The sequence below is a fragment of the Castor canadensis genome, chromosome 2 (assembly GCF_047511655.1).
Source record: "Castor canadensis chromosome 2, mCasCan1.hap1v2, whole genome shotgun sequence".
Taxonomy (NCBI): Eukaryota; Metazoa; Chordata; class Mammalia; order Rodentia; family Castoridae; genus Castor; species Castor canadensis.
The window spans coordinates 117194739-117266827 of record NC_133387.1 but is presented as its reverse complement, the minus strand read 5'-3'; the positions used below and the strand labels follow the sequence as shown (position 1 = coordinate 117266827).

The 72089-nt window shown below is 36.3% G+C and overlaps 1 protein-coding gene across 4 annotated transcripts; it reads left to right on the top strand.

Moving 5' to 3' along the window:
• The first annotated feature begins 33277 nt into the window (after nucleotides 1-33277).
• On the top strand, nucleotides 33278-61699 carry Vstm2a (V-set and transmembrane domain containing 2A). 4 transcript variants are annotated; one of them, XM_020188140.2, is made up of 5 exons: nucleotides 33278-33546; nucleotides 35399-35565; nucleotides 36766-36816; nucleotides 39539-39875; nucleotides 59099-61699. In XM_020188140.2, exons 1-5 carry the CDS (start codon nucleotides 33468-33470, stop codon nucleotides 59173-59175), a joined length of 711 nt encoding a protein of 236 aa, XP_020043729.1. In that variant the 5' UTR covers nucleotides 33278-33467; the 3' UTR covers nucleotides 59176-61699. The 4 variants fall into 4 exon arrangements, with proteins under 4 accessions (XP_020043729.1, XP_073921632.1, XP_020043728.1 ...); XM_074065531.1 differs by lacking the exon at nucleotides 59099-61699 and adding an exon at nucleotides 58961-59092; XM_020188139.2 differs by having other exon boundaries at nucleotides 33289-33546; nucleotides 59221-61699.
• The last annotated feature ends 10390 nt before the right edge of the window (nucleotides 61700-72089 follow it).

The window sequence follows — 72089 nt, the reverse complement described above, 5'->3', positions numbered from 1 at the left end:
ATGCCCCAAGCAGCCAGCAGGGGCAGCAACACCCCATGGCTCTCCTACCACTGGGACCTCACGACCTTAGCTATCTCTAGTAACTTCCATTTAAAGCACCTTTGTCAGTGAGCAATTAGCATGCTATTCTTAAAAGGTAAGTATTTCTTATACTTTATCTGAAAAGGGTAAGGAGAAGAGAGATGGGTTATCATTGATTGTTTTTTAGATTTGATTGCATGATAAAAGATTTTTTTCACTGTACATGAATTTCATACTCGACTAGACAAAATTAGAGCAGAACATGGGAGTTCATGATAAGCTATAATAGTAAAAACCCTCTTAAATTTGTTTCTGTGCAACTATTTATAATAATGACTTAAAGTAAATTTTTTAAAAGCCTGGACAAACACTAAACCACATAGGAATCACATGCATAAACATGCTTAGAGAAGAAAATTTTAAAAAATATGTTTCTAAGTGAAATAAAAAATATATAAGCCATATCAAATTACCCCTCACAAAAAATATACAATGTTTCTTCTATGTAAATGTTTTCCACAGTAATATCAGAAACATATTATTTCAATTATCTTAGAACTGACAGTCACTGGAATCAGAGATAATATAAATAGATCAGAAATGAATCATTTTTTTGGAACAGTATTAAATGCAGAATAGTAAAGATGGTGATTCTTAGAAATACCAGTCAGGAAAACACTAGGATACCTTAGAAACAAGTCCCATGCTTTTATTTGAGATTTATGTTTTAATTAAATGTATAAGGAAGGAATTTAGAAGTCATACAGATAGTAGACTCAAAGCAGAGCCAGTAAATTTCAAAAGCCTTATATAAGAATATATTTAGCCACTTTATTGTTCTTAATTTTCTATACCTATTAAGATTGCATTTGTCCTACAGAAAACAAAGTTTATACCATTGTTTAATGATTGCTCAAGATGAATAAACAAAAATAAGGAAACAAAGTCATTTGGTATAGAATCCTATAATTTGACCCACTTAAAAATGTATTTGTTTTGAACTGTTATCAAAACCCAGATAAAAGAGTACTTTATCATTGCAGAAACACATAGAAATCTCTATAAATATATCAAAATTAGTTTATACTTTGCAATCAGTAATAACAAGGAACACACTTGATGGAATAACACTGGCTCATTTTCTGCCCATGTTTTCTACTTTAGAGTGAGCATAGATCACCGCCGGGAAGGGTCTGTGAGGCAAGAGGAAAGTGAAAATAGATTCTTTTTGAGGATAGCTGGGTGTCTACATAAGTAGCTAAAGACATAAGCATTTCATCTATCATTTCAAAATAAGTAAGTCTTAGAACATTAGTGATAACATATGCACATTTTAAATGAGTTTTAGTGATGTGGTGGTACATACTAAACTTCAATTTAATCGCTTCTCGGCCTTTTGGCTAAGATCAAGTGTGTAAACTTCAATTTATTATCATTTTTCTCTTCCTCACCTTCGGTGATGGTTTCTGAAATGTACCTTACATTTTCCATTGAAGTGTGCCCCACCCCTTTTTGGTATAGAACTTAAATAAATGCTTCATTTTGTTTTGTTTTGTTTTGTTTTACAATTTTTCCATTTGTTCTATTGTGCCTTTGAATGTTAGCACCAAAAAGTATAAAAGTTACTTTTATAGGTTAATATTTTTATTATATTTACAACTTTCAAGTCTAGAGTTAAGGATTATAGAATAGAATGATATGTTAGATAAATGAATAAAATCATATGAATTTGTATGGTTAGGTACCATCAAAACTACCTCAGAGACAAAGATTGAGAATAAGAACCTCACAGTTTACATAGTCTCTAAAATTCACTTATTTAGCTTAACAAAAATAAAGAATGGACTAATTGAAGCATGAACCCCTAACTTCCTAAAATATAAATATGTATAACTTTTTAAAGAAAATAAATGGTTCATATCTTATATATAGTAAAAACCTGGTTTGGGAATCTTGAGTGTCTCCCAAAGGCCCATGTGTTAAAAGCTTGGTCTCCAAGGTGGTTCTCCAGTCTAAGTGGTGGGGTCTAGTGGAAGGTCTTTAGGTGATTGCAGCATGCCCTTAAATGGAATTGTGGGACCCCAGTCCACTGCTCACTCTTCATGCTCCTGCCATGAGGTTCTGACTCACCACAGGCCCAAAGCAACAGAGTCAAGTCATCACAAACCAGTACCTCCAAAACTGTTAACAAAATAAACATTTTTTTCTTTTCATAAACTGATTATCTTGGATTATAACAGAAAGGTAATGCAAGCATATAGCTTGAAGTATAATTTCATGAATTGTGGCAAGCTTATGCACATTTAACCAACCTCTAATCAAGACATAGTATATTTCCAGCATCCCAAAACACTCCTTGTGCCCTTTCCAGTCAGCCTACTCTACACCAGTGACAAATGTTGAGTTCTATCATCATAGATAAGTTTTTACTATACCATGTTTATACTATGTCTAAACTTATGCCTAAGTTTATACAATGTCTAAACTTCTTCACTTAATATTACAGAACCATGATTCATTCATGTTGTTTTGAATATTGTTTTCTGTAGCCCAGGCTGCCTTGAATTCATAATTCTCCCTTTCTCAGCCTCTGGAGTGCTGGGATTACAGGTGTGCACCACCACACACCTGGTTAAATTTTCTCTTCTTTATTATGCAGTACTCTATAATATAAATATACCATAATTTGTCACAGTTTTCAGTGGACATTTGGATTGTTTCCTATTTAGAGCTATTAGGAGTAGAGCTGCTATGAGCATTCTAATGCAGGGTTTTGACAGACACATTTATTTACGTATGTTGCAGAAGGACTCTAAATAGGGCAGTGGATCATAGGATAAGTATTTCTTTAGCTTTAGTGATCCTGATAGCAGCATTCCACTCTTTGTACCACATTACGTTCTTCTCAACAGTGCACAAGAATCCACATTGCTCTGCATCAGAGCCAGCATGTGGTTCTTACTCTCTTTAATTTGATCACCCCAGGGAGTTGAAGTAATATCTCGTCACGGTTTTAATTTATGTTACCCTGATGGCAAGACCAAGACTAAGGACAGTAAAGTAGAATACGACCTTGGGTCCAAAATTTAGGAAGAAAGACACCAAAAGGGTCAGTAATCAAGCTAAATCATATTATAATGCAATATTTAAAAATGAAAATTAGCACAAAAAACATGTTAAAATATCATAATTTTAAGTAAATATGTGCTATGTGTGTGCTGATAAGGATGGGGAAATTGTTATCATTTTGTCACTTAGTATAATGCTGGCCATAGGTCTTTGGTAGCAGGCCTATCAGATCACTCCCCCACACCCCTTAGTTTTTGTGCATTACTGAGATGGTCGTATGGTTCATCTCCTTTTTAAATGCAATTACTATTAAAATTTTAAATGAAACTTATTCCACATTAATGAACTTACCTTTATTAATGTACTTTCGTGCACTAATGTATTCATATTTCATTGCATCCACTTTGCTACCAATTGTATGTGATTTTTGTCCCTGAGTTTCTGCAAGTTATTAACTGTGGTTTTCCTTTCCTATCATGTTTCGTTATCAAGATTAAGTTAGCCTCATAAAGTGATATGAAAGTCTTCCCACTTCTATTTTCTGGAAAAAATGTGCAAAATTGATATTAATTTTTCTTGAAGACATTGGACCTGAGAGTGTCTTCAGAATCAACTTGTCTATAAATATAGTGATATTCTAACTTCTCATTTCTTGCTGTTGCCTTTAATAAAATGTGTTTTCAAGGGATATGTTTTTCCATTTCACCCATTGTGTCAAATTTATTTGCAATATGTGTTCATAATATCCTCTTCTAGTCAGTTTAAAGTCTGTAGGTTATAGAGTGATAACCTGATTCATCCCTGCTCTTGATAATTTTCATTTTCTTTCCTATTTTTTTCTGCACTGGATTTGCCATGGACTTATTGATTTTCTTAAACAACCCATATGCTTAAGTGCATTGGAAAAGATGACAGCTGTAGGAAAGAGAATTCTATGTGTCAAATAGGTCAAAGTTCTCAGTCATGGGGAAATAGCTTCTGCATTTTTCACTAATTTTGAAATTGCTTATTCTGTTACTGAGGAAGGTATGTTGAAATTTCTAGCTGTGATTATTTATTTTATTTGTTTATTCTTTTTCTCTCATAGTTTCTTTTATAATTTTTGATATTGTTAAATTCATATAATTTTTATTTGCTTTCTTCTAATTTAATCAACTCTTATCATAATGACACCTTGCTGTTTATTTCAAGAATATATCTTACTTCCTGATTTTTCTGGTAGTTGTATAGCCAAACTGTGAATTTACTGGTTACTGTGTTCTTGGTGCAGTTGATTCTCATTATTCACAGAATTTTGCTGTAAAATTTGCTGAATTACAAAGTTGTGAATTTAGAAATATGAAATCATTGCTCATAGGGGAAGTACAGAATTATGTTCCCATGAGCCTCTGGTGGCAACACTTTCACCATATGATCAACACATAGTCTTGCTTTGTGTGTGTTTCTACTTAAACGCTCCATTAACAACGCTGTTGATACACTAGCCTTGAACTCCCAGATTAGCTCTGTGACTCCAGCCCAAATAAAACTATGTCACACAGTTCTCTGTGAAGCCCATCACAGCCTTCTCGTGGTCAGGAGCACCAGGCATTATCTCAGCACAATATATGGGGTCGTTCTGAACAGAAAAATAAGCACTAACTACCCTGCAAATAAAGGAAACTTTTCTATAGCATGTGAGTGCTGCAAGCAAGAAGGTGGCTTTGCTGGGAACCTGTGTACTAGGAGACCCAAAAGTTCACCCCAACTATGAGAATGACTGTGAAAAGGCTGGAATAGGATTTGGGTCTCACAAGTAAATTTTAATCAATAGCAAATTTGAAATCTGTGAATAATGAGGATCCACTGCATGTCTTTTTTCCATCCTTTCGATTTAAAACCCATCAGTGTACTTGTATCCAAGGTGTCTCTTTTTTATGGCCCAGGGTGTGACTCAAATGGTATAGCAAGCACAAGATCCTGAGTTCAAACCCCAGTACCACCAAAAATAAACAAATAAATAAATAAAAATAAAAAGTGTGTCTCTTTTAAATTGTAATGGTTGAATCATGTTCATTTTTAACCTCTGTTATGACAATCTTTGTCTTCTAATTGGAATTTTTAGTACATTTAAGTTAATTTAATTACTAATGTAATTCATTAGGGTACTCTTTTTCTATTCACTTTCTTGTTTTATTTGTTCCATATTCCTTTACTCCATCATTCTTGCTTTCTTTGAATTATTGTTCACTCATTTTTATTATTTAAAATTTTTTATTTTAGCTGTATTCTATATGATTACATTAGTACTTTCCTTATTATAGTTCACCATAAAAAAGCATAATCATATGTCACTTAACAACATTAATAGCTATTAGAAAAGTGTCATTAGATGATGTCATCATTGTGTGAACACACTAGACTGTACTTACAGAAACTTTTGCAGTCATGATGTCACTAGGTCACATCATCTTATCGTGCATATGCAGCTCATCATTGACCACAATGCTATTATGTGGCACATGACTTTCAAATAATTTTCAAGCTAGGAATGTAGCTCAGTAATAAAGCTATTACCTAGCATATATGAGGCCCTGGGTTCAATACCGAGTAACACAAAATAAATCATAATAACATTAATTAATTAATTAATTAATTAAGTTTCTCCAAGCATTGAAAGAACTTTACACAGTTTAGGAGAAGATTCTGCACATTTCAGAAGCACAAGTTCTTCTGAATATCAGAGGTCATTTATATTCCCTTCCCAGTTCTGATCACAACCATCTCTACATCAAACCATGCATGAGTATTTATAGAAAGGCTGCATTTTAGAGATATCAGTCAAGGAGTTTGTTAATTTACATTATATTGTACTATGCAACTGTAAGAGACATTACTCTTACAGTAATGTAAGAAATTTCCTTATTGTCTAACATCAATGCATCAAAGCTAAGGTACATATTAATATAGCAGAGACCATGCAAAGCAAGCTTGTGTAAAGTTTAAATATCTCCCAGTGACAAACTCAAATTATAAAAAATAGATTATGAAATTAATTTCATAAAAGTATAGAATTGTAATTCTGAGCAATTTTTGTAATTAAATTTTAGTAATTTGGGTTTCACTATGTACAAACTAGCCTGGTAGTACTATTTTATAAATTATACCAAATGATTACACTGTATAAGATTTAGTTTGACTTCAAACAAATGAATTGAATGTTTTTCAGCTTTTTCTATTCTGTGCAATAGAAATTTTCTTATTCTTGATAATTTAATTAACCTAACTAAAATTACCATTGCAAGGTGTCTACAAAAATTAGAGTGGGAGGGCTGGTGTGACTCAGTGTTTGCCTAGTATGCTGAGGCCCTGGTTTAATGTCCAGAACCACACACATAAAAGTACAGGGGGAGAGAAGCAGGAGAACATTTTTAGTCATTACTGAGAGTTAAGCATTTCCTGTTATTCATATTTTGCTTTAGTTTTAGTTCATTTATAATCTGTGGTTTTACTTAAAAATCTCTATGTTTTAAGGATTTTCTTTTTTTACATAGATGTATATTTTATTTTCAAACATATATGCATTTTGTGAAAGCAATGAATGCTATCATAATAAATTCAAACATGGATGCATTAACAAAAATTCAAGCCAGGTACAGTAGGTCATGTCTATAAACCCAGCTACTCAGGAAACTGACATGGTAGGATCCCAGCTCAAGGCCAGCCCAGGAAATGAAAAGCTCTATAAATATAATCAAAACTCAGTTGAAAGCCTCTACAGTAGACTAGATCAAATGGAAAATGAAATATCAAAATTAGCTGAAGATAAAAAGAATAAAAAAGTATGAAATGGAACATGCAAGACCTCTGAAATACCATGAAAAAACCAAACTTGGGCATAGGAAAAGAACTAGAAGCTAAAGACATAGGAAACATGCTCAATAAAGTAATAACAAAAAATGTCTCAAGTTGGAACACTCCACACAACAAGAAAAGAATAGAAACACACATACACACACACATCATATTATAGTTAAAACATTAAGTATGTAGAACAAGGAAGGAATATTGAAACCTGCAAGGGAGACATGCCACATCACCTATAAAGGCAAAGCTATTAGAATAACAGAAGATTTCTCAATAGACACCTTAAAAACAATGAGGCCATGGAATGAGGTATTTCAAACTCTGAAAGAAAATAACTGCCAACCTAGATTACTCTATCCAGAAAAGCTACTCTTCAGAGTTGAGGAAGAAATGGGAACCTGCCACAATAAACAAAAACTCAAGCAGTTTATGACCACTAAACCAACAATGCAGAAGATATTCAAAGAAGGAAGATAAATGCTAGCATGAAAATATGAAAAAAAATAAAGCTCAGAGATGAGTAGATAAGTAAATGAGAAGTAGGGAAAACTTGAACACTAAAAAAATGGCAGGAATTATATAAACCTTTCATAATAACTCTGCATGTTAAGGGTCTTAGTTCTCCAAGATAAAGACACAGACTGACAGACTGATTAAAAGCTTGTTGTTTACAAAAATGCACCTCACTGACAAAGACAAGAACAAGCTTAACGTGAAAGGATAGAAAAATATTTTCCAAGCAAATGCAGCCTGAAAGCAAGCTATTATTATATCTATTTTTATATCTGTCAAAGTAGACTGACTAAATTCACCAAACTTAAATTACTAAATTTAGCTAAAATTACTAACTAAATTTAGTTAACTAAAATTACTCAGAAGAGACAAAGAAGGTCACTTCATATTGGTAAAGGCAATAATCCATCAGAAGAATTTTACTATTGTAAACATATATTTACCAAATATCAGTGCACACCATTAAAGAAGAAATAACACCAATGCTCCTCAGACTATTCCATAAAATACAAAGGGAAGGAACTCTAACAAACTTATTTCATGAAGCTAGTATTACCCTGTTACCAACACCCAATAAGGGTACAACAAAAAAATATTTACCAATTTCCTTGATGAACATTGAAGCAAAATTTCGCTATAAAATACAAACTGAATTCTACCACACTTTAAAAAGACCATGCACTATGGTCAACTTGGTTTCATTTCAGGGATGCAAGGATGGTTCAATATACTCAAATCAATTAAGATAATATAGCTCATAAACAGAATAATGGGCAAAAATCACAGGATCACCTCAATAGATGAAAAAACTTCAAAAATATTCAACATTCATTCATGGTAAAAGTCTTGAACAAACTAGGAATAGAAGTAACATACCTCAACATAGTAAAGGCTATGTATAATAAACCTATATCAACATCATCCTAAGTGGGGAAAACTGAATCTAATTTCCTCTAAAGTCAGGAAAAGACAAGGGTGTCCACTCTGTCCACTATCAATTGATGTACTCTAGAATTCTTAGCCAGTGCAGAAAAGCAAGTGAAATAAATAAAAGGGATGCAAGCAGGAAAGGAAGAAGTCAAATTATCCCTATTTGTAGACAATCTGATCCTATACTTAAAAGACCCTAAAGACTCCACCAGAATACTCTAAAATGTGAAAAACACTTTCAACAAAGTAGCAAGACACAAAATCAACATAAAAACAATAACTTTTCTATATGCCAATAATGAATAGGCTGAATAAGAAATTATGGAAGCAATGCTATTCATAACAGCCTCAAAAAATTAAGTACCGAGGAATAAATCTAACTAAGAAAGTGAAATCAACAATGAAATCTTTAAAACACTGAAGAAATTGAAGAAGACAAGAAAAGATGGAAAGACTTCCCATGTTCATAGGTCAGCAGAATTAATATTGTGAAGCTGGCTATACTCCCAAAAGCAGTCTACAGATTCAAGGCAATCTCCATAAAAATTTCAATGTCATGCTTCACAGAAAACAGAAAAAAATCAATCCTAAAATTCATTAGAAATCACAAAAGATCCTAAATAGCCAAAACAATCCTGACCACAAAGAATACCTGACTTCTAATTATACTACAGAACTCTAGTAACAAAAACAGCATGGTACTGGTACAAAAAGAGACCTGTAGATCGAAGATCCAGAAATCAGCCCACACAGACACAGCAATCTGATTTTTGACAAAGGCACCAAAACCCTACATTGGAGAAAAGATAAATGGTGTTGATAAAACTGAATATCTATAGGTAGAAGGATATCTCTCCTGCTCTGTACAAAAATTTATTCAAGATGGCACTTTAAAACTGCTAGAGGAAAATACTTGACACAAAATGACTCTTTTCTAAATAGAATCCAATTGTCAGGAAAAAGGAACAAGAATGGACAAAGGGATTGCATCAAATTAAAAGCTTCTGTACAGTAAGGGAAACAATTATTAGAAACAAAAGAAAACCTACAAAATGGTAGAAAATCTTTAACAGATGCATCTGAAAAAGATTAATAACAAATATATATAATGAGTTCAAAAAATTAAATACTAAAAGAACAAAGAATCCAATTAATAAATGGGAAGATGAATTGAAAAGAGTTCTCAGAAGTTCAAATGGCCAATATACCCATAAAGAAATCAACATCTTTAGCCATAAAAGAAATACAGATTAAACCATCACTGAGATTTCATCTCAGACCAGTCAGAATGGATATTATCAAGAAAACATATACAACAAATGCTGGTGATGATTCAGGTGAAAAAGAGACCCTTCCTTATATGCTGTTATGGAAATACAAATTAGTGCAAGCCATTATGGACATCAGTATGGAGTTTCCTTAAAAAGCCAAAAATTATTTATTTTATTTAAACTACCACATCAATCTGCTGTACCACTCCTGAGCACATATCCAAAGGTATGTAAGTCAACATACAGTCTAGATACATGCACACCCAAGTTTATAAGAAGCACTATTTGGCTATTGTGAACAATAACCAAAATATTAACCATGCTAGATTCCCATCAGTTGAAGTGTGGCAAATATAATACACAATGGAGATTATTCAGCCATACAGAAGTATGAAATTGTATCATTCAGAAGAAAATGGATGGAACTAGGATCATCATGTTAAGCAAAATAGGCCAGACTGAGAAAGACAAATATCTCATATTTTCTGTATGAGACAATCTAGTCCTTAAAGATGAATGACAAGAATGTAAAGAAAGTAAAGGGCCTTTTGTGTTGTTGGTATCAGTGGGAGAAGTGAGGACAAAAGGAGAGGGTGAAAGAGATGAATATTATTGAACTGCTCTACATAAAAATTGTTCTGAAGAGGGAGAAGAGGAGACGAGAAAGAGTATTGGGGAAAATTTGATCAAAGTACATTTATGTATGTATGGAAATGTCATAATACACCTTTATACAACTAATATATGCTAATAAAATGTTAAAAAATTAAAAAGAAGTAAAGATACACTAATACAATAATTTTTATGAATTTTATTGTTTGTTTAATTTTCACCCAATTATTTTTACATGCAGTGCTGGGGATCAAACCCAAGATCTCACACATAGTAGACAAGGGGTTCTACCACTTAACTATATCCTCAGACCTAATCTTTTTATTTATAAGAATTTTAAATAACAAATATAAATATATTTTAGATACATAGATAGATAATATGTTTAAAGTGAATAGAAATTATTGCTCTTGAATATTAATTAATGAAATGTAGGAATAGAAAATTAAGAGAAACATGGGAGATTTTAACCCTAACATTTATTGAAAATTACATAGTTAAAGAAAATGTGGTAAATCATGTCTCACTGAGACATTTGCTTCCACTATTATTATTTTCTCAGTTTTTGAATACTTTACTATTAAAATGTAAAATTAAGAAAACAAAAAATAGGCAGGATTAAATATACTTATTAATTCTATTTTTTCTAACTTAACAACGTCTCACTTTCAAATTTCATCCTTCCACTTGCATGAAGTTTAATTTACAAGAATTTTTACATTGGCTATCTAATCTATTTAGTTTTAAATTTCCTGGTTAGTAAGAAATGTATTTAAAGTCATAAAACTTCCCTTTCAATACAGCTTTAGAAGATTATACAGGTATTCTTATTAATACAGAGAGAGATAATTTTATATTTAAGTCACAACCTTGTATCACAACCATTTGCTTTGGATCATTTGGGGGGCATTAATTATTGATAATTTCATTTAATTTGTCAGACTCTCTTTTGTATATTTGTGAATTTCATTGTATGTAGTACTTTCCAATTCTTCAAAACTATACATTTTAAAAAACAGAACCCCAAATCTCAATCAAGTAACAAATTCTGAAAGAACTATACCATAATTATTTAAGTCATGTAATTATTGCTATTTCCAACATTTATATGCAATTTTTTTCAAGTCACACAATTATTCCTATCCCCAATATCTTTGCAGTATTTTTGTATCAAGAAACAGAGCATAAAAGCCAATGAAAGCCCACACTAAACTTCATGCAAAAAATAGTAAAATACAAGTAGGATCTTTTTTTAACTTTTCCCATTGCTTCCAAACTTTCATTACACCCACACATTTTTCAAAACAAAGTATTTCTCGAACACCAATGGCAAGATCACAGAAGTTATTGCAAGAAAAACAAAGGCAGAATGAGAAGAAAATCAGGTAGTGCCTTTGTCATTAATTCTCTGTGAACCCAATGAAATAATTCTTTCAAAGTATCAAAGTTGCTTACACGTTTAAGGTATCCTACAACTATTAAACTGGCTCTAATATTGAATTTTACAGTGCTATCCATCACTACCATAAAAACAATAAGAAAAGCCTTGCCAACTTTATTTCACACAAAAATAAACTTTTATTTAACTCCCTCACAACCCCAGGAAAGGAAAATAAATTCAAAAGTTGAAGAAAAAGTGAAGTGAATTATGTGAATATTAAATTATCATATAGATTTATTGATGACATAGTATTATGTTATAGAATTACAAGGGTCCAATTTCATTCTACTGCATGTACATATTCAGTTGTGAAGCATCATTTGCTAAAGAGGCTATCTCCCATTGTGCATTCATGGCACTTTTATTGAAGATGAATTGACAGTAAATGAAAGGATTTATTTCTGCACTTTCTGTTCTGTCACTGATCTATATATCTGTTTATAATGCCAGTAACATACTGATTTCATTACAATAGTTTTGTAGTGTATTTTAAGATCAAGAAATGTGATGCCTGCAGCTTTATTCTTGTTTAAGATTGTTTGGGCTTTTCAGGGTCTTTGTAGTTCTGTGCTCATTTTAGGATTTTTTGTTGTTTCAGTAAAAAAATTATTATAATTTTGAGGGAGATTCTATTGAATCTATGGATTCTCTGGGGTAGTGCCTCAATGGTATTGATTATATGCTGCTTCTAATCTATGAACATGTCATCTTTCCAATTACTTGTGTCCTCCTCAACTTCTTTCATCCGTGTATTACAGTATTTAGTGCAGAGATCTTTCGTCTTCCTGGTTACACTTAATCTAAGGGTGTTACTCATTTCCATGTTATTGTAAATAGGATTATTTTCTTGATTGTTTTTGTATGTATAATTATGTCATCTACAAACAAAGACAATTTTGCTTCCTCCTTTCTAATTTGGATTTCCCTTTGTTTTTCTTTCTTAATTGCTCTAGCTAGGACTCAATACAAAAGTGAATAGAAGTAGTGGCTGTAGGATTCCTTGTTTTTTCCTCATCTGAGAGGAAAACACTTTTCAACTTTTGGTCATTAAATATGTTAGTGGTGATTTATCATACATAGCCTTTATTGTGTTGATACAGATTCCTACTACAGCCAATTTGTTGAGAGTTTTTAATCATGAAAGATGTTGAATTTTGTCACATGCTTTATCTGCATCTATTGCAATGATCACTGATCTTCATCCTTCATTCTTCTAAGATACAATGTACTCTTGTTTGCTGATTTGTGTATGCTGAATCATACTTGCACCTAGGAATAAATACCACTTGATCTTATTGTGCGATTGTTTTCTGTGTTCTTTCATTCAGTTTGCTACACTTTTGTTAAGCATTTTTGCATCTATGTCCTTCTTGGATATTGGCCTGCATTATATTTTCTTGCAGTTCCCTGTCTGGTTTTTGTAAAGGGTAAGCCTAGTCTGGCAAAATAAATTTGGAAGTGTTTCCTTCTCTTCAATTTCTTGGAAGCATTTAAGAAAGATTGGCATTAAGTCTTCCAATGTTTGGTAAAATCTACCAGTGCTGTATTTATGTCTTGATATTTCACCATTGGGAGGGTTTTAATTATGGTTCCAATTTCCTTACTTGTTATTGGATTGTTCAGGTTTTCTGTTTTCCATGATTTAGATTTGTTAGGTGGATGTTTCTAAGAATTTATCCATTTTTTTGGTCAACCAATTGTTGTTTAATTGTTCATAGAGTATCTTACAGTAGTTCAAGAAATACCTTGTATTTCTTGCAATGTATTTCTTTATACTATCTTTCTGTCTTTATCACTTATTACTGAGTCTTCCACTTTTTGGTAATTCTAGCTAAAAGTTTGGTAATTTTATTTTTCAAAAAATCAATTCATTTTCATTGGCCTTTTTTCTGATATTTATCTATTTCTACCTTATTATTATTCTCTTCTTTCCACTGTCTTTGGGCTTAGTTTGTTCTCTTTCCTTAAGGTATAAAGTTAGATTGTTTATTTGAGGCCTTTTTTCTCTTAACTTAGCTATTTGCCACTAATAATTTCTCAAGAACTGTTTTTCCTGCATTCCATAAATTTTGAGTTTTTTATTTCCAGTTCATTTGCCTCAAGATGCTTTTATTTACTTTTTAATTTGTTTTTTGACAGATTGTTATTTGGGATTGTGTGGCTAAATTTCCACATGCTAGTGAAATTTCCAATTTTCATCCTCATATATTTCTACATTACTATCATTATATTCAGAAAAGTTACTTGACATGATTTCAATCTTAAAATTATTAAGACTTGTTTTGTGTCATAATACATAAACTACCATAGAGAATGTTTGCAGTACCCTAATGCTATTGGATGAACTCTTCTATGTATGCCTGTGAGGTCGAATTCTGTCTATATATCATTTTTCGAATCCACGATTTCCTTATTGCTTTTTCTCTCTGGGTGATCTATACATTGTTTATGTTGGGGAATGAAGTCCTCTGTTATTACTGTATTGGTTTCTATTTCTCTGTTCTTTTCCATTAGAATTAGCTTTTTGTGTTTAGTGCTCTCTAAACTCCAACATTTGGTGCACAGATGTTTAAAATTGTATTCTCTTGATGGATTGATCCTTCATTGGTATAGAATGATCTTCTTTGTCTCTTGTGACAAGTTTTTATTTAAACTCTATTTTTTAGATAGGTAGTGCCAGGCCTGCTTTCTTTTGGCTGCTAGTCTCATGAAATATCATTATCCAACTCTTCACTCCTAGGCCATGTGTGTTCTTAAAACTAAAGTGAGTCTCTTGTAGGCAGTATGCAGATGGGAGAATTTAATCCATTTACAGTTCCTGTAAGGAGTTCCTTTGTACAAGGATTACTATTTTAGTTTTGTTGATGGTTTTATGGTTGTGTTGTGGCTCCTTTGTTCCATTCCTCCTCTTTTGCAGTCTTTTCTGTGATTAGATGTGTATGCAAATGGTTTGCAGTGGTTTGCTTTGAGTCCTTTCTCTATTATGTCTGTACATCAACTACACGTCTTCTGGTGTGTGTTTGGTTACCACAAGGCTTATGTAAAATACCTTAGCAGTTTATTTTAAGCTAATTACAAATGAATTTTGACCACATGCAAAAATTATATACCTTAACTTCTCCTCTCCCTACATTTTGTTATTGATACTTCTTTTTATATTATGTACTCATTGACAAATTATTGTAGACCTTGATATTTTAATACTTTTGTTTTTAGTTTCTATACTAGGGTTAAAAATAATATGCACTATCATGACAGTTTTAGAATATTCTAAATTTGACTATATTCTTATGTTTATGGAGTTCTACACTCATGTTTTTGTGTTTTTAGTTAGCATCCTTTCTTTTCAACTTTAAGAAGTTCCATTAGCATTTGTAGTAAGGCAGGTCTGTAAGTGATGAATTCTCTCAGCTTTTGTTTGCCAGAGAAAATCTTTACCTCTTCTTCATTTCTGAAGGAAAGCTCAGCTAAGTGTAGTATTCTTGATGGCAGGGCAGCGTTGTTTTTTTTTCTTTCACTATTTTTTCTAGTGTCAGAGATTGAACTCATGGCCTTGCACATGTGAGGCAAGGATTCTACACTTGAGCCCCCAGACATTTTGTTTTTATTTTATTTTTGAGATAAGATCTTGCTGACTTTGTCCAAGCTAGCCTCAAACTTGTGATCCTCCTGCCTCTACCTCCCAAGTAGGTGGAAAGTATCACAACACCCAGCTTCTTTCAGTATTTTTAATATGTCGTCCTACTTTTTGTTGAAATCTAAATTTTCCCCTGAGAAATCCACTGATCGTCTCAAGGTAAGAAGTGGAGTAGCTCCTGGGAAGTAACAAATCACTTTTCTCTTGCTGCTTTCACATTTTCTGTTTGTTTTTTACTTTTGGCAATGTCATTATAATGTCTCCCAGTAAAGACTTCTTTATGTTTAAGAAAGAGATGGATTCTTTACCATGATGTACCTGGATATTCATTTTTCTCTGCACATGTTCAAATTTTTCTGCCATTATTTTAAAATGAGCTTTTCACCTATTCCTCTGCTCCTTATGAGACTTCTGTTATTCCACTTGATGGAATCACAAATATCATCTTTCTTTAATTTTTTAATTCTGTTTTCTTTTTGCTCTTCTGAAACAGCAATTTCAAATGACCTTTTTTCTTTCTTTCTTTCTTTCTTTCTTTTCATTAGCATATAACAGTTGTACAGGGAGATACATTGTGATATTGGCATACGTGCTTACAACATCTTAGATTTATTCCCTCCATCATTCTCGCTCTTCCTCCCTCCACCCTTCTTAGAACAATTTCAATAGGTTTCATTCTTCTATTTTCATATATGCATACAAAATACATTCACTGTATTCACCCACGTTCACCCTTTCTTTTATGCCCACCCCCCTCCCACTGTACCCACCTGTGGAAAAGACCTATTTTACCCTCCTGTCCTTCATTTTTTTAAGTTTATGTTGGTTGTCCAAGGGGGTTTCATCCTGATGCTTCAGGCCTGTACGCACTGCGCTTTTATCAATTTAACCCCCCACTAACTCTTTCTCCATCACCATGCTCCCCTAATATTCAGCAGTTTATGGAGTATATGTTATATTACATCACAAATGAACTCTCTTTGACATTACCTGTTCTTCTGTTATTGAAACTATCAATAGAGTTTTTCAATTCAGTCGTGTTCTTCAGTTTAAGAATTTTTATGGTAACTATATTGAACTTTTTCTCATAAATTATTTTCCTACTATCATTTTTTTGTCTTTTTATGTTCTCTTATGGTTCACTGACCTTCTTAAAGACAGTTTTTTAATTCTTTGTCAGTCGGCTTATAGATCTCCTTCTCTTTAGATAAATTACTGGTGTGTTACTTTGTTCTTTTAGTGGTGTGATGATTCCCTATTCATTTGTTTCCTTGAAGCCTTGTGCTACTATCTGTACATTTGAAAAGTGGATCCGTCATCCAGCATTTACACACTGGCTTTGGCCAGGAAACCTGGCAGGCTGGCTGGAGGGACCTGTGGGTAAGCTTATACAGGAGTTCTTGGGTATCATTTCGATACACTGGATTTGTGGGGCAAGCCTGGTGCCTGTGTCCATGAGGGCTTATCTGGTGTTGGGGCTTACTGAAGTATGTCTGGCACTTGGCTCTACAAGAGAAGTCCTCTACACTGTGTCAGTGAGGAGGGGCCTGGCTCCTGGGTCTGACCTGAAGTCTGAAACCTGAATATATGAAAGCTCTCCTGGAGTTCAGGAGATTCTTGAACAAGAAGCTGTGAGGGTCAGTCTGGTGTAGAGCAGTCCTAAAATGTGGTTCCTCCAGCGCTGACCTGGTGTCAGGGAAGTCAAGAGCATGAACTAATGGGTTGGACCTAAAAGACACACTACAAGCTTAGGTCTGTGGGATACAGGCCTGTTGGATCCACAAGTGTTGGCCTGGTTCTGGGGCAGGCTTGGTGCTAGAATTCATGGTGAAGTCTGGGTTCTCTTCCTTCTTGTTCTTCACAGAGTGTCTCTGTGTGCTGCATGGTACTGGGGTAGAGATGACGTGAATGTGCAACTGATCTTCTTTAATGTATCCTTTCTTATTTCTGCACCTCACCCAGGTGCTCTAATCTCTCACCTGGATTCCTTGGCTCTGAGAAAGGAATTTTTGCACACAGACAGTTGTTCAAATTGATGTTATTCTAAGGAGACCAGCACTAGGAGCTCTTATTCCAACATTTTGCTTATGTCACTTGTCACTTTCATGTACTTTAATTTTTTAAATTTCAGAACAAATTTAGATTTAAAGAAAAACTACAAAGTTAATATAGAGAACTCCTATATACTCCACAACTAGTTACCACTTTCAGTACCATCTTATATTTGTATGGTTCTTCTGTCACACTTGGTAGATAAATATTGAAAAATTATTTTCTGAATTTTATATTTTATTCAGATTTTCTTGGTTTTAACATTAGGTCCTCTCTGTTCCAGTATGTCACAATGCATTTCTTGACTGTAATAATTTCTTAGACTTTGCCTGCTTTTTTGGTAATGACTTTCTGATAATTGGACATGAGGATTAGACATTAGGTTATAGGTTTTGAGAGAGAAATTTTAAAAAGAGAACATTCTCATCATATCACATGTAAGTATGGATTTAAGTATATTTATTTCATCTTCTAATTTTTAATACAACATATTTAATTTTTATTTAATTGTTTGAACTGGGGCTCACAGAGTGGCTCAAATGGTAAGAATACCAGACTAGCAAGATTGAGGCATTCAAACCTCAGCACCACCATCAAAAACAAAAAAAAAATTACCTGGAATTTGAGCATTGAGGATGCTTTCACTTGGCTCCTGTGTCATTTTGATATGTTTCCAAAGCTCTTGATTATTGATTAGTATTTTATTTTTATGATACTGCAAAATATTCCAGACTTCTTCTATACTTCCTCCTCTGCTCCTAGAATGTCTGTAAGGACACCTGGTTTGATTGGTATTAGAAGCTAAGTTCTGAGAGGGTGATATTCTCATTGCAGTTGTGTTACTTTTGCATCTAGGCCTCTCAACTGTGAAACAAGAATACATAAGTATATACTAACCCATGCATACACATACGTTAATATTTATATGTGCAATCTGTCAAATCCATGCTAAATTCAACATATATTAACCATACATTATGTTCTGGATATCTTCAACTTCAATTCATTACCACATGGATCACTCCTGTCTTTTCTCTTAAGTTGTTTGTAATTCCCCATTCCAACAATGAGAAGCCTGGCCTCCCACTGTCTTCCATCCCTTTGTTTAATTATTTAAGTATACATGAAGTGCTTTCAAGATTAGTGACCCATATCCCATGATAAGTAACTTTATCAGCTACAGAACAGTACTTCTATGTAGTTACTTCCGCTGAAATCATACAATACATAGTCTTTTCCGACTGACTTTTCATTTAGTAATACGTGTTTTAGACTCGTATATGTTGTTGTGTGAATTAACAGTTTATTATTCTTTCCTGCTGAAGAGTATGCCATTTTATCTCTGTCCTTCAGTTTTTTTATTCATTCATCTACTGAGGGACACCTTAGCTGCTTCCAACTGATACCAATAAAGCTTCTGGTGGTACTTTGCAATGCTGGCTTTGTGTGAGCATACATTTTCAAATAAACTGAGGCAAAGACAATGTTCGGTTCTATAGTAAGCTGGAAAACTGTATTCCAAAGTGTCTGTACCATATTTTATTCCCACAAGCAATGAATAAATGAATTGTTCTGCATTCTCACAGCAATTGATATCATTCAGGATCTTGTTTTGAGTCACTCAAATAGGTTTCCCAGCACCTGATTCCTGTTTTAGTTTGCATATCCCACATGGTGAGCATTGAGCACTCTTCACATGCTTGTCTGTGATCTTTGGGGTAAAGGTGTTTATTCAGATCCTTCTCCAAATTTTAATTTGGTTGTTTCCTTATTATTGATATTTAAGAATTCTCTATATTTTCTGGATATAAGTCCTTTATTAAATATGTATTTTTCAGATATTTTCTTTCAGTTCCCAGTTTGTCTATCCATTCACTTAAAATGCTTTTCATGGGGAAGAAATGTTAATTTTAATAATGTCCAACAACTTTTTTCTTTTGTGGATTATGCTTTTGACATGGTAAATTTATCATGAAACCCAAACTTCTTTTGTTTTTCTTCTGTTTTCCTCCAGAAATTTTAAGCTTTTACATTTTATATTTATACATATTGTTCCCTTTGAGATATTTTTATGAGTGGCATAATGCGTGTGTCTGTTATTTTGTATATGAAGGTACAATTATTAAAACACCATTTGTTGAAAAATGCCATCCTTTTTCCAGTGTGTTGTCTTTGTGGCTTTGTCTCTTTATTTATTTTTTATCATGCTGTGGAACATATTTTCTCTTGAAGCAAGAATAATAGATATAGCCCATTACTATTGTTATTGAACAAGCATCCTTTTTTGTCTTGGTAGTGGAACAAACATTGAACAAAATCACATCTAGCTTCTAGATATTAATTTTTTATTTGTTGAATGTACTAATTCTTCCCAAGAACAACTTTTTAAATTGATGGGCACAAAGCTATCTACTTAAAAATATTAAGCAAAATAACTCATATTCTGCCTAAGCAAATCTAATATGTTATGAAATACAGAAGATTAATAAGCAATTAGCAAACATTCTAAGTATTAGAAAAGAAATGCAGGGTTATTAGAATCACAGAACTGGTGTCTTCAGAGGGAAAATTTCTTGAAAGAATATTAAAGTTTAAAGCTTTGTGTGTCAAAGTAATCCAGGTGAAAAGCATCCTGAGTGACCAAGCACAGCTCTTTACCAGACACGAAAGAGGAATGCAAAATTAAATCTGTCAGTACAAGAAATAAGAGCAATGAAGAACCCAGTAACCTGGTCATGAAAGACTCTCTAAGCTATTAGAACAATTATTGTAAAGACAATGTTGACAGAGTAACAAAATGTGATGTGCAGTTTTGGAAGACCCTTATTACTTCAAAGCAGAAAAGACATGGGGTGAGGGAAGGTAGAGAAATGTGTCAAAAGGTTGTGTAAAAGATTAATCCAGGTAAAAGATTAAACTAATAGTGAAGGTAAGTGTTGAAATTCAAAGTAATAGCAGGCTAAATCAAGAGAACCTGTACTCATAGAAAACAAGAAGGGAAAAAAATGAAGAAGCCAATGACTCAGAGCTCTATTCATTGCAGAATGACTCACAATAACCCAGCTATTGCTGAGTTAGAAAACAAGAGAAGTACGTAATTGGGGAAGAGTCCTGGGTATGTTGAGTTTGGTGTGCCTGGGAGATATTAAAGTGAATAATTCCAGATCTCAGGAGAAGAGTTTGTAGTAAGGATATGGGCTCATAAGTTGTCAGAAATATGATTGAAATTAAAAGAACTTAGATTATTAAGGATAGAGAAAGAATGAAAAGAAGGCAGCACAGGAGAGATTCTTAATAGTACTAACACCAAATGAAAGGTACAAAAAGAGAGCATTGTAAAAAGGTATTAGCACAGCAAGAAAAGAGAAGAGAAAATATTAGAAAAATGTGACATTCAGAAATCAAGTGAAAAGACACTTTGAGAAGCAACAAAGGCCATCAAAGTTAAATTATGTCGTGAGATAAAATTAGAGAAGGTACGAAAAATGTGTACTGGTTTTGGCCCATCCAGATGATGCTAAATTAAGTAGTGAGTGGAAATGAGTACACGACAGGTGATTTTTTATTGAGAGACCATGCTGAATGTAAGTGTTGGTTACACTGAAGCTGGCTGTATTTTATACAAATTCTCATAGATAAAATATATTACAAGATGGAGGGAAAGATATCCTAAAATCAATCACATTGTTCATGTTGACAGTCTGGAGGAATAGTGTGATATGAACATAGTCTGCGTAGCATGCATATAGAAAAATCAGAAAACCTGGAAATCAGAGCTAGAGGAATGTACCTTGTGCATCTCAAGCCCTCTATTCATCTTCCTGTTTGTCCTTTGTCCTTTCCTTTCCCCACCCCTGCTATCCAGAAGGAAGATGTGGCATACTGAGCCATAAGGACAAGAGCCATACTCTGCCATGCTGGGGCTCCAAGAAGAGACTGCCAAGTGCCCTGATCCAAGGACCGCTAGATATTGCTTGTGCGATAGATAAATGAAGTGCAATCTTCCCTAAGTCATTTTGTTTGGGAGCTTTATTGCTCTGTGCAGGATTTAATCCTTACTAATAAACTTGTCTTCCAAAAAATAATTACCTTCAACCCTACAAGTAAGTCTGTGTATTTAGTGACAGATGTTGGATGAGCTTTTCCTCCGATAGCTTCTACTTAACCTGCAGGGTATATGCCAATCACAAAGGGTGAGTTCTTGAGGTAGGAGGTTTGAGGAAACTGGCAAAAGTTAGAAGCAAAAACTGCTAAGTAGGAAAATACTAGGTTTATTATTACTACTATGAAAATAGCAGAGTTGTAGGCACCATCGAGGACCCACCAGAGGTTGGTAAGAATGAATATTCAATGGTACCACTTTAGTGACAATTTCTAATTTCTTATTAGTTAATTTTTACTAAAAATAAACTACAAAAAATTAAAGTCTGGATCAATAGATTATCACATAAAACACATCCACATTACCAGCTGTCACATCAAGAAATAGAAAATTACCAGCCCATTAAGCCTTATCTCATATAACCACTTTCCCTCAATACTGACTTCTAAAGCACCATCAAATAGTTCTACCTGTTGCTTAAATTTTGTTGAATGGTACTACTCAGTATGTGTTCTGTGTCTGACTTCTTGTGCTCAACATGTTTATGTAGTTTGTCAGTTTTGTTCTCTATTTTCTTTGCTCTTTGATATTAGATTACATGAATATACCACAATTAATTTGTCCATTTTACTGTGGAGAGATGTCATCTTTATTTCCACTTTTGATCTATTAAAATAATTATTGTGACTTATTACAGTTAATTATTGTGATATTCTATTCTTTCCTTCTTGCACAAAGTTCATAGTGAACATTACTTTTGCATATGTACCTAGGAATGGAAATAGAGTTCATAGTGTGAATACATCTCATATTTAACAGCTACGTTACTTATCCCAAAATGCTGGTACTAGAGTAGTAAGATTTCCACCAAGTTGCATAAGCTTTCCTATAGTGCTTCATATCCAGGCCAGCACTGGAAATATCAGTCTTTCAAATGTAGCCATTCCAGACTACATTCCAGACTGTACTGATATTTCTTTATGCTCTTCATTTGGATTTACGTTATTAATAAAAAAAGATTAAACATCTTGTCATGTATTTCTTGACCTTTTAGGTATTATCTTTTGTGATGTTACTGTAAGTCTTACGCTTTTTCTTTCTATGGAAACTCTTCATATTCTGGGTATGAGCTTTTTATTCATATGTGCTCTCATTTCCTATTCTAGTATACGTCTTTCATTCTTACTCCATTAGTGTCATCCTTCAGCAAACAGAGCTTCTTAATCTTAATGGAGTCCAATTTGCCAATCTTTTCCTTTATGAATGGTGCTTTTGTAGGCTGCTTAAGCAATCATTCCCTGTACAAAATCAAGAGTATTTTCTCCTACATTATTCTCCAGAAACATTCATGTTTTTGTATTCTCATTTAGGTAGTAATTAACCTGTATCTTTTTTTCTGTATAACATATTTAAGGATTATATTTTACTTTTCTCCAGGCAGACAACCTATTGATTAACTATCAATTATAGAGAAGTTCTTCCTTTGATCATTTCTTTCAAATCTCAATATTGTCATATATAAAATTTCATGTAGACACAGGGAGATTTGTGGAATCACTATTCATTTGTATCTGGGATGGCAGATGAGCACCACCATTCCTGGCTTATTTATCGAGATGTGGTCTTACTAACTTTTTGCCCAAACTGGCCTCGAACCACCAGGATTTGAACCATGGGATTAAAGGAGTGAGTCACTGCACTCACTTTTAGAGCCACGGCTCTTAAAAATTCTTTATACTGAATCTTGATATGTAATAGAACAAGTCTTCATAACTACTATCCATTGAATATTTGTTCCCCCCTACCACCACCAATCCACATGCTGAAATCTAATCCCCAATTGATAACATTAGAGATAGAGCTTTGGGAGTTAATTAGGTTATGAAGGTGGAGACCCCATGAATGGGATACTGTCCTTATAAAAAGACACCAAAGAATTCCACTATTGCCTTTCTTCCTATAAGAATACAGTAAGAAAACAGCCATCTGTGAGCTAGGAAGTAAGCCCTCGCCAGACACTAAAGAAGCCAGTGCCTTCATCTTGCCTTTCAGCCTCTAGAACTGTAAAAATTAAATTTCTATTGTTTATAAGCCATCCAGCCTCTGGATAGACTAAGACGATATCTCTTCTTTTTTAATGTTTACTGTTCTTTATCCTTAAATTTTTCCAAAAGAAATTTGGAATTGCTTATAATTACTGTAAATGACCTCTTAGATTTTGACTGGATCAAATAAACGTACATTCACCTTCTAGTCAATGACCATGAAAATATCCCCAGTTTACTTAGAAATTCTTTTATTTCTCCCAACATGTTTACAATTTTCTCTATTGAGTTCCTGTACATTTTTCATCAGATTCATTTTTGAATATTTTTTTATTTTATTCTAAGTTGCATATTAAACTATTGTAACAATAAATTAGAATATGGAAATACAACTGATTTGTGATATTATCCCATGTCCAACAACTTTTCAAAATTAACTTATAAATAATTCTATCTTTATGTTTGACATTTTCTACATACATAATTATATTAAGTGCAAATATTAACAGTTGTATTTCAATCTTTTTGACCTATATACACTTCTTTTAAAAATTCAGTGTGTTAGCTAGTACCTCCAGAACAATGACGAACAGTTGTGGAGGCTGTGGACTTCTCTGGCTAAACCCCAAACTCAGAAACATACATCAACATGTTGCTGTTAAATGTAATATTCAGTCTTGGATTTAATAGATGTCCTCTTTGTTAGTAGGAAAGTTCTCTTATATTCTTTGTGTACTAAAGGATTTAAAAAATAATTACAAATGAATATTTAATTTTGTTGCAGTTTTGTAATTTCTCAAGGTAGCTAACTAAATGAGACTTAGGATTTAATATGTATGCTGAAAGTGGCTCTAAAAGTTTGTTTGTCTGGGTGACTGAAACTTGAGTTTAAACATGGCTGATCTTCAGTGAAGTCAAAATGACAAACTTCCATAGTAAAATGGGGAGGAAGATAAACAAAGACTCAGAACATTGTATACATTTACACTTACCACTGTCCCATCGGAGGACCCAGAAGACACTCAGAAGTGTCTGAGGGAACCACCGTCATTCCATGAAACAAGTTCTGTGTTGTCAGTTCTGTAGTGCATTCTTGAAAGAGGCTCTGTTTTTGATGGGGATGATTACATGGTGACAACACTTAACCATACAAAATGACAATCATAAGCCAAAGGAATGCCATGGCAATCAAAGTACTTAACAGGCAAAGCTTTCTGGTTATAGAACACTGATTACAATGACCTAGAAATTAAAAAGATGATTATTTCTCCTAAGTATTACCAATCTATCCAACTGAGGAAAACAAACAACAGAACTTTAGCTTTGATGAGCAGATGCATGACTTGTCACTACACACACAAAAGTCCTCTCTCCATGTTGTCAGCTGCAATTAGATTACAAGTGGGACATACGCACTGGAAAGATTTCAAAGTCCTTTCCCCAATATAACAACGCTAGAATGTTGATAAATCAAATGTAGACTGTTGCCTTGGGTCCTTTCTTATGCAGGTAACATGAACATATGCTCAGGACCCTACTATATTTTTTGTTTAGTCTTTTTTTTTGTAACTCCAGTTTGTCTCTTCAACATCAGTTCTTTATTCCTCCAATACTAAAGGATTTTTATCCACCATAAGACCTCTTGATTGAGTGTGTGGGTCTCCTTGAAGATGTTCCCTAATGTATCAGTGCCCAAGGACCTAAAATGCCACCACAGTTAAGAGTTAGAGGTTTATGGAGATCAGCATACAATGGAATTTTAGATCTCTTGGGTTTATGGATCAACCTTGTAACTGTTGTCCTTGGTTCTGAACAAATGTTAGGATGATGCGTTCAGAAACTTACAGAATCCTCACAATGGCTCCTTGCCATAAGGAGTGAAGCTAAGGCAAATTGAAGTAAAGCACACTGAATCCAAGTTGTAGAAGGAACGAAGAGAATAAGGGTAAAATGATATACATGAAACAGTTGGAAAAGAAACTGGGATGGGGTTGGTGACTAATGTCCTGCGAATGGTGCAGTAAAACAACTGAAAAGAAAAGTGCTTTGATAAAACATAGGGATTGAAATATATTATTTTCATGGCACAAGTTTTAGTAAATGGTAAGGTTCATAATGAGACAATGGAGTTTGTGTTTGAAGTCTGTTTACTTTATACATAAAGCACAGATCTGAGCTGTCAGAAGTAACTAAGGGGTGGGGATAGGTCACAGGTAACAGATCATGAGATAAAGAACCAAATCTTCAATTAGGAAGAGAGTATGCAAATAGAGGTATGTTCTATGGTTCTAGGCTGAATAACATGACTTTCATGTGGATTTAAGTAGTTTAAGCTGGAGAAATCAAGTCTGGAAGTTCTGATATTTAGTTATTTGAAATATGACAGTGACAGTGGTCTCCCTCCATAGGTGAACAGAGCTCCTGAGGATTCAGGATTGTCATCTTAATAAGATGCAAATCTTATTCAGGTCTGAGTGTGTGTTGGGAGGGGAGAGAGAGACAGAGAGAGAGAGAGAGAGAGAGAGAGAGAGAGAGAGAGAGAGAGAGAGAGAATTTAATGAAGAGTTTGAAGACATAGAGCATCTTGTTAACCTTAATAGAGACCTTGAGGCACAGTGAAGAGAGAAGCAGTGAAAAGTGATGGAGCGGTGTGAGAACACTGTGCACAGAAGACCAGTCAGTGTACATTTTGCATGAGAAGCAAGTTCATCCAATGCCTGTGAGCTAGTGGAAGGCTTCACCTAGCTGGAAGACTGTAAGAGAATGAGTACCATTGCAAATTTACCCTTAGCTTAAGTTTATTCTTCTCTCCCCTTTCAGCATATCTGTGAGCTTCACTGCTGCTATACACCATATTCATTCTCTCTCTCTCTCTCTCTCTCTCTCTCTCTCTCTCTCTCTCTCTCTCTTTCTCTCTCTCCCTCCTCAGTATGGAGTAGAGGTGAGCACAATTAGTAATCAAGCCTTCTAAAAATCCCAGGAATTTCTGAAGGTCTCCTTTATCTTTTGCTTTTCTCTTAAATTGCAATGCAGTTTTCCAAAATTTAGTTTCCTACACTCATGTTTCCTTAAATCAAAAACATTTTTCTCCTGCTTAGCAATTACCAAGACTAATTGATGACTCAGCCCAGCCATCAGGGTCTACTCCCACAGGGCCTGTGGGTCTCACCAAGAGAGTGTAAGCTGACTCCTACTTTCTGAATTTAGAACACTCTGACTTGGGATCAAAATTTTCTTTCATCCATCCTCAAATAACCTCACAGCTAAATGCTGACCATTTAACGGAGTCTTAAATTATCTTGCATCTTGTACCTCACAAGTCTCCCAGTCATGACCCTTAACTTGACTCAGGACCTAAGGGCTTCCTATTCTTCTTTAACTGTGTTAGTCATATTGTTTGTCATCCAAACAGGGCTGTGTTTAACAGCAAAGGTATGCACTTTAATAATTAGGGTGAGTGTTTATTGCAGCACTAGTCATAATAGCTAAGTCATTAAATCAGCCTAGGTGCCCATCAACAGATGAATGGGTAAAGAAAATGTCACACACACACACACACACACACACACACACACACACACACAAATGGAGTTTTACTCAGCCACAAAGAAGAAAGAAGAAATTATGTCATTTTCAGGAAAATGGATGGAACATTGTTTCATCATGTTCAGTGAATTAAGCCAGACTCAGAAAGGCAAATATTGTATATTTTCTCTCATATGCAAAATCTAGGTTTAAAAAAGGGGGGGGGACTATATGGGTGGAGGGAGCAACAAGTAGGAAGAGGGAATGAAACAAGAGAGAGGGATGGGCAAGTGAATATGATCAAAGTACATACTATATGAATATGAAAATGTCATATTGAAATCTAGTATTTTAATAATTAATTAAAAACATAATTATGAAAGGACAATTGACAAAAACCAGGACTTTTCCAGTGGAGTCTCCATATTTTTAAACAACCTGGGATTTCTCTGAAATCATGGGCTTTGAGGAGTTCAACCAGGTGGACAACTTCTAGGAAGGGTTGGATCCCTTGCCTAAGTCACTGACCCCTTCCTACTTTGAACAGACTAACTTCAGTGAAGTGTATTACCATACACACAGCTTAGTAGGTATTTAATAACATATCTGGCTTAGCTTACACAGGTGTAGGAGGGACCTCCATTCATACTGTAGTCACATACTTTTCCAGTATGATCCTCTTGTGGATAAATCAAATATAAAATTCTGTGCTGTTGCGTTGGCCCCTCCTCCTTCACATCTCATGAGTATAATCTTGAGACCCCAGTGTATTTTTATTTAGTCCTCTTGTTCTGAAGTAATTCCAGCTTTTTCTCATAGGTCAGTTCTTAATTCCTCCAGACCCAACAAATTATAGTTTACTACAGTTTGCCTCTGGAGAAACTCAGAATATTCCTATAATTTCCCACTGAGAAGACATCAGTAAGATTGCATGAGACTTCTCCTTTGATTCCATCTGAATTTTGTAAAACCTCAAATTCATGATAGTGAAAACTGAAGGTAAAAATAAGACAGCTTTCATAGAGCAGTTTCTGTGTATCTGGCATTGTGATAAGATACCCGTGTATGCATTATCTCACTGTATTCACACGAAGTATGAAGCAGCAATTTCCTGTAGGACAATTGAATGAGGTCTAGGCAGCTTACATCATTTGCTTAAGGACATAAGATAATAAATACTGAGAAGAAACTTGAACCCAGGTTTGTAGTTCTCAAAAACCACATATAATTGGGAAATGTGAATATTTCAAAATGTAAGGCTAAGAACTGCCATGAGTGGCTCAAGTGGCAGAGCATTTGGTAGGCAAGTCAAGGCCCTGAGTTCAGTCTCCAGTTCTGAAAAAAAAAAGAGAGAGAGAGAGAAGACTCGTTGATAAATTGCTTTGCTTTGTGAAAGATTTTTCAAAAGCATTTAATATTTATTTTCACTCATGCTGTAAATATAAGCATAGAACCACAGACAAACTTAGAAATTATACTCTACAAAAAAATGCTGTTTTTCTTGTGTTTTTTGCTTTCCTTTTCCAAATAATTATCTTCTGCTATACAAATACAAATGTAGACACCAGTTATTCATGTCTAACCAAACCCATGGGATTGTTAAAAGAAAAAGCATATATTAAAGTTAATAAATATCACAGATCTGCATTATAATTTTGAAGCAAGAGGAAATCACCCACAGACAATAAGTTCAACTACAGCATCCCAGCTTTTCTTACTTGGAATAGACCTTTTGGCTAAGAGATGTTAAGTTTTTTGTTAATGAAGAAATGAATAGACCTACATTTGATCATAAGCTCACTGTAATTTCTAAACAAGAAAAAAAGTGAATGGAAGGATCCCTGGGTTTTGTAGTAGGCATGTAAGCAAATTGTGACATTAACTTTTACAGTAAATGTGAGGCTTTACTTTGATTTTTCCAGAGGTCACCTCTAGGCCAGACATTACATTTTTAAAATGACATAACAGGACTTCAGGAATAATTTGAGTCCTAAGTCCATGAACTTCAATTACAAAGTTAAACAGAGTTGCACAACATAAAAAGCAAGATCTAAGTAATTTATATTTCTGTCATATAGGAAAGGAAAAGATAAAGGGATACATACCATCAGGAAGATGAAAATGAAATAGTCATGCAAATGGGCAACCACCTGCCTATTTAAAATGTTTGATCACAAGTTGGGTATGGCAGCACAGCCACTTGGGCGGCTGAGGCAGGAGGTTCTCAAGTTTGAGTCCAGCCTGGCTACACAGGGAGAACTTGTCTCAAAAAAAAAAAAAGTTTGATCACTCCCAGAGACCACTCTGAATAAATTGTTTATAAAGTTTAAGATATAAGACAAGAAATTCTGTTGAGCAAATTTGAGGACTATTTGAGAGTCTGGGATTGCAAGTTATTTGTTTGCCAGTGTCTATGAAAGAATTTCAGTATGATTAATTTTGTTTTATATATTTTCTCAGAAAATTTAGAGTCAAAGGCTTGAATCTATAGGCATGACTTTTGTATGCTTCTCTTCAGAACCATCTTAAAGATGTCCATTTGTTTTTGTGACATAAGTAACAGGCTATGACTGGTCCATCATTGCTTCTTCTGTCACTACACATGTCTTTGACTTTATCTTTGAAATCGTCACATGAAGAGGAGACATAATGTGACATGCACTGGCTTATAGAATTTGCTGGAAAACAAATTTTTAAAGTTCATTTTTGATGAATATGAGTTTCTGACTTTCTCTCAGACTCTTACTTTTTGCAGTTGAAATAAAATTTCTCTGTGAATGTTTTATGTTGCTTCAACATTTAGACTTTGTAATGTTTCTTTTTATTTTCCTGAGTAAGAAATAAATTAAACCAGCCATGAGATTGTGAGTGAAAAATTTTCTCAGTACCCTGAAATATTCTTTCTTATGCAGTTTTGACTATCTCCAAAGAAAATGCTCAAGAACACAAAGAATGCACCTGCAGGGACAAGGATGGAAAGCATAGAGTTCTGCTAAGCCAGTAAGATGCCTGCAAGAGCTGCACAGAAAGGAAGCCGATCCACAAGGATTATCTTCCAGTTCTAGAGGTGGATATTTTAAATATTTTAATGTCTACTCGTAAAGAAAGTATCTATTTTTGTGGCTTCCAATCGCTCAGGTTTTTTTTATTTTGTTTTGTTTTTAAGTTTACATTTGGCAAGTAAGCCTCAATTTAGGACAATTTTTGAAATTGTGATATGGAAAGTCAACCTATTATGAACCTATGGGAGTGAAATGCGGTGATTCCTCCTAAGTTCAAGATGGAAAATGCCCCTGCATCCCTCTTAGGAGAAAGAAATAATATAGCCCATCATCACAGAGCATAAAGACCTTTTCCTCCAGTTGGCTGTTGATGGATCAATAGCTCTGAAAGCTTATGTAAGTAGAGGCCTGCACACATCACAAACAAACAAACAAACAAAAAACCAACCAACCTAACAAACAAACAAACAAAAACCCTGTGTTTGAAAGAGGAAGTAGAGCAATTTGAATATGCAAAAATGAATAAATGCAATCTAAATAAGATGTGGGAAGATTGGAACAGATTAAATAATGTCTAAGAAAGGAGCATATTTTAGAGGAAAAACAACTGTCTTGACACAGATGTTTGCAGTTTTAAAAAGCAAATAGCCAAAAGTTAATTCAGAGGGCAAAAAAAATAATTTTTTAAAAAAAGTGACATGGTAGTATTTTATTTTTGGAAGAATAGTTCATAGACAGGTATTTTAAAGAAGAGATTTGCAATCATTTTTATAAGATCTGACATCAGCAATCATTTGGGGAACAGAAGAAATGGTCAGAAAATATTTCTCCCATATCTGGCTGTAGATAAGTCATCTTTCCTGATAGGTTATCTCCAATCTTATAGGACAATATAATGCTTTACAAAGACTTTTTAAAATAATGGGACTATATCCCAGAAAGTGCCAATTGATATAGTTACTTTTAAATTAAATTTTCTTATTATTTTGAATTGCTAATATGGAAATATTTTGTCTGTAATAAGGTAAACGTTCTAAAGAAGAGAATGTAAATGTGTTTACCAGCACTATTGATAAGTCTTTGAGATGATATAAACAGATATTTAAGAAAATACTTTGGCCAACCTTTGCAAAACTGTAAGTAAAATACTGATCAGATTATTCTCATAAGAAGAACAAATGTTTATTCAACCCTCCTTCTTTCCTTCCTTCCTAGCTTTGAAACTTATAATGTTCTGTTTAAAATACTTCGATGACTTCTCTGTCTTACCGTTCCTCACTCTGTTTTACACTTTTGAACTTATTTTTATTATACTTTTACAGTTACAAAAATCAGATTCTCCATTTAAAGCAGCTGAAGTACTTTGCTAAATGAATTCAAAACTTCTCTTGCTCAAAATGGATGCCCTTTTCTTCCTAACAGCAGATAAATGTGAAGGCGGGTCACTGAGGACACGCTAAAGTCGTATTATGCAGAATGTTGATTACAAAAATCCTGTAATCATTTTGCACACATCCTGTTGGGTAGAACATTTAAAGTGTAACCTTTAAATATCTAATACCTGCAATGTTTCCTTGCTTGTTTCAAAATCGAGTATGGAGTAAGTCCACTTGGGTTGTGTTTCTGTGTACTTAACACATTCTCCAGGAGAGAGACTTTGAACAAAAAGAGACTTCTAGGAATGACCAACTTCAAAATCCTTTTTGTGTGTGCATGTGTATGCTGACTATGAGGAGGAGGTAAGAGACAGGTTGGCCTAATCACGAACAGATGTAAAGTATTCCTCATGACTGTCTCCAAAGCTCTTATTGTGCCTCTACCCACGGTGGAAAATAAACATATGTTCCGAAAATAAGTTGTACTCTTATGAAGTTGTTGTGTCTTTGCTGTCTGATCTTCTAAGTTACCGTGGCATTCGGAACAGAATACAAGTGGTTAAAAATCCAACAACGATGGTTAATTGCTTCTGGTCAGTAAAGACATCCGTCAACTAAAAATTCTTTTGTCTGTAAAATGAAAACACACATACTGCATTGGTTTCCTGACAGCACTGTTAAAACTAACTCATATTTCCAACTAGAACTGAAGAGTCAAAGGATAGTTACATAGGCATAGTAATCAGATTTTTAAAAATTACTCTCTACATAGCAAATGACGTTACTGTTGAGATTTAAATTCACTAATGATTAGAATTTGTAAGGACAGACAGACTCTAATATGCCATACACTGTTCTTTAGATTCTTAATGAAAGACTATACATCTCAAGCTTCCCTGGGGCATACAATTAGATTTCTTGAATTCTGAAACTCGCTGTTTTTTTTTTTTTTTTTTTTTTGTACCTAAAGTAATACATATAATCCTGGGGAACATTACGTAATTATTGTTATGCAAAAGAAAAAAAACTGAACAACAGTAACAAAAATCCTCTTTGGCTCCTCAGGAAGGGGGTTCATGAGTAAAAGCAACAGTATGGTGGGCTTTTCCTTCTGGAAGATTCTCTCCACACGTGACTTTTGCTACTTTTTATGTCTTCCACTGCCAGCCGGAGTGATGGAGTGATATGGTGCCTGCCTGAATCCTTGTCTTCCACTGGCGGCTGCTCTGCCATCGGTGCCTGTGAAACACCACCATGTGATCCTCCCAGTTAGCGCAGTTAATAACTGGTTAAGCCACATTTCCCTCAAATGGCTGTTTTCACGGCCCCAAAGCAGCCTGTCCCACCCCGCGCCTTTCCTCCCCCGTCTTCCACAAAGCCTAACTTCCTCCTCCGAGCTCCCGCGCCTTCCCCAGCCAACGCCGCAGTCCTGCATCCGCGTTGTCCCCGAGCGCCGGGCGACGCCACCCGGAGCCGCGCAGCCGGGGCCGCGGAGCCGATGGGGGCCGAGGCGGCGGCGGGAGCGCGGGGCGCGGTGCGGGGCGCGGCGGAGGCCGGGCGCCCGCGGCTGGGGAGGCGTCCGGCGCGCAGAGAGTTAAGGCCGCCGCGCAGCCCGCGCAGCCCGCGCAGCCCGCGCAGGGAGAAGTTGCGGCGCCGCGCGAGCCGCCGAGTCCTCGCGCCCGCCCCCTGCCCACTCCCCGCTTCCCGAGCCGGCTCGGCGCTCGCGGAGGGCAGTGGACGCCAGCCGGGCGCGGGCTGACGTGCGGCCAGCTGCCAGGCGGCGCCAGCCCCGGCCACGCGGCCGACAGCCCGGGGCTGCAGCCCGGCTCCGCGCTGGAAGTCGCCAGGGATCCCGGCCGGTGGCTCTGAGCCTCGGCCACCGAGAAGCCAGCCGTCCGCCCCGGAACCGCAGGATGCGCGCAGCCAGGCGCGCGGGGCTCTGAGACAGCCCTCGGACCCGCGGGCGCCCCTTCTTCAGGGCTTCTCTGCTGGCAGCGACACGGATGTGACCCCCCTCCTTGTGGAATGATGGGGATCTTTTTGGTGTCTGTTGGATTTGTTTTCTTTTCCGTTTTCTATGTACAGCAAGGGCTTTCTTCTCAAGGTAAGTCTGCGCTGGGTCACACGCACACATTTGTGAGTGTGTGTGTGTGTGTGTGTGTGCGTGCGCCTTACACTCGAGAATGGACGGCACCGGTAGCGCAACCCCCAGCAAGTAACAGTGGGTTTCGGTGTGTTAGCATCGTTCTGTTTAACATTTTTCTTTAAAGTTTATTGAATCGCAGGCAAGCTAGGTTTCAAAGGAAATCTGGTCCCTGGCAAGAAGGTCAGTTTCTCGGTGACCACGGACACAGGGTGTGTGTGTGTGTGTGTGTGTGTGTGTGTGCTTTCTGTGTGCATGCACAGGGTGTGTGTGTGTGTGTGTGTGTGTGTGTGTGTGTGTGTGTGTGTGTGTGCTTTCTGTGTGCACGCACAGGGTAACCGCTCGTGCATACATAATCATCACAAACACCAAGCTGGTTATGGGGACTTTCCACTGCCAGTCCTCTTTCACCATGTAAGCAGAAGGGTTGAGTTTCCCGTTCCTAGGGCCGTGTGACTTCGTTTGCATGTGTATTGATGGAAGGACAGACTCCTCTGAGGACACACAAAAAAGGCACGACTTGCATTAGGAGCAGCAGCAGCCGCTGAACCCAGTTGTTTGGGACTTCGAAGGCTGCAGTGGTCGCTTCAGCACCATGAACAGATCACATCTCTGCTGCCAGAAGACTGCATCACTTCTACCAACAGAAATGCCCTACTCCTCCTTCCAGTTTGAGAAAAAAAGTCCTTTTCAGATCAGACTGTCCTCTTAATGCCTCCTGTTTCCCTTAAGTACAAACACACTTCCATTTCACCAGAGATCAATGAGGGTATTTCATAAATTTTTCAAAAAGAGAGTGGCTATCTTTAAGAAGAGAGGGGAAAGAACCCCTATCCTAAATCATTTCTGCATCCCCCCTCTCTCTTCTTCTCCATAAGTGTGCCTGGGGGCTGTCACTTCCATCAGACACAAATCTAATACTCCTTTTAGGGAACCATCATCTCTTTGCAAAATGTGCCTTAGACAAGATAAGAACAACCATGTTGCTAACAAGGTAAGAGCATTTCATGTTCAACAACTGCTTTTAAGGAAGAAAGGGACATTTTATTTTTGTGAGTTTTACCATGGACCTATGACTCTTACAAACTGTCAGAGTCAAGTTTAGCAATGAAAAGGCTCAACAAATTCTCTGTAGTGACTTCCAAATAATCGTTAATCTGAACCTGGATTAGTGTTATTGTTGCATGCTAAAATATATGGCAAATTTCTATACAATGACTTTCTGAGAACAAATTTGAAGGTTAAGGTGGAGAGAAGAAAACTATACACAGCTTAGGAAGTCTGCAACTTGCTTCCCTACTGTAGGCTTCGGAACACAGCTGCTAACCACCGTTTCACTGGATCGGGAATGTGCATCTTCACAGCTAATCATGAAGCACGAAACATCCAGTTAGTCATAGGTTGTTTAGAAACTTAGAGCCAAAAGGCTTTCCTCATATATCAGCCTGACAGATGGTCTAAATTGTACCTCACTGAATCTCTAAGTAAGTTTTGTGGAATACTGCAATCTGACAAAAGGTGTTTGGATCTAACTCTGGACAGCTTGAGTAACAGAGAGCTTATTGGCAACCTTGTTAACCTTTCTGTTAGCTGGACTTGATCATCGACAGAGTGATGTTGATGATAACAAAAATAAGCAGGCAAGGGGAAAGCAAGGGGGTTGGCGAACCCAAGTCAGTATGTCATGGACGGGTTGTTGTTGCTGGGCTTTGTCCCCCAAGTCCTAGAAAAAAAAATATAGCGTGCTCTCCAGGAAAGAGACTTGACGAGATTGCGGTAGATAAGCAAACAACAATGCGTTTCTGTTTTGCAGCAAAATTTACGGAGTTTCCGCGGAATGTGACGGCGACCGAGGGACAGAATGTGGAGATGTCCTGCGCTTTCCAGAGCGGTTCCGCCTCGGTGTACCTGGAGATCCAGTGGTGGTTCCTACGGGGACCCGAGGACCTGGAGCCCGGAGCCGAGGCAGCTGGCGCGCAGGTAGTGGAGTCGCCCAGCCCGCAGAGCCCCTGTCTCTCTCTTACTCACTCTCCTGTTCCCTGCGTGTCCAACCAAGGGCCACGGCCCCAGATGCTGCCTGCGCATCCCCGGGGGGACCCTCCTGGCTTTTGGGGAGTGAGCGACCCCCAGAGATACAAGGGAGCACGCCTGGACTTGTCCTGGTGACATTAAGTTAAAGCTATCAAGGAAGTCATACTACTGGATCTCTTCCGGTTAAACTGGGAATAACCTCCTGCTCTTAGTAGTAGTTATTGCCCATGATGGCCTTACTGTGCCCAGAACACCCAGGACATCCGCCGAGCCGATCCGTTCTCAGACTATGGGATGGAGGAAGGGAATCCTCCACTCCCCCTTCCCTTCTAGCTATTTCTTATCAGATATATCTTATCAGACAAAGGCATAGGAGGGAGAGAAAAGAAGGGAGGAAGGAAAGCAGAGTAAAAGAGAAGGGGGTGAGGGAGAGAGGAGAAAGAAGGGGGTAGGGGTAGGGGGAGTGGGAGAGGGAGAAGAAGGGAAGAAGCGCTGGAGGCTCGGGAAGGATGGGAGCAGAGAGGAGATAGGGGAGGACGGGGGAGGGGAGAAGAGAGAAAAGGACGCGGAAGAAAAGAAGGAAATGGGGATCCAAAGAGAGGGGAAGGAGGGAGAAGAAAAATAGAGTGAAGAGGGGCAGAGTGGAGAGGGGAGACAGCGGAGCCAAAGAGGTCTCGGCCGTGACGAAGAGAGAAAAGGAGAAGCTGTAGAAGAGACCCGGGGACGGGATAGCAGCCCCGCCAAAGATGGAGAAATTGGTCCCTGAAAACTTCCACCCACACTCACGCGCCCGCCCACCTTTGTCCATGTCCCTACCCTTCCCGGAACCCGCAGTCCCCACGGATCCCACTGCGAGGAGCCCCGGCCCCGCCTCCCGGAGCGCAGCCCCGGCTCGGGACCGCACCGCGGGGGTGGGCGCGGGGACCACGGTGCGGGAGCGGGGGAGAGGACGTGGGAACTGCGTGGGAGACAGCAGGGTGCAGCGGCGCAGCGTGGGTGGCCGTGGCTAGCTGCGGGGCTCTTATTCCCAAGTCGCGGGATTCGCGGTGTTTGCCCACCAAGCGGCCGGGTCCCGCTGGGCGCCCCGGCTGCGGAGCGGGGAGATGAAGGAGCCCGGCCCTTGCGAGCATTTGCATCCTTGTCCGGCAGGTGGAGTTCTTACCCGACAGAGACCCGGACAACGACGGGACCAAGATCAGTGTGAGTGTCACAGGGACAGGCGACAGGGGGCGCGTGCCTTAGTAAGTTTCTGGGCAGGCCCAAGGTGAACATTGTGTTAAATGATATGGGTTTTAGATTTCGAAACCTTTGAATTTATTGCCCCTGAAAAAGGCAGTTTTGCAAAGACAGGATGAAGGCCAGTTCTCTCTTACCTCATTAGGTACATCAAAATGTAAGCAAATTTAGTCTATAAATAAAATGATATGCTTTAATCATGTAAATATTTAAAAATTGATAGAGAACCATTTTGCTATCCAAGAAGGTTGTATGACACTTTTCTTGCTCTTTATAACAGTTATGTAAGTGTAAGAGGAAGAAGCTGCAGTCCTAATATCCGTTCAAAATTACGGAAATAACTATCCTTTAATAGAAAGCAAAACGGTAGCATATAAAAATCTTACCAAACATCCAACAAGATTTTGAAATCGTAATGCAATGAAATGATTCGATTTGGGATATCATTTTGATGCATGTATTGTGTTTCTGACGCTGGTGTTTCAAATCATAAAAGTATAAAATCAAAAGCAAATTTAAATCTAAAGCCATTATTAACCTTCTGATTAGCCTATTGAAACTACTAAAATTATTTGTGTGGAAATGAGAAAAATGAAAATGTTATCATTATACCTCAAATTAAGTCGTATAAAGTATATTACTTAATCACTCCTAGAAATGAAATAGTTATATATTCAAAAGTAGAAAACCTTCTGAGCGCTAATACATTGTTTACATTACATTTGTACATTTGTTTTTAGAAATCTAAAACTCCAATGATCTACATTTTAAAAAAGACATTTTGAGGCCCTTATTACAGCATTCAGGGGTATAAGACTGAGGTTACATCATAACTAAAAATATAAAAATGGACTGTATGCAGAATCAAAATCTGTGCTCAAAACTGTATAATCTCAACATGGAAGAAATGGCAAGCAAAGATGAAATACAAATCAGAAACTCCAATTTCTAATTCATAAAATCACTGACATTTTAGAATATTTCAATTTCAGTTATTTATCATAGAAACTAGACAATTAGAAACTAGGAAAACCTTCTTGGTGAAATCAATGAACAGTGCTTTTCTTAAGTAGTTTATTTTTCTGCTAATCCATGTAATTAGTAGATTTCTGGTTGACCATAAGTCTTCCAGCGTACACCCTGCCTGAGTCATCCTGAAGTCCAGTAATCACACACAACTGCTACGAACATTAGCCATGTCATTGGTTTGTCAAATCTAAGGAGTTGACAAGAGTTCTGGGAACATGCTGGGGCAGGAGGTAATTGTTCTCACTGTACCCACTGTGTAACCTCGAACCAGCAATGATTGCGTAGAATTCCTGGGAAACTTTTGTAAGAGATAAAGTTCCACTCCCTTGCAATGAAGACTTAATATCTCTGCACTAATCCAAGTGGAAGTATTTTTTAACCACTCTCCAGATGACTCTAACGTAGTCAGTGTTGAGAATCGCTGACTCAAACCTCCTAAGCTGTGGTCTGCTCCTAAGCTGTGGGCCAATAGTACACACAGTGATGGTCTCCCTACCTCCACTGCTAGGAGATGTAGCCGGGAATATATGTAGAACTGCTTCCACTATTTTAGAGGATTAGTATATTTATATGCAATTTTTCATTCACGTAAATACCTACTTACAATTATGGTCCAAACATTGGAAACTGTTTGTCATACACTTAAACACACCTTTGTGTAAAGTACAAATGAACACTTCTCAGGTTTTCTTAATTACTTATGGCCATTTGAAAGTGCAGTGGTTGTTGGCAGAATAAATATCTTTCTGCCTCCTCCTTCACTGCTTTTTTTCTCTCTTTCAAAATCAACCAGATCCTTAAATCTTGACTTCTTCAAGAAATCTGTCCTTCTGTTAATAATGGATATCACATGCTACATATCAAATCTGTTGCGATGATACTTATCATATGTGTTACATATTATATATTTAATATATGTTAGATATATTGTGATTAATCTGGAATAAAAATTATTAGAAGAAATAAAAAGTCAGCTTCAATGCTGAAAATCAAATCAGTGCTTAACTGATGACATCCCAAGTTCCTACAGTGACATGGGGTATAGGCTTTGAGCCATAAAACGTTCAGTGACACTCATCTATACTCTAAGCCCTACCACCTTATGGCTATTGGCAAGCTGCATAAAAAATTGGAAGAAAAATGCATTAATATCCAGTCTATCTTAGCAGTACTTTTAGTAGTCATCCCAGTGTGACAATAAAGTATATCCCCACCTAAACTGTTAAGACCAACAAAATACTTTTGTGATTTCCCAGATTTGTAGCCCACAATGAAGAAAAGCCTGCTATTAACTATACAGTTCACCTCATTGGTTTATGCTTCATTCAACTGAGCTCAACTGAGCTAACCAGGCAGAGGCCAATCCCATGGTGAGAAAATGGTACCGCTGCTTTTGCAACCTGGGAATGCTGACTGCCTGCCTGCTCTGGCACTGGCTGGATTGAACTAATTATCCCCTGAGTTGTGAATGCAGTTATTACCAGAATAGGATAAATAAGACCTTCTGATCTGATGTTAAAGAAACAAAAAGCCCCTTGATTCTGGCTATGGGGCCATTTAAAGCCCTTTAATTTTCCATCATCAGCAAGCTTGGGATAAAGAATGGGAATACAGTCATTTGACGTAGTACTTTGTTTTCTTACCTGCAATTTTTCAGACAGTGAAAGTCCAAGGCAATGACATCTCCCACAAGCTTCAGATTTCCAAAGTGAGGAAAAAGGATGAAGGTTTATATGAGTGCAGGGTGACTGATGCCAATTATGGGGAGTTGCAAGAACACAAGGCCCAGGCCTATCTGAAAGTCAATGCCAACAGCCATGCTCGGAGGATGCAGGCTTTCGAAGCCTCACCCATGTGGCTGCAAGATATGAAGCCTCGCAAGAACATCTCAGCAGCTGTCCCCAGCAGCATCCACAGCTCTGCCAACCAACGAACGCACTCCACCTCCAGCCCGCAAGTGGTAGCCAAAATCCCCAAACAAAGTCCACAATCAGGTATGGAGACCCATTTTGAGCCTTTCATTTTGTCACACACAAACCCTCCACAGAAAGGTCAGAGTAGCCAGATTTGTATTTGACAGCTTTTAAGATGGGAGACCAAGTTCAGTTGATAAAAGGAGACGTGAGCGTGGCGAGCAGGAGGCTGGCCGCTCAGCAGCTGTTTGCTCCATTAGTACCTGGCAGTATTTCTGTCCAGGGGAACCTAAGAACTACACTCCATTTTCTTTTCTTTCAGTATTTATACCTTATTATCAGGACGATAAATCATGTAATGCTGGGTCCATTATAAATGCACGTTTACTTTCTCTACAGATTTATATATTGATAATGACCCAAATTAAGAGGCTTTCACTTAATCAAAATGGAAATGAAAGACTCACCATATCATCCACATTTCTATGTCCCATCATTTTAAGCAGGACTATTCTGCAAGGGCTTTTGATTTGGAAACAGAAACTTCAGCTGCCTGTGATGAAGTGGTGTTGATAATGGAGGAAGTGAGGGGATGAAAAGCAGTAAGTGGTGGAGAGATGAGGCGGCCCCTGTAAATGCACCTGGGATTCCAATTTGGAAGCCTAGTCACACATTTCCTAAGTCAGCTGTGCAAGTTAAAGTAGTTCTTGATGGCATTAATGTATGCAATCTTTCACCCAGTGGAAACATGCCGAAATTTTAACCTTGAGGTGGGGTAAAGGCTGCTTAGAACAAGCAGTCTTCTACCGGATCCTAGGCTGCCCTGATTCTCTCAAATGCTGACGTAATAATGTAGGATAAAGGGAGCACAGAAGTGTTCAACTCAAGATCCTACATTTTTTCCCTTTATACTTTATCATTGAAGAATTATTTATATGAGTTTTGGTAGTAGAAATATTGCAAATATTTAAAGTCTCTTCAACTATTAAAAATTCCTGCCACCTCATTGTGTGTGTGACACACATATAAACATCTCAGAAATCATCCTGATCAAATATATATTTGATTACATATATATGATTATTATATTTATGTATATATGTATATATGTAACACACACACATTTCTTAAATCCTTGCTTGTGAACAGTGCTTTAAAAAACTATTTGCCAAATTTGGAGGTGTAGCTCAGTGGTACAGCATTTGCTTAGTGGTTTCAATCTCCAGTATAGCAAATAAATAAAGATAATAATGTATGCCAGCATGGATTTTCTCTACATGCTTTTTGTTGTCTTGGGTATGATTTTTAGATTTTGCAGGGCACTTGGCTTGGGGTCCCTGTGAGCTTGCACTGCCTGTAAGTGGTGATGAGTATTTTCCCCATCACGTCTTGGTCACGGCAATGTGTCAGATGGCTGAGGCTCTCCAAAGTCCAATTTGTGTCTTTGTCAGTTTTCTCTTTATCATCTTTTTGGTTTCCCAAATTAAAGAACAAAGCCAACAGAGCTAACAATTGCTTTTATTGTAAATCAGGGTGCACACAGAGATACTTATATCTCAGTTACAATTTTGTAAGCATCATTTGACAAGGATTTAATGTCTTTGGAGGTCTTGGCCCCCTCTTTCTTCACATTATCAAAAGAAGAAGCTAGATACTACATGAAGAATTACAAAATGCCCTCAACCAACAATTTACACCCTAATTAGTGAGAACTCCAAATCATGGAAGTGAACTTATTAGCCTAAGTAGAATAGTCCCAAGTTGGATAGCATAAATTCTTTCTGTGGAATAAAATCAAATACAGTCACTGTTCCACGTGATTAGATTCTATACATAGAGTGAAATACTCTGTTTCTATGATATTTTCTTCATGAAATTAAATAACTAAATACCTTTTAGTTTAATATCTCTGTCTTAGCACTGTGATTGGAACTAAATTATAAAATCTAGATATCCTTGAACAATGTTCGAGAAAAAATTATTGCTGATATTTCATTTTACCACTAGCCTTGCTCTTAAATACAAAATCGTTTTTTCTAGAGTTCAGGGTAATAAAAGAACAAATGCTGCCTCATAGATTCCTGTACACATTAAAAGCCTTTACACTAAAACTCATCTGCTTAGAGCAAAGACTAATCTGAATACTATGTTTCTACCATTAGATACTTTTATCAATATTCTATAACTTCTCCTTCAGAAGTTGGGGTCTCCAAGCCACCCATCCCATTTTGTGCAAGTTTTCTGCTTGCACGTCTTTACATTTAACACAGTATCTAGGACGGATGTTTACATATTACATTCATGTAATACCGTCATTCTGGCTTATAGTTTTACTTTACAATTTTTCTATTATATTCAAATAAAATGTATTTAAATTCTCATGATTCATTTATTTGTTCATTCATTCACCTTTCATCATTTCAGGAACTCATATGCCAGACATAGGAACATAAACATGGAAGACACACTTCTCAATGATTTATATTTTAATTTGTGAGAAAGAAGAATGTAAATTCTATATATCATGCATCTTTTCTTAAAATTCTATTAAAAGCAAGACATAAAAGTCAAAATGTTGCTTTTACAAGCCAAGAGATATACTAATCTTTTTGTTTTATCACTTGATACAAGAAAGCTTGCTTCAGCTGCATTATACATGACGTGACATCAACCTGGATCACAAAAAAAATGGTCTGTTTAGTCCTTTATTTTCATCATATTTCTTCACTTAGTTCAGTAAATTACTTAGACTAACACACTCAACTCTAAATTCATACTATCAAATCTCTATGTCTTTTTGAAGAAAAAAACGGGAACTGAAAAGAACTTTACAGATAACCTCCAGATTGTCCTAAAAATTAAGTCAAATATTTTCCCTACGACAGAAATTGATATGAAAAAAAGATGGAAAAGCTATATTGCTATATTGCAAAACAGAGATTAAACTGTCATTTAATATGATTAGTCCTCCATCTTTCCCAGATAGTCTTTCAAAGACTAGTGAGCATGTGAATGCCCCTTACTTGAAGTTGTTTTACTTACCTTTATAAATTCTCTCATATGTGTTAAGTAATTATAAATCCTTAACTTTTTTTGCAGAAACTGAATTTGAACTCAGAGCCCCATGTTTGCTAGGCAGGTATTCTACTACTTGAGCCACACCTCCAGCACTTGTTTGGTTTATTTTGTTCTATTGTATTTTTATTATTACTGTACTGGGGTTTGAACTCAAGGCCTCTTTGAAATAGAGTATGCTAGGCAGGTGCTCTGCCACCTGAACTGTATCCCCAGCTTGGTTATTTTTGAGATAAGATCTTGATTTATGCCTGGCCTGCCTGAACTGAGATTCTCCTATTTATGCTTTCCCCAGAGCTGGGACGACAGCTGTGCACCCCTATGCCTAACTCTTGGTTGAGCTGCATCCCCAGATACCCTCATCGTGAACTTTTTTGCCTGGGGTTGGCCTCAACCCTCAGTGCTTCCCATCTCTGCCCTACTAGTAGCTGGGATTACAAAGTTAAACATCATGCCCCCAGCCTACTTCAGTTACTTTCCAAGTACGGTCTTAGATTTTTGTTCAGGGCTGGCCTCAGACTACAGTCTTCCCACCTACTGCCTCCTGTGTTAGCTGGGATTATAGACACATGCCACCTGGCCCAGTTTATTGATTAGGATAAGGGTTTTTGCCCAGGCTGGCCTCAAACAGCAGTCCCCCGATCTCAGCCTCCAAAGTAAATTCTTAAACTTGTAAAATCATTTTAATTCTACCTCCTTTTTGCAATCAACAATTAGAACCAAAATAATGAAGAAAATGGTAAAGCAAACAGATAAACAAAATTGTTTTTTGTTAATAATCTCTGAGGAGTATCTCATCCTCAGATCTTTTGCGCCCTCTCCAGTTTTCTGTACACATGACAGAGTGGCAGATATTCATACTAAACCCAGGCTCCCCATCATTTAAAACAATTGTAAATATGCAAAGCTTAGAAAGACAGAGGAAATGCCAGTAAATATGCTACATGGGGAAAGCATGACATGGAACCAGAAGTTACAGACATGCATTGTGGACATTCTGAGGAGGAAGAACCCTTGGTTCTAGCTGTCTAAATCAGGGAAGGCCCCCTGGGGGAAGCACTGGAATGATAGGGAGACTCTAAACAAAGATGGAGAAGAAAGACCAGAAAGGAGCGTGCCATGTATTCAAAGTACGTAGGAAATCCCAGGTTCTCTACCAGGATGAAGTGGTTTAGTTCCCTCTTCACTAGAGCTTGGAGACTTCCTTCTGCCTCCTCCTCTGCATCCCCAAATACCCTAAAACACTAAAACATTCTCTGGTTGTTTCTTCATGTCTCATCCAGGATCCCCAGTCCTTCCAGATCTAAATAATCTCCTCCACCGGCCCTGCTACCATCTTCCTTTGTTCTCTCTGTTTCCTTCTGACCACCCTGACAGACTTGCACACAAAACTGAGAACAGCTTTCTCCTCCTCCTGCCTGCATCCTGTGAGCCAGATCTCAGGGAGTATATGCCCAACCAATGCTGCCACCCTCCTGGAGTGGCTGCCTTGCATTCTGTCCTCTTTCCTTGTACCTCAGTCCCACAAAAGTTCTCTTTCAAGTCACTGTGTCTACTAAACTCCCCATCACCACAAGGCGTTCTTCCCAATTTCAAGGCAGGTGGTCAGATGATCACTTCTTAACACTCTTACCTCTCCTACCTACTTAAACTGACTTCCTGTATATTGCCTCTTAGCATTTCCCTGTCTCCTGTGTTGGTTTCTCCTCAATTCCTCTACGATGTTATTCTTTTATTTTTGTGTTATTACTATTGTTGTGCTGGGAGTACATCATGACATTTACAAAAGTTCTTACAATATATCATACTTGAACTCACCCTTTCATCATTTTCCTTTCCCCCTGCCCCCATTCCTGGAACAGTTTCAACAGGGCTCATTTTTCTATTTATATACATGAGTACATAATCTTTCCACTATATTCACCTCCTACCCTTTCCTGATATCCTCCCTCCTCCCACTGTTACCAACCACCAGATCAAACCTGTTTCACCTTCCTATTCTCTCATCTTGTTAATGTCATTCCTCTCTCATTCTTAACTTCTTGATCTTATCCATTCCCATAGTTTTGACTGCTGAATTTTCCTTAGAAAAATTTCCCATTCACATTTCTACTCCTAATTTTTTCTGAAGATCCAGAGTAGGGTCCACAGTTGTCCCCTAAACATTCTCACATATATGTCCTACAAACCATGTGGTAAATTAAAGATGGCCACATATTTGTTGACATTCCACCCATTGAGAAGTGGAGCCTGATTACTTTTCTCTTGAGCTTGGACTAGCCTGGAACTACTTTGACCAATAAGTAATGAAGAAGTGATGCTATGCAAATTCCAGGCTTAGTATTTAAGGGATGGCTGCTTCAGCCAGGACCTCTTCGAAGCCAGCCACCATGTAAGAAGTGCAACTACCTTGAGACCACCTTGCTGAGTGAAGCCACAGCCAAGGCACTACACATGAGACTGAGGAAGCCACTTTGGACATCTGTCCTTCCCAGTCTGTGCCTCATTGCAATCACTGTACATCTGAGCCTAGACAACACACAGAAAAGTGAGAGGTAATAATTAACTGTTGTTTTCAAAGACTGGATATTGGGGTAGTTTGTTTTACTCCAATAGATACTCATGTTAGGCACTGAAAACTCAAATATTCAGAGCTGAATTTTATCACCCTAGCTTTCTCACCAAACAAATGCTTTTCCTCCTATATGTGCTCCTATACTTTTAATAACATCAGCCCATCAGTTTTGTGAAAACCTTGAAAATGTTCTTATCTCTTCCTCTGTCAGTTGCCTATTGAATTAGTCATTCAGTCTAGCAATTTCTTCCCATGACATCCTTGAAAAACTGTTTTCCAATTCTACTAACTGGTTTCATTCTCAATATAAGCCCTCTTTGCTTTCTGTATAGCAGCTCTTGGTATTCTCCCACTTTCAATTCCAACATACAGAACATATCACAATAGCCCACGCATTAAGTAATTACTATTTATAAAGCACCACTGCTAATTTCTGTAATGTAATTTCCTGCTTCTTTGGAGTTCCTCATCTCCACACTTACTCTTCCTACTTGGAAGAGCTACTCTCCCCTCTGTGACTCTGTAAATGCTGTTTCCTTTGTGTGAGTCTTTCCCCAGGAGCTGAGTTCCTACTAAGATGCAAATCCTTAATAAAACTCTCTCCTGTTCTCTTAGTTAGAATGAGTTTGCCCATCCTGGTCTCCTGCAGCAAGTTGTTCATGCTTCCTTGGAAGCCTTATGTTGTGCCTTGTGCTGTAGTAATGGCCTCTTTTAGTGCTCTAAATCCTGCATTCCAAGAAATAAATCCTTAGTCTCAGGCAAACCTGGGTAGGTAATACCCTATTGCAACTTGGCTACAGTTATTACAACTTAGCTCTTGCAGGAATCTAAGCACCTTGAAGAATAAAGGGAAAAAGGGAGGGACAATTTATCTTTCTCTTTATGTTCTTTTTCTCATAATGTTTTTATAAACAGATGATTTTGCCAAGATTCCAAATCTGATAAGACTCCCAAACAGTTTCCCAAACTGAGTAGTGCAGGCCATCTATGCCTGACTCTACAGGGAGCCTAAGAAACATCCCCACACAGCGCTCCACTCAGACCTCTGTTGGGAGGACCAGAAATAGGTATCTTTATGTTCATGAATTATGACTATCACTAGTTTTTAAAAAAAGGTTTTTCACATGAGAAAATTTTTCTACTATTTTTGTGCCATTCACTGTAGAGTGTGTATGTGTGTTGCTTCAAAATAATTCATTAGAGACTATTATTTGGTTATTGTTATTTCTAGTGTTGAGATGGACTTTTGCAAAGCACTTCTCTTTACCCCTGTGACCAACAGCTGATATTTGTAGGAAAATTGGCCATAGTTAAAGCTGTAGTTATGTTTCCATGTGTGAAACCCATAGTCACTCAGCAGGAATGTTGATTCTCTAAACTCTGAAATATGATTCTTGTGTTTTCACCATGATGTGAACCTGAGCACAGAGAGGCAGGTGTTGCTACAGCTGCCAGAAGCCCGGAGCTCCCTGGAGCTCCTCTGCAGCATGTGAACATGGCAGCTTTCCAAAAGTGGCCAGATTCAGCAGAAATTATCTGAAAACAAAATTTCAAAGCTATAAGGAAAAGTGAAGTGAGATGCTGGAGGTCTTGCAAAAAGATCACTTTTGTGATGAGGTAAATGTTGCACTGCACTGAGGTAAAGAGCTAGTCACAAATTGAGACCTAATGTTGATTTTGGTTTAAATGATACAACTTGGCTGCTTACACAGGCTAAATGAATTTGATCACTATAATTCTATCAGTTAAATGACCACTATGTAAATCAAGTGTCTCTGAATAAGATAAAAACAGACCTGAGGCAGTGATTTGGATAATGTAGACCAAGAAATTTGTTAATGCCATGTTTGAACTAGAATTATGAAGAGTAAGAGTTTACACTTGTTAAACCCTTTTGCAAACTATGTATAACTTTACTCATTGAAACTCAGTTACTGGCTTGGCCTATAAAACCAAGGCCCATCTTTTGGCTGCATGGGGTTTTTGCTTATGGCTGGCCATGTGAAGGTTCACTTGTGATTACTAGGTTGTCTGTAATTGAGGAGACATGAGGCAGAATTTGCCAATGTTCTAAGCTTTAGTCTCAAATGAAATCACGGTCCTTGTGATTTCAGCAGACTATGATAGGAACAGCTTCCTAGATAGATGACCAAAAGGTTGGGAGGTTAGTGGAAAGACTGCATCTTGTGGATCAAGGTAATACAAATCCCAAAAGAGACAGGAAAGGCAAGGGTTGGTTCCTCCTCCCCAGAACCACTTCTGCCTGGGATAATCTAACACCAGCGCATGTGTCAGCTGTGAAGGGGCATAAGTGTGAGGCAGGTACTCTTCATACCCCTGTGCCTGGCACCAGCAGAGGCAGAAATGCACAGCTTGAAGAAGATGATTCAGATCTCTGCCCTAGCACTCATAGATGTGTCTCTTTCCTCACTTTTTTATATACATTTAAGGCTTGGCACTTCATCAAGACTTAATAAATGGCAACTAGCTACTGTATTGATAATAACTGTTCATGCATATGCATACATATAATCAGCAATGAAAGGATATGATCAAGTTTATCCACCCTAATCTGCAGAGGACAAATTCTAAGACCCTCCCCCCAGTGCATGCCTGAAACCACAGTCTGAACCCTACAGATACTATGTTTTTTTTTCCATGTACATCCTGATGATAAAGTTTAATTAATAAATTAGGCACAGGAAGAGATTAACAACAGGGCTGGTAGAGTAGCTCATGTGGTAGAGAGCCTGCCTAGCAAGTGAGAGGCCCTGAGTTTAAGCTCCAGTACAGCAACAAAAAAATAAATAAAAGCCTCTCAAAAGAGCCAAGACAAATATTAACTTTTTTGGACAGCAGTTGACTTTGGATAATAGAGGTGATAATGAAAGGAGTTCTCGTTCACCCATTGCAAGGTAGTAAAGAAGGAAGATTAGGTCTTCACTCTGGCTTATGTCTTATCATTTGTAATTTCAGGACTTTCCTTTTCCTTCTGTCACAATGCCATTAATTAGTGATAAGTTTCCCTCTGTGTAACAATAACATATTAGCCACCAGGTGTTTTGCCCAAAGTTGTAAGTATATCCTTCTTGTAAAAGTCCAAAAGATTGTTAAGAATTTGACCTGAATAAACAACATGAACTCTGTTATTTAAATTGTGTTGAAGCTTTCAAAAAAAATTGAAAAGATCCTCTGAATTTTTAAAGCCACAAAGTAATTAGAGTTACATCTGAAAATGTGCAAAAGTGAAAATATTTTCAAAAGCAGTAGGAAAGAAAAATGAGAGTAAACCCAATAAGAAAAAGTCATAGTGTGGGATAACAGACAGATACACATTTAGTTCGTTGATTTGCCATCTACCAGCTTGTTACTTTGAATGAGCTGCCCAGAAAATCTCCCTGAACCTTAAAAAAGCCCTTTTTATGAAACGGACACATAACATTCAAGGTTCATTTTTAACCTTAAGTGAGATAATGGGCTTTAAACATCTAGCAGAGTAAGTAAACCCACCATGTGAGTAAACCCAGCTATTCTTCATTCTTTTTTTCTTTATCTATTAGATATGAAAATACATTATTAAATAACCATTATTTAACAGTATAATAGTGGAACAGAAACGTGAGTAGTGTGTACAAAGATTGGAAAGTTCCAGAATTACACAAAATAATGTAATGCTTGATAAATTAAAAACAGAGCAATTAGGAAAGAATTTATTTAAAAGAAACTAAAGGAAGCATATTACCACAATATACAATGTATCTCCAAATGAACTATAGTAAAGGAACTAAGCAGAAAAGAAAAATCAAATATAGGAAGATTAGCATGAAATCAGAGGCCTGAGTTTGAAAGTTTAAAGTTACAAGATAATTTACAAATAAAAAATAACATTTTACTATAAATAATTTGAAACATTTGTTCAGTTTAGTTTGATGAAAAAAATTGAAGCATCAAATATGAAAATATTTGTGTCTCAGGAAAAGAAGTAAGCATGTTGATATTTGCAGATGTTGTGATTATATAAACCACTCCTCACTTAGCAGGAACAAAAGTGATCATATAATATAATAAAAGCAAGATTAATGCACAAATTTAAGTCAATCCTCTAAATGACAGCAATATCCAAATTTTAAAAAATTGACGGCATAATATAGAATCCTCAGTAATAACAACAAGAGAAAGATCTAAAACATAGTAGTCATTTTTTTAAATAAATAGCAAGTCACATAAGACCTCTCAATCAATTTATTGAGAAAATTTAGGTTTGAATAAAAGAGTAAAAAAACCTATGTGTTTGGTTGACTAGTCTCAGTAGTGTAAGTATGTCGGGATTTTTTGAAATATCCTTGGTTTGATGCTGGACCAGTTAAAACCCTTACTCATTTTTCTAAAATTTGAAAGATGTAATCTTGGCAAATATTTTCTATCAACAAGTGTCATCAAAGTCAGTGAGTCAGGCATCCTGCAACAATGTGACCAGCACTGAGTTGTTACCACCCTTCTCAAGGAGAATTTGTCAGGAAAGGTCAGTCATGGGATGTTAGATTGTGCAGCCCCATGTCCCTGAAGTCATACCTGTGGGAGGAAATCCCAAAAAGGTCAGTGGAGCATCAGAGTTTTTAATAAAACTAAATACAGTGACCAAGAACAGAGTTACCTAACGTATGTGTTAAAACATATATTGAGTACTATGCAGCTTTTACATTTAAAATATTCCAGGTATAAAAATGACAGGCAGGGATCTCATGAGTGAAAAGAAGCAAAGTAAAATAATGGTGCTGTGTGATTATGGAGTTCATGACAAAAATAAAAATATATGCACAGTGTACATATATATATACATGTATATAGATACATGTTCACATGAATGTACTCATGTGTGTCCTTAAAGAGCTATTGAAAATAGTGTAATGAAAAATTGTGTAATTGAAATTAGGAGTATTTTATATATGTATATATAATTTTGTAGGTAGTATGTGGAGAATCTAACCATCAAATTATTTTTTTGCTTGTTTAAGCAGATAGATGTGATGTTGATGACTTTATATTGATTAAGTGACATTCATAAATACAATATGCAGTCATTTGTCCTCTCGATGTTGTGACTCATGTAGCTCCCAATTCAGTGAGAGTAAAATGAGCAATACGTCATCCTTGACAATATCAAGGGAAATCAGTACACTGGAAGATTTATACATCATGAGTATTTTTTTTACTTCATATGACTGCTTCATAAAAAGACTGAGAGAACATTTTAGCATGAATTCAGATGCTGTGTGTATGAAACAGACCCATTGCAAACTCTGAACTAAAGTAGATTGCAAAAGCTAGGAGCTGTGAGTTCTTATTCCCTGGGGCAGACAACCATGGAGCTATTGAGAAAATAAAAAAGAAAGAAGAAATCAGATTAAGCAATCTTAATTGTGCAGTCATAAACATTTTAATGAGTATTAAATACGGCAGTCAAATACTCCAAATGTCAAACTGTAAAAGTATCAACCACTGTGCATTGAAGGGGTCTGTTCTGTGTCAGTTCTTTTCTTTCTTATTTAGGTGTCTGATGTTACAGACACATTTTTAGCAGCATTTCTTTGGATAATTGTAAAATACTTGATTTTTTAAAAAAGTTTTTCTGCTTAAACAAATGAATATGATTTGAAGGCAATTTGAAAGTGTTATAGTTAGGGAGCAAGCAGCAGAATCACAACTACTAAATGAAAAACACTTCTGAATTTAAAATTCATTCTATTTCAAACTATCTGAAAATATTATAAATTTAGAGGTATAATTTGTGTCTTCATGGTACTTTTGGTGTTATTATAGTACCTAGCATGGTGCTTAGCATTCAATTAGGGTTAAATAAATGTTGAAGGATTGAAAAATTACGTTTTGGTTTGTGTGCAGTGCAGAACTCTTCTGACGATGATACCATTGCTAAGTATGTACATGAATTGTATGTAATTTGTTTAATATTTAAGAAAACAATCACAGACCATTTATGTAGTAATGGTCAGAGCAGATTGGAAAATAACATTTTGGACCATCCGTCATGGCACACTAAATATAGCAATAATATTAACATATTTAATATAATATTTGCAGACAAATTATACTTCCATCCTTGATTTGTTTGCCTTGATAAAATAAAAAACTCTTACTCAAATATCTCTAATTACTTAAATTTGATAGCTAAGAAGATCATTTCTGTTATGTAGATAACTTATAAAAGATACTAAGTCAGAAAATTTTGAAACTTCTAGATTAAAGAAAATGCAAAAACAATTACCTCAAACTTGAAAGATATATGGACAAAATCTTAAGACTTTTCCTTATGTTGAAATAAGTTTGTTTTCAAGGCCATATGATTGATAATTTGTATGTCTTGTTAGCATTAGGTCCTCAAGTAATTTCTTCCTCAAAATTGAACATTGCTAAACAACAAAAGTTAATGTTTTAATTTGACAAATATTTTTGAATTTTGGTGATATCTTTACTTTTCAGTTTATATAAGAAGATACATGGAAATTTGAAATTGCAAATTTACAGCTAAGTTTCTCTCCCTTCTTTCCCTTCTCCTTTTTCACCTGAATTCTTTAAAAATGTGACATGTTTTTCCTTCATTGATGAGGAATTTACCTCTGATAGCCTTGGAGATGGAGGTCTATAACAATATGGAAAAAGAGTGGGTGAAAAGAGATATTCTTTATTTCACCAATTAGTGACAATATTCAAAAGCTATCTCAAATATTCAGCCAAGTCAACTCCTACTCCCTCAACACAAGTGTTATTAAAATACATTTCTCTGGTCACTTCATGCAGTATTAAATAGTCCTAGCCATGGTACACTTCCCAACTCAGGCCAAGTATGCTCATCCCTGGGACTAATGGGCTTGGTGTATTAGCAGTCAAGCTGGCTTGATGCCAGCTCTCGTCATCATTGACTCTATTTCATTCTCCATCTTAATGTACTTATGTCCTTAGTCAAATTTGGCATTATTCTACATTATCAGTGTAGCAAAACCACATATGTGAAATCCCTTCTGTGGAATTTGATTATTCAAATAAAGTCTGGGTTACTGTCTACCTTCATGTTATGAATGGAAAATTCACTAATTAACACTGAAAGCATATATGCAGACAGCTTACATAAATTGAGTAAGTAGTCTCAAGCACTTCCGCAGCATTTATTTACATGCAAGTAAATGTAGTGCTAATTATATATAATTCTTATTTATGAGTTAAAAGTTATTAAATAAATATATATGGTATTAAAACTTCCCTCTTTGAAGGTATATAGTGGATGAATTTAATGTATTTATATGAAACAGAACAAAGAAACTTCTTGTAATTGCTTTAAGTGGGGTTGGGAGGGTGTAGAGGGGGAGAGACGGGGTGATCTAACTAATGTATAATATAAGCCTATTTGGAATTGTCACCATGAATCCCCCCCTGTACAATTAATATATCCTAAAAAATAAAAAAGACCCTGAGTTCAATCCCCAACACCACCAAAAAGAAAAAAAATTCTTCCACAATTATAAAAAAAATACTTAAAAACATTTCTTACCTATCCAAAAAAATTTTTAAAAACCTTCTCTCTTTGAAGCATTCTGTTCCACCAAATTATAGTCTTCTCCCACTTTGTCAAAGCCACTCATATTAACTTTGTATTTTAAACAATCAGAATTGAGAAAGCATAAGGTTTTCACTTATGAAAAGTAGGGGAAATTATGACACAAATTAAGTACAAATCTTAGTTGTAGAGTCCAACATAACCCAGCTTGGACTCTCAGCTGCATTACCTACTTACTGAGTAAGCCTGAACAAACCACATCAATCCTCTCAGCTTCATTCCCCATCAGCAAGAAGATTCTTGCAACCTCACGGGGTCATAGCCCAAGGTAAAGGAACAGTAGAATCAAAACAGTAGCTGCTTCTGTCAGATTTATTACACTGTCTGCACAAGATCAATTGTTACGTAGGTGGGTAAATAACCATGAAAATGTGCTGAGTTGAGGTCTTGGAAGGAGGGAGTTAGCATTGCTCTTATGTGTCCATTCTCATTGAACTGCAGCTGGTAGATGCCCTGAAAGGCTGCAGTGACCAGCTGTAGGCAGGAGGAAAGTCTGGAACCTTCTGTGGTGAGTGGGACATGTTGTCTTGCCATTTGGACCTGGTTCATGGGTGACTGTACCTTTCTCCCTCAGCTACAATAAGAGGACCTCATACCTAGAATAGAGCTGCACATTTGCTGACTAAAGGAAAACAAGAAAAGAAATTTAAGCAACTTCTGCAAACATGTCAGGCCACAGTAAAATCAGTGATTTATGTATTAGGTCAAAACGAAGCACACTTCTTTTTAAAAAAATGGATTTCGAAGAAATTGGCATTGGACCTTAAGAATTCTAATAAAAAAGATATTATCCTCAAAAAATTATAGGATAAAATCATCCTATTATTTGATCTTTCCCCTTCAATAGTGATTTAGTATGTGTAAACCTGAATAAAAATTGCATTAAATGCTAGCTCAAATGTTCTCACAAAGTTATTTTCAGTTCTTAAAGCTGACATGCGTAATAAAAGAAAAGTGTATCAGAGGCCAGTCTGCTCTAGGAGCTGAGTTGAGCACTCAGTTTTTTATAAGCCAAGCCTCCTTCTTCACAGACAAAATGTTGCAGGGCTGCTGCTGCTTTTGTGTTGGACAGTCCGTGTTTTAGGTTTGTCCATATGAAGAGCATCTCTAATAATTCACTTTTACAAAATAAAGATTCTGGAGTCAGACTGTAGAGCCACAGGGAGAGAGAAATTTTTTTTGTCTTTATTTTCTTGCTCCTTTTGATTCTGGTAGGTACTCAAATAAGAAGAAAAAGAAGAGAAAAACCTTTCAAGAACCATGCCTGAAGCTACACACAAATGCCCTGAATGGGAAAGTTACCCGTATCTAGACCAGCTAAAAGTTGTGTTCATATAGGAATTAATGCCTCAGAAAATGTTCAAAGCAGGAAAAGGTGGTATTTGAAGAGCTGTAAAGTTTGCATAAGTTAAATTGTTTACGTGCTTGTCTCCTTTCTCCACTTGATTATTTGAATTAAGTACTTATGTCTGGTGACTTTCTCACCTAGCCAAGAGCTCTACCTTCTATTCCCTTGCAATCAATAACTAATGATGGTATTTTCAATAATCAACAGTCTTTCTCGGTTCCAAACTATCAAATTTCAGTCAAAAGCTTTAAAAAAAAAAAGATTCTTAGAAAGAAGAGGGAATGTCAGAGTAATGATAGAGCCACACATCACTCAAATACATATGTGATTTCAGAGCAAGCTTTAAGTTCCAAAAGTTCATAACTAGAAAAATCAAAAACATCTTTATATCCTAAGACATTTGGTATATTATGAAGAACAAGACAAACTTTACTTATTATTAGCATTTAGGAAAACTAAAAGTCTGATGATGATTCCATATTCAATATCTTTTTTTCAGTTCAGAGTTGGAGGAAAGTTAAATTTTATGTGAAATAAGTTTTTCCTCTAGGGCATGTTCTAGCCTGTGCATTTTCTCTGAAAAGTTTGATACACATTCAAATAATGACTCAACAGATGTGAAGCCGTCCACCATGCTGCTCCCCTGCACTGCTGTGTCATTTCCCTGTCTTTGTTCTATTCTGTTTTCCATGTAACCTGGGTGGGTGACTTCATGTCACTGAGTTAATATTCCTGATCTGCACATTTACGTAGAGTAGTGTTGTTGAGAAGACTAAGACTATATATATATGCCTACTGCATATGCCTGGTACACAGCAGATTCCTGGTACATTTTAGCCATTTTGGACATTCATGTGAGCAAGACATCCAATGGGCACAGGAAGAAACAGTGGCTCAGATGGAGACCAAAATGGAAGGTGCCGAAAGGGAGCTAATTAAGTTAACATTTTCCATCTGGCAGGCAGAGAGAGGGGCAAGGAAAGGGAAGAGGGAAAACATTGACTGTGGCTGCAGATGTTCCAGTGTGGGAGGTTGCACACAATTAATGAGGTGGAGAACAGGGAGTACTAACCTGAACATTAAAATGACCCTTGTTGAGGTTGTGGGGCAGAGCTGTTTTGACAAGTAATGTCTTTAGGTCTCATAAGACATACCATTTCTGGCTCAATTGTTGAGGATGCTGAGGTCTTGACTGTTGGGCTCTTTGTTTTCAGTTGTGGTGGTGGTCTTTAAAGAAATTGGTGAAATTTCTGTTGTTCTCTGAAGTAACAAGGATAGTAGAGACACCATCCTTGAGGCTTTTTCTGTGTTGCTGCTTGATCAAACTTTTCATTTTTCACACTTTGAGAAATATTTGCTTGTCCATGTCTCAGTGTAGGTGATGCCCACACCAGCCATTGATGAGTATTTTAAAGCGATGAGAAATGGGAGCTAAGTTTCTGCACTCTCAGACATCTGAGAAGACTGATTACATGCTTTTCCTCCATTTATAGAATGGAGAAAATACCTTCCCTGCCTTACCAAGGCTTGGGGAATGACCCCTGAGCATGTACTATGAAAGTCGGTAAGCACAAAAACAAATGAGAGGCGCCATTGTTAGCTACAAGCTGAGGGATATAATGAAGAGGCATTCTGAGTCCATGAGAAATCTCTTGGACCTGTTTGGCTGTTCTCCATCTAGGCCTGTTACCTGCACGTTTTCTTCACATCGTTAGATAAAAGCATCTCCCTTTCATCTTCACAGGCTAGTTTATGTTGGGAGCAAAAGTTAAAAAGCCCTTGAGGCCTTGTTTTAGATATGGAGAGTTATCTTTAAGATTGCTGAAAAAAAAATAGTCTTTTAATAAGCTGATAGTGTAATGGATTAGATAAGACATGAATGATAATAAATTACAAGAAATGCCGTACAGGTGAAGGTCACAGAACTTGTGAAGGTCAGAGGGAGGAGATTTCCACCCACTAGAGGAAATAGATAAATGGATGGCAGGTTATCTCAGGGCAATAGATACTTAATGCCTGATTGCATTAAGGAGGGCTAACAGGTTATCTGCGTGGCCCAGACATGGAGCAAAAGAAACCAAATAAAGCAAAACAGGTGAGCCAAGGCAAGGTCCGCCTTGCTCATATGAAAAACAAAACTTAAAAAAAAATCAATAATACACAGGTATACCCATCTTAGAAAATAAAAGAAAGAAATGTCTTATTTGATATCTCCAAAGTGATTGGCAGCAGGGGAAATTAGAACTCAGGATTCCTGATGACAAATCTGGCTCTCAGTTTCACAAAAGTGAAATGTAAAACTGAAATAGAGCATGATGAGTGGCCAAAGTTTGCTCTCAACAAAAAAACAATATTTTTTAATAATTCTATATGATAAATCATAGTACTTTTGATGAATAATATTTTATGCAAATACTATAAATCTGAATAAAATGACAATAGTAGTTAATTGTTAAAATTACACAGGACAAATTATAACCTTTTAGGTTCTCAGATTTCACTATCTAAAAGTCTTGGGGGCTGCAAAGAGAAAGGAGTACATCTCTGTTCACTGAAGACATAAAAAACAAAGAAAAAAACATTTCATGATCTCTAATGGCAATACAGATTTGCTTTAGTATTTACTTTAGAAAGAATTTGCTTTAGAAAGAAAATCTTTATAATTGTCCTGACAAAATAAGTCTCATTTAATTAACATATGCTACTAAATGCATGCAGCTAGAGTGAATGAAAAATTATAATCTGAAAAAAGTACCACATTGCATTGGTGGATTATATATCTGTAGGCTGCTAAAAAATTTCATGGCCTTAAACTATTCTCAACAGCATAAAACTGGGTTTCTTTTCAGTCAAAATACTCATGTAAATTATACTTTAACTTGCACATGCTAGACACATGACAGGAAATGCTGAGTCCAAAGGAAACAGCTGTTTCCTTACTGTCTTATAGGAGTGATGGGGTCAGGGATGTCAGGTTGACAAATTGAGAAGAGGCCAGCATAAAACATGGTGCAATTTCAGCAAATTAGAGCCAACCTGCAATGCTTGTACTGAAAGGGAACTATTATTTCACAAAATATTTTTGGGTGAATGATTTTAACAAGTTTTACTGCTATTAGCATTTTAAAAACTTTTATTCAATACCAGACATATTTTGTATCAAGTCAAGTGTCATGGCTAGTTAGGGAGCCATGTAATAATTTGTCATCTTTTTTTTTTCCATCTAATGAATTCTGATCAAAGAATCTCTCTTCAAAAAGCTGACAAGAATATATACTTGTTATGGAAAGTTAATGGCTCTGCATAGATTGTGTGTATTTTCTTTGCATGGTCTCTGTACTTAGAGCTGTATGTGGACTGAGCAGTCACTTTTGCATCTCTGAATCTTGTTACCCAACTTGAACATGGGAACACTCTTCAGAGACTCCCACTTGACCTCTGGGTCTTTGGTCATTAGATTTCTGAGAGGAGATATTTACATATATACAGCCCAACTACCAGAAAGGCAAATCAGTGACAACCCCAAAGTTAACAGATAAACAGCAATGCGAGTCTATGAAATGGCCGTTTTGTTTGTTTTATTTTATTTTACTTCATTTTGTTTGTGGTACTGGGGTTTGAATTCAGGGCCTCATGCTTGCTAAACAGGCACTGTACCGTTTGAGCCACTCTGTCAGCCTAAATGGCCATTTTAGAGCCAAATTAATTATTCTTCAGTGACTTTTTGAGTGGCAAGGAATGGTGCTGCATTTTTTTCTTGTGTTTTGAGATAGGATCTAATTAGGTAGCCCAGGTTGGCCTGGAACTCTAGATCTTCCTACCTCTGCCTCCTCAATGCTGGGATTACCAATGTGCACCACCATGCCTGGCTCTGTTGCAGTTTTTGTCATTGCCAGTATGGAGCCAAACATGGTCTACCTGAAATATCGACAAAACTGAATTTCCCCATCCTTAACCCTTCAAAATCCATTTAGCCATTCTCCAATTTAAAGGAAGAGAGAGAGAAAGAGAGAGAGAGAGAGAGAGGGAGAGAAATGCTTTGCACTTCATCACATTTTTGTTTTTCACTAATACAAGTGTATGTCATTCATAGCTAAAAGCTGAGCATAGAATATATAAAGGAAAATGCAAAAATACGATTTAATTCTTCCCTTTCCATTATTGAAGTGCTTTCAAAATTTCTAGTGCTTGGTAGCACTAACACTTCCTCAGATTTGAAAGATAAAAATGCAGGAAGAACTTGATCTAAAAGTAAATGCTCAGATGTGCCCACCTCCAACACAGTCCTCATCCCAGGAAGCCTGGTGTTCCCAGGGTTTCCTGTTTTTTCTGGGGTTTTATGCTAATGCATAAAACGGAACAACCAATGTAGGATCATCCAGGGAATGGTCCTCAAGGCATTCCTTGGGGGAAAAGTATTTGGATTTGTTCCTGTCAGAGTTCCCAGGTCCTGAGCCATAGGATGCCATTGTTTGAAAACAGACAGACACCGCCAGCTTCCCGGGACTGAAATACTTTGTATGTGTTGTTATTTGCAGTGCATGCCAAGACATTCATGAGCACCAGAGCCAAGCTGGCGAGCTAATTAAATATATATATGTATGTGTTTAAAACAGCCTAATAAGGAGCATTGGAAATCTTCAAGATGAGCGAATATCTTATAACTTCTTCCGCAGGTGCGAGGATAGCTACAAGCCATGGACTTTCTGTCCTGCTTCTTGTTTGTGGCTTTGTGAAGGGTGCTTTGCTTTAATCTAAAGTGCTGACTTTTTTCCAATATCACTTTCTCTTCTTAAAGCAAAGAGCAAATCGCCTGTAAAATCTACGGAGCGGACAGCAAAGTTGACCCTAAACTCCAAGCACCATTCTGCACCCCCTGTACTCTAGTTACCTACACAAGGAGCATCCGCTTCCAGAAGCATAAATGAAGAGGCTATCACGCTTTGTTGCTAGTATTTTCTTTGGCAAACCACTGAGCTTTTATTTCAAAAGAATTAGTGTGAAGTGATAGGACATTTTCTAATAGGAAGATCTATTTTTTTTCTTTTCTTTCGGCGAATAAAATCATCATCTTACTGACTGCTCAGGGGTTGGCCTGAAAGTCATTGGTATAGTAAATACTTACTATGGATACCACTGATTTCCTACTAAGGGACCCATTATCTGCAAGAAGCAAAACAGAGATCAAAAGTCTACAGAACATAAACCATCATCAAACAAAATCCCCATTTGAGGGCAAGAACAAAGTTATCAACACTGCGCCTCAACAAGGACAACAGTATTTTAAATATGGAATAAGCAAAGAAAGCTGTTTTTAAAAAAAAAAAAAACCTTCTCCCTTTTCTTGGATTTTTTTTTTCTCAATTACTGTTCTTGTGCAATGGTGACAAATGCTGATTATGGCCAATCTCTGTCAATCCTGGGAGGTTTATATAAGTACATTTTGAGTGTTCTATATTTCAGTGTATTTTAATTCATTTTGCACTTCCTGTATATGCAAACCTGATGAATGAATTCTGTAAATTGCTTATGGTATGTGTGATATAACTTCAAAGTAGATATACTATGACCCTCATGCAAGCTGATTTTTATCATTCGATATATAAATATATACATACGAATATGTTAGGCCACTTAACCAATTTCTTTTGATAAAGCATTTATTTTTCATTCATGATTCATGTATTGTGTGAATTTCATAGTGCATTGTTTCACTTCCACAGGTTTGACAGCTGCAGATGGTCTCTGTTGTCCTCTGGTTCCTTCTAGAAAATGCATATTCAAAATTGTATCTGTCTCTGATAAATGAATTAATTTTGTTGTGTGTATGCTATGTTGGAATTTGCTATGTTCCTTTATGTATGGTGTTCATTGATGTTTGGGGATATCCTGACACTGAAGAATGCACATTCTGGTTTTGACAGCTATCCCTGTGTTATCAGTATCCTATCATCACAGAGGAATGTTGTTGCTTCCACAGAGTCTGCCACGGAGGAGAACATGGGGAAGACAAGGCACACACCTTGATTCCCTAAATTCACAGAACATTTATTGCTTTGGCTAAAAGATGCTGCTTCCTTTGACTTTTATGAATTTGTGTAGCTTTGTCATTCTGTTATATGCTGCCAATGTCTCCTAATTAAAAATTAAAATGTGGTCGTTGGCTAAATGTAACATGCACACAGTGACTGCAAATCCCCACCTAAACAAAGTAGGTGTTCAGTATCACTAGCTAAATGAATTATGACTTTAAATATTCATCCTTATTTTAGACTTTATGATAATTCAGACTATCTTATTTAGAATCTGTTTTATTTTTATTCTGCAAGGAAAGAACTATTAATGTGTTCCACATACACTTGGCTTGAGAAAGAAATGACCTAAGTTTTCCTTCCAGAGAGATTCCTCCATTTTCTTTCATTACAAAGCCAGACGATCATCTGTATGGGGACCATCCACTCTGAGCCTAAGGTCCTAAACCGAAGCTTGAAGGCAATGAATAACTCTGCTTTTCAAAGGTAAATGCATTGACTTTCTGCCATTGAGTTATAAGCAATGTTCATATTTTCATAATCTCCTTAACGTTATGTCTTGAAAAATAATGTTTTATGCTAAATCTTCCCTTCCTGTGTTTCTTGCCCATTTGATTTATTATTTCAGTCTAATGAGAAAAATAAAGGTTTTGATTGCACTATTTTATTAACTAGAAATGTATTTTCTTTGAAAGTTTAAGATTTAAAGTTGCACAAAAAGAATGGTAAATATCTGTTAAATGTGTTTGGATTTAATATGATTACATACATTAAAAAATAAGTTAGTATACTAACTTGAGTTCAGTCACACTGGGGAAATTCATCATGAGCATACTTTTACTCAAAGTCCTGATAATAAGATTGGTCAGTTCTAAAGCGAGACTTGAACCTGTATCAACAATGTTTACCATGCTTGTAATAAAATGATATATGCTCGTTTGGGAATACCACTTACTAGACTCATTTCATCAGTGCCAAAAATAATGAAGACTTATTTGTCACTGTGTTACCAAGAATCCAACTCACCAGACACTTTGAGAAAGAACACGGCATACAGTCTGTTTGCTCCAAACTCCAAAAATTAATGTGAACCTTAAATATTGGAATGGAAACTTTAACACATTAAGGAGGTTGTCAAATGGATTTCATTTTATATATAGTCCCTTTGGGAGTATAACTTTTGTGTGTAATCATGACATTGGAAATGAATAAAGAGAAAAAAAGTAAGTTGTCTGGCTTACCCAACATTGTTTCCAAGATTATGTGATATCTTTCCTAAGACAAAATCATAAAAAGATGAAATTGCTTGAATCCAAGCCAGATACATTGTTCTTTCTTAAAGTCCTAGAGACTGCTCACAAATAAAACAATGCAAATGAAAATACTTGAGGAAAAAAGTAAGACAGCAAAATAGTCTAAAGCAGATCCTCTTAATATGGGTTAATAAGGATTGGTGGAGTCTAAGAACCCACTGAAATTACATTTGGCCTTCCATAGCCTTAAACAACATAGTATAGCAACTATTTTTCTGGCTTTTACATTGTATTTCATATAATAGGTAATCTGGAGATGAAGATGTGCATATGTTTCATGCAAGCACTGTGTCATTTTATGTTAGAGACAAGCATTCATGGATTTTGGTATCTAATAGGTTTTATAGAACTAGTTCTATGCAGATGCCAACAGATGGCTTGCTATGTACAGTTTTGCACATGTGTATTTGTTTTATCACATTTGTTGATCCTGAAAGTGATTTAATTATGATTTACTGGCCTAAAAAAAGAATACATAGGTGATTTTGAGAAGCTAAGAGACCTTTATTACTATGGGTTTGAAGTGGTTTGCCTTAAAGTTCTTGGAAGCAAGACATGTTCAGGAAAACATGTGAAGACATACACATACATATTTTGCAAAGAAAACATATTTTTTAGTCTAAAAGTTCCTTTAAATTTGTTTTACATGACATTGAATAGATATGGGGTGATGTTTGTTGAATGTTTTTAACAGATGCTAATCAAAGGAGGCATGGTACTTCATGTCTGTAATCCCAGTACCTGGGAGGCTGAGGGAGGAAAATCACAAGTTCATGACCAATCTAGGCTAGATAGCAAATTCAGTGCTAACCTGCACTATGGGGCAAGTTCAAGGCCATCCTGAGCTAACTAGTGAGGGCCTGTCTCAAAAAAAAAAAAAAAAACAAGACAGATGCTAATATAATTTTTCAAAGGATACACAGCTAGCTACCATTCAAATAAGTGATTATGGCAGTGATCCTATATAAAAAACAAAATAGTAAACATAATCGAGTATTAGTTTATATAAGAAAACAGTGGCGGAAGAGAAAAGTAATCTTTCTGAGATAAGACAGAACTTCTGATGATCATATCTTGGAATTAATATGAAGTTACAAAATATGTAACTTGTTATGTAAAATATGTGCATAATTTCAAGTGTTATATGGTCAAGCAATTCATTTTTAGAACTGCTTAGTAACTAAGGGAGCACAGTCATTCAGGAAGTATGAAGACTTAAAGACTTCATCCATGAAATAGATAAGATGTAGATTTGTATATCTAGGGAGAGACAGACAATAAACATTCAAAACAAAAAAACTATATGACTCAGATAAATCCTAGGATGTTGTAAAGGTGCATCAGTAGGTCAGAGGAGGCTGTTCTGGGGAGGCATTTATGCAGATCTTGAATGATAGGAAGCTAATAAAGAAAGGATCTGGGAGAAGAGCTTTCAGAGAGAACAGCTTGTACAAAGTCCAGATGGGCTTCTTAAAGGACTGGCCTGAGGCAGGACACAGGGTGGGAAAGCGTGCCCTGAAATAGTTTGGGCAAGAGGACATCAGAAAAGACTGATGTGAAAATTCCAGTGTGAAATATTCCAAAATCAGGTTGGATTTTGGAATCCCTTTCTGGAGCCCCATCTGTTATGTGTAAGTCAACTTGTTAGCAAGGCATTTTTTAGGAACAACACTGAATCTTCCTGAAGAAGTTGTACTTTAGTATTGATGCTAGAGGGGTGCAGGAGACATGAACGATTAACTGTCCCTTTTAATACTAATTTACAATTGATAATTTTGAGGAACAAAAGGAAAGATTGAAAGGATTTTCAGGACTATTTTAAGTGTGGTAATAATAACCTAGTTACAATAATTTCAAACTGATTTGAAATAAAACCATGAATATAATCATACCTGTTACCCACGGTTTTGCTTTTCTCTGGTTTCAGTTACCTACAGTCAATCATGGTCTGAAAATATAAAATGGAAAATTCCAGAAATAAACAATTCATAAGTTTAAAAGTACACAGCATTCTGAATAGTGTAATAAAATCTCAGACCATCCTGCTCCATCCCACCTCGGGTGTAAATCATCCGTTTGTTCTGCATATCCACTATGTATGTGCTACCTGCACATTAGTCATTTAGCAGCTGTCTCAGTTATCAAATGGACTGTCTTGGTATTGCAGTGGTTCTGTTCAAGTACAAGCACAAAAGCAGTGGTGCTGGCAATTCAGATATACCAAAGAGACGCCATAAATTCTTCCTTAAGGAAAATGGTGAAATTTCTCAAATTTAACATCGGTATGTATATATAGGAGAAAACATGAGCATATATAGAGTTTGGTCCTTCCTGTGGTTTCAGGCACCCATTGGGGATCTTGGATCAAATTCCCCTGTGAATAAGAGGGGATTACCTTCTTAAAATTGAAAGGGCAAGAAGACTGGAAGAGAATCATTCCTATAAATCTGTTGGAAAACACTGTAATTAGAAAGGTATGGGGGGAACTCCAACACATACACACACAGACACACACACACACATTCACATATACACACACACAAAGTTTACTTTAAAAAATCAGAAAATAATATCTTAGAGTTCTCCACAATAGAAGTCCCAGAAGACAAAGAGTACAAAGTTTTCAGAAGAAAAGATTGTGACATAATCATTTTATGCTTAATTAGGTTATGTTTTCATTGTTAAAGAAATAAAGTCATTCTGAGGTATACAAACTTCAGAGAAAAATAGCTCATATGGGCTCTTAAAAGCTATGCTTGTCTATATGCCCCCGAGTGAGACAGGACTCAAATATAAGACTGAAAGTAAACAGGCATAATATAGCCTGTCTACCAAATGAGCTTTGAAATTGTGTTTAATATAAAGAATGGTGGAGTATTTTCTTGTACTTCACTATATATGAAAAGAAACAAAAGCTTCACAAAATAATAACCTTATTTTGTGTATGAAATGTATTTTAATATTTTCAATTTTCTGGGTTTTTTTCTTTTTGTTCATGCTTGTCACAGAACATTAAATAGATTTTACAACCCATAATTTGAAGAAAATCACAGGTATATTTTATTGCAAAGTATACTCTAAATGAAAAACATAATTAGATGAAAATACATTATATAAAATAGTAATTTAACTGAGCTCTAAACGCTTATTATGTTATTAAAACTGGAAAGTTGAATCTGAGCCCAAAAGGGAATGCCTTTGTCCTCTACTAAAGTGGCTGCTACTTGTGTTGGGGTTGGGAAGCAACAGAGTACTTTTTCATGCCTGTGGTCTTTGTGTTTCATTCTAAGTATGTATCTTTCTCTGTTGGCTTATCATTAACTATACCTCCTTCCTATTATGAGTTATCCCCAGTCCCTTAGTTATAGGCAATAAGGCAGAAGACATTTCCTTCTTCAAAGCTTTGAGAAACACATTGTAGAGCAGCATGTCAGCATGTGAGCACCCTTTCTTTCTTTTTTTTTTATTACTTCTTTTATTCATACATGCATACGATGTTTGGGTCATTTCTCCCTCCTTTCCCCCTCCCCCTCCCCTTCCCTCTACCCCCTCCCTCTCCCCCCCACCCCCTCGCTACCAGGCAGAAACTATTTTGCCCTTATCTCTGATTTTGTCCTTATCTCTGATTTTGTTGAAGAGAGAGTATAAGCAATATTAGGAAGGACCAAAGGTTTTTGCTAGTTGAGATAAGGATAGCTATATAGGGAGTTGGCTCACATTGCTTTCCGTGTTACCTTCTAAATTAATTCCTCTCGAGCTAACCTATTCTCTAGTTCCTGGTCCCCTTCTCCTATTGGTGAGCACACTTTCATTCATCCCCTGATGCCTAGAGAAGCGAAAGAGAAATGGAAGTATAGTACTTAATCACTTCCCTGACCCAATGTGAATGACGGATTGATCATGGAGTCTTGAGGAAGGAAACAGAAGGATACCCTTCTTGAACTCACTTTTGACTTATATGACCTTGTGAGAAAAATCCTCCATTTCTTGAAAGCAGAAGTTTGAACCACCATAATAAAGTCACACCTCTCATCCAAACCCACCACCAGTCAGTTCATGGACCTAATTCATGGAAGAGAGCACTGGCCCCAACAATAATAATTCATGGGCATATTAGGAATATTTTCCTTGCCTCCTCCCAAAATGAAGCTGTTTGGAGAATATCAACGAAAAGGAAACACTCATGTACTGCCATGGTTAGATAATATCTCAGAACTAATTCTGTGTTTTGGGTCCCTGGGGGACCCTAGTCAAAGACATAGGAGACAGGTGATTGTTCGAATATCACAGTCATTACAGGCCTGATGAGACCACTGTAATACTCATCTGCAGTCATTTCCCCAAATTCTAAGAGTACAATTAAAATGTACAGCTTTACGGGGAATAGATTCTGTATTGCTCCCTGTCAGTCTATGACAGCCCTAGAATTTTTCTTCTGTACCAAAATGGTCAAGAAAAAAAAGTCTTGTCCCTGGCAAAAATTAAGAAAGAGTGACACTATTAGAGACATGGAAAAAGTATTTACCTCTTTCCTGCAGAAGTCTTGAGTCTAAAGAATCACACCATAAATAGGCACTGCATGAACTTGCAGCTGCTGCTCCAGAGGTGGGCTGTGACCTGGAGCAAATTAGCAGAATTTTCAGTACCGTCATGCAGTTAATAATTTGGTAACTTTCTACTTTGTTACAATTAAATTTTTTTGAGAAAAGAGGATATTTTTATAGCTGACAAGGATAAAATTACCCCTTTATCATCTAACCTAGAACTTACATTGGCCTATCAGGTCTGAGTCACAGGTTAGTTTGCCTGGCCAGCACCTGTGATAACCTACTGATAAGATGAGAAGATCAGGAAAACATAGCACCTGAGAGGCCTATACCACATACACACTCTTAAAATAAACTCTGTAAAAATTATGAGCCATGAATGGCTTCAAACACTTTTCTAAACACCCAAGGAAGTACTAATTCTAGTCTTTCATAAACTATCCCAGTAAGTAAAAAAGAAATTTTTCAATTCATTTTACGAGAATACCATTACCTTGCCAGAAAAAAATGGCAGTAACAGTGAGAAAGAGCATCCAAAAAAGCTAATTGAACTCATGACTGTGGGTGCAAAACTCATCCACAGAATAATAGTAAAAGAATTCCTGCAAAATACAATGAAATGCATGGGATAAACATGCTTTATTCCACAACACAAAGTTGGAAATATCAACAGTGAAATTCTCAACAGTCTAGGCAGTATTTTCCTAGAAGCAGACACAAGATGAGTATCTGTTTCTAATTAACTTGGCAAGTTTAAGAACCATCAGGAAAAGAGACCAAAGAATGGCCCAATGTGTTATCACACCAGCTACCACTGCAAGCAACTGGCATTCCATCCCATCGGGAAACTACATAGCATAAAATGCACACATGAAACTTAAACCCAACTAAAGCTGCTGGGACATTTAAATACCAACTTGTGCCAGTCACTGCTTGAGGGCTGAAGGCTGTTTGGGTCAATTCGTAGCTACTGCCTCATGCAGACACAGAACAGCCTTCTGCAGCTTCCAAGAAAGTCTTCGGAAAAAAAGAATTACAGATGCTGACAGCTGGAAATGCACTTGAATGCACTGAAGCACTAAGGCAGATATGGACCCCCACAGTTTCCACTACAAAAGACAAAAGAGAAAAGCAAGCATACCTCAGTGGATGAAAGAAAGGCATTTGGTGACATTCAATATCCACTCATGATTAGGTATCTTCTCTTTACAACCAGAAATGAGGAACGAGACAATAAAATTCATATCCCATACCTAGCTCCCCCACAAAAATGTTCTTAGAACCATTTAATAATTTATAATTTAAAAGAACTTATAAACAACCTTTATAGGACAATGTTTACAAAAGAGAAGACTGAAAAGCAAAGAAAACAGATAGGCTACTTACAACATTGAGGATGATGCCTAAAGCCGTAATGATTGATTACAGCCATAGGGAATGTATACAGTAGGATTCCCTTTACAAAAAGGATCCAAGAATAGGCAAAAAAAAGTCATCCCTTCCTATCGGAGAAATATGTAGTACCTTAACCTCTCTACCTACTAGGAAAGAGGCACACATTTAATGGATCTGTCTGGATCTAGAGCAACCCATTTGACAGTCAGTTGAGCTGTCTGATTTACTTATTGAGTCATCTGGAAGTATTCTGTGTTTAAGTAAAAACAAGGGGAGAAGAAGGCCCTTTGTTTGGTCCAGGCCATGACAAAAATAGCTCTTCCCTTTGGCCAGCACAACACTGCAAGTCCATTGAAATTAAAAGCATCTTGTTAATTTAAGAAATTTCTGTGACACCTACTGCAAATCTTGGTAAGAAGATCACTATAACAGTGATCTAGAATTTGTAGCACAGCCATTCCTTCTGTGACAAATAACTTGTGTAATTTAATAAACAGCTTAATATTGTCCCTTGGTAGAAAGTAAATAAAGATGGGACACCAGGCAATCATGCAGCTTACTGGGACTTAGTGTTATCCATAAATTCAAGGTTACTACAGCAGTCCAAATCAAGTAAAAGCAAGAAAGCAGCTGAAATGACTGAAGATACAAGTAGTTTTCATAAAAAATGACAGTCTCATTCCCTGTGCTGTCAGTTCTCAACCTTACAGCATCATACAAATTTGTTCTTCATGGAGGGCATAGTTTCAACCTGACCTCTAGATGACTTTATAGCCAAAAAAGTCCCTTTTTTAAGATGAACAGAGGACATACAAACTGTGACTTGAATTATTCAACAGCAGAATCAAAATAGTATATACATATTTGTGTACAAGTGTGGGGACGTACTACAGAATAATACAGAATTCCAAACGAATGGGGAAAATTATTCTATAAGCATTTGTGGAATAACTGACTATTTGGAAAAAAAGTGGAATAAAGTAAAATATAAGAGAGAAAAGAGTACAGTACAAAACAGGTTTTCTGCATATAAAGATTAATTTATTTAAAGATAAACTAAAGAAAAAGTCCACTTCAGCATACATGATTGTTCAAAGTCAGTATCTTGCATATTTTAAAAAAGCTTAATTCAGTACACAAAGAAAATTACCTCAATTATTCAAAATTAGGCAAATAATTATAAATTTTACAAGAAGTATAAGAAGCTAATATAAATGAGAATTTCAGAAAATATTCTTAAATGTTTTAATATCAAACAAGAAATTGTATAAATTATATTTTGAAACCAAGAAGGCAAAAAATGCCATTTAAACGAGCAGAAGATAAGAAATAATAAAGATAAAGCCAAAATTAAAGAATATTATATAATAGAAAATGTCGAAGACCTGATATAAAAGAAAGATGATTGAGTAATAATAAAATAAACAAAACCCTTGATGATATACTCAAGAAGAAAGTGGAAGAAAACAAAAAAGCTTTTAAAACAGAACAAGAATGAAAGATAAGTGTTATACAAGTATTTAATACACGTCATGATAATCTACCATAGAGTCAGTGCATGAGAACCTCAAAATAGCAGATAGCAATCTTAAATTCAATGACATGGTTTTTGTTACTTAGTGGAGGCACACCTCCCTTTGGAACTAAGCCCTGTCACTAAGCTCAAGTAAATGAATTATTTTAAGATGAGACAAGGTAAGGTAACACCAGGTTGTAATATGGCTAAAAAATAGTGATCACCTTTACAGTTAACAAACAGTATTTGATGAAGTTCAAAATTCCCTAAAATGCTCACACACACACACACACACACACACACACACACAACACACACGTGCACATACATTTGCACACATATACACACACAACCATTTCTAAATTTTAATTTGAAAGATACTGTCTCAATAAGGCAAATGAAAACTATCTTAAACTAATAAACCATACTGTTAATATTTAAACTCTATAAATACTTTAATTGAGTTTAGAAACACCAGGATCTCCACTATTGTTTAATATTTAATGTTTATCTGATCATCTAACCAGTGCAAATAACAGAAGTAAGAAATAAAAACTGGAAAGAATATAATTTTCACAAGTTCAAGGTAATAAAATAAACTGCTGAAAAGCAGAACAGGACAAACTGACAATTTACAAATGGTAATTGCATAGGTGATAAAGGATAAAATATTTAAAAAATAGGACTTTCCTGTATGTTAGAAAAACAATGGAAATAGAATGAATTCACAAACACACACACAAGTTAAACAAGAATAACAATATCAAGAAATATGCCAGACCTAAATGAAGAAACACACACACACACACACACTCTCTCTCTCTCTCTCTCTCTCTCTCTCTCTCAAGAAAACCATACCACATTCAAGAATGAATCTTTATTAAGATCACAGTCCTTAAAGTCATGAACTTCCAAACATATTCTGGATGGTCTTATGAAGAAAAGGAAGGAATGTGGGAAAGTTTGCCAAATTAAAGTGATCTTAGAAAAGAAATGAAAGAAAACAGTAAAGAAAAGTTTTAAAATTCATTTGAAAACAAAAAAAAAACTCCAAATAGACAAAGCCACCCTGAACAAAAATAAGCAATATCTGATTTCAAATTATACTACAGAGCCATGGTAACAAAAACAACATGGTACTGCCACAAAATAGACACAAAGATCAATGAAATAAATACAATATCCAGAAATAAGCCTACACAACTACAGCCATTTGATTTTTGACAGAGGCACCAAAAACCATTGTTCAATGAAAGACAGTCTCTTCAACAAATGGTGTTAGGAAAATTAGATATCCACTGCAGAATACTGAAATGAGAGCACTGTCTCTCACCCTGGACAAAAATCAATTCCAAATGGATCAAAGATATTAATGTAAGACCTCAAACTTTGAAACTGTTAAAGGAAAACATAGGAAAAGACCTTAAAGATATAGTTTTAGGTAACACTTTTCTGAATGGAACTGCAGCTGCTCAAGAAATAAGAGCAAGAATAGAAAAATTGAATTGCATCAAATTAAAAAGCTTCTACACAACCAAGGAAACAAATACAAGAACCAAAAGAAAACCTATAGAATGGTAGTAAACTTTGTCAGTTATTCATCAGATAAAGGATTAATATCCAGAATATATAAAGAGCTTCTAAATTTAAACAACAAAAGAATAACTAATCCAATTAATAAGTAGGCAAGTGAATTGAAGAGATATTTTCTGAAACAAGAAGTACAAATGGCTAAAAATACAAGAAGAGATATTCAGCATCCTTAGCCATAAAGGAAACGCGAATCAAAACATCGAGATTCCATCTTGCCCCAGGCAAAGTAGCTATCATCAGGAAAACAAACAGCACATTGCAACTGCTATGAAAATCACTGTGGAAGACCTTAAAAATCTAAAACTAGAACTGCCATGTGATCCTTCTCTACCACTCCTGGTCATCTATCTGAAGAAATTTAAGTCAACATACAATAGAGGTAACTGCAAAGCCATGTTTATAGCAGCACTATTCACAATAGTCAAATGTGGAATCAGCAGGCACCCTTCAACCAATGAACAGATAAGGAAAACATGGTATATATACAGAAGAATAAAATTATACCATTTGTGGGAAAATGGATGGACTAGAAATCATCATATTAAGCAAAATAAGCCAGGCTGAGACAGACAAATATAACATGTTCTCTCTGTCTGCAAAATCCAGTCCTTAAAAATGAATGACAGGAATTTAAATTAGGTTCTGTTTGGGAGTAGGTCCAGTGGGAGGGGGAGGAAGAAAGGAGAATATGAAAGAGGAGTGAATATCATTGAAGTACTTTATACACATGAGTGAAAATAGAACAATGAAACCTGTTGAAACTGATTTAAGAAGGGGGAGAAAGAGGATGAGGGAGAATCGTAGAGGGGGTGAATTTGACTGGGGTACATTGTGTGCATGTATGGAAATATGATAACCCCCCAGTACAACTAATATATGCTTATAAAAATGACTATGAATATGAAAAGAAAAAACTAATTCCCCAGTTGTAAAATTGGCTGAAGACACAAACAACTATTAGACAAAAGAAAAAATAATATTTAAAATAAGATGAAAATGATAAAACAAGTGATACAGAAGAGATTGAAATTTTAAGAAAATGTTTTTTGACAGTACCTAGACTTGAACTCAGGGTCTCATGCTTGCTAGGCTAGATCTCTATCACTTGAGCCATTCCACAGTCCTTTGTACTTTTAATTTTCAAGTAATGCCTCATGGCTCAGTCTCAGATGGTCCTCCTCCAAATTACAGAAACACACCACCATGTCCAGCCCCAAAAACTTTTTATGAATCTATGTAAATGCATTTGAAAGGATACACTTGATGAAAAT

Excerpts from the sequence above, each read along its gene's own strand:
- Vstm2a (XM_020188139.2), top strand. The coding sequence starts at position 33,468 with ATGATGGGGATCTTTTTGGTGTCTGTTGGATTTGTTTTCTTTTCCGTT. Across the intron at positions 33,547-35,398 it reads GCAAGGGCTTTCTTCTCAAG|CAAAATTTACGGAGTTTCCG; the intron begins GTAAGTCTGCGC and ends TCTGTTTTGCAG. Across the intron at positions 35,566-36,765 it reads CCGAGGCAGCTGGCGCGCAG|GTGGAGTTCTTACCCGACAG; the intron begins GTAGTGGAGTCG and ends CTTGTCCGGCAG.